Raw genomic sequence first — 72,089 nt, 5'->3', positions numbered from 1 at the left:
AGCCTTTATGGGCTAGTCACTGTTCTACATGCTAGGAATATAGCAGAGATCAAAATGGAAAAAAACTGCCTGCCCTCATGGAATATTTTCTAATATTCACACTCAGAAATAGGCTTTTTTTCATCACAGCAGAATGTGATCTCCTGTAATGAACTTTTTTTCAATTAAACAATGTGTATGTGTGTGCATGGGCACGTGCCCATGTGCGTGTCTGTATCAAAGGATTTTACTAGTTTTCAGTTAAGAGATACTAAAATATTTTTCCAGTTAATCAGATCTTCCTCATATTTTGCAGTTAAAAGCTGCCACAAAGATAATATTGCTCTGTTGTTGGAATGGTGTGTTTAGGAAAAGGAATAAAGAAATCCATTTTATTATAATGGTATTTTCACATTTTATAAGGTTCTAGTACAGAAATGACAACATAATTCTTTATAATAATTGGAAAGGAACTAAAAATAGTTTCAGCCTAACAAGGTCACATGAAAACTAAGCTACAGCCCTCACTACACATTTCTGGGTATGGTGAGTCACGCAGACCTCTAGTTCCTCTCCAGCAGCTCAACAAGGAGGGAGCTATTGGAGGTATATTCAGTAATGTGACCCAGTTTTTCAGCAATCACAGACAAACTCTTATTTTATCGATTAAAAGAAAAGGGATTCTTGGATAGAATGATTCAAAGTTATACATATGAATGTGAGCTGGAATCCCAAGGAATTGTTCATGAATATACCAAACGCTATTCAGAATTTTGGTTACAGATATATTTTACTTAACTCTAGTGCCAATATACAAATTCCTTAATCTTACTTCCCTCTCCACTCCAAGGGATCACTCTCTTGTGAGGGAGGACCATCTCCAGGCGGGGTCAAGCCTACCAAGCAGTGTAAATACCATGAGCATCCTATAATTTTCAAGCTTCTCTTTATCCCACTAAGACATTCATGGAGACATACACTTCACCATCGGAGCCCTATAGCTTAACTAAGCATTGTTAACAAAATTGCTTTCTTCAAAATTTTAACTGGATTTTCATCTCTGGCTTTGTTTTCCTTTTGCTAAATTACAAAGAAAAAAGTAACTTGGCACTATATTTGTCTTAATTCATAAAATAATTATATTAATAAGGACACCTGGGTGGATCAGTGACTTAAGTGTCTGCCTTTCACTCAGGTCATGATCCCAGGGTCCTCATATAGAGCCCCACATCCACCTCTCTACTCAGTGGAAAGCCTGCTTCTCCTGCCCACTGCTCCCCTTGCTTATCTCTCTCTGACAAATAAATAAATAAAATCTTAAAAAATAATACTAATTTTATTAATAATCTAATAGAAGATTTTCAGCTCAAACAAAAGCACCCAGATAGGACCCCTATATGGCTGTATGATATCTTGTACTTCGAATTTCCACTACCCTGTGTTAGATAATTCTTCCTAGAGGTACCAAGGATGAATGTTTAAAAGCTCATTAACTGCTAGTCAAAATAAATCCTTGAGAAATGTATTTTAATCACATGGAAAGTCCAAATGGCTTTTGAACCAAAAACATCTTGGACTCCCCCATCATCTTATTAATCACACATTAAAGTTTGTAAATTGCCCAACCCCAGTCCAGGAGACTATAAATTCTATGATGGCAGACAATGTGCCTATGTTGTCTCCAGGCCCCAAACCTCCTCAATGCTGGCCATATAGTAGCTGCCGAGTAAATTTATGCCTCAAGATGAACATATTCCTAATTTATATTGAAGCATAATTCTGAGTAAAGGGTATATGAAGACACAAATATAAATACATATACCACTTTATTTATATATACGCAATATATAAATATGCAATTTTATATATATATATATAATTGCATATTTCCACATGTATTATGGAAGACAGAATGGCTGTTATTGTTCTGCTAAGAAAAGCAAATGACAATCTCACACGTTTTGAAACCTTTCACTGTTTGACAAGGTTGTGGAAGATTCTCAGACATCCAAAAAGAACAGATTATTTCATTAAAGGTAGAATGATTAACAAAGAGAAACTCGGACATATCAGAGCAGGGAAGGAGCATAGAGCAAGCTAAAGCCAGTGTTTTCCAGAATTCGGTTGGCACAAGAACTTTCTACATGATGGGATGAAGAAGAAGACACAGGTGGTTTTTGTCTTTCCTACCATCTTTCATCAGGGAACAACAGGGTTTTCTCTCGCAAACCTCTTTATTTTGCCAATTAAACATGCTGGTGTTTTTGTTGATGCAGGAAGAGGGGTAAGTCCCTAACTTAAGATAGCCAGATTTGGCAAATAGCAGTAGGAGACGTCTGGATAAATTTGAATTTTAGATGAACAGGGAATAATTTCAAAATAAATGTCCCAAGTGTTCTATTTGAGAATCCTGTATTTTCACTGGCAAGCCTACCCCAATAGCAGATAAATTTGAGATTTAGACAAACAAGGAATAATTTTGAAATATATGTCCTAGCTGTTCCATTTAGGAATCTAGCAATCCTACCCCACATCTACCATACTTCCCAAGAAGGAAATTTCCAATTGTAGGCTTCCTAAAGTTCCATTTCTTTCTTTTTATGCTATACCTGTCATATTTTGACTCTCTAAGGGCTGAATGATTAATTACGTTGGGGATTTCTTAAAATTTTTCTCAGGATATTGTATTTGTATGTCATGATAACGTCTCAGTTTTTCCAGAGAAAAAGACGAGTCCATTCACCAACCAGCACCCTCTTCCTGTAAGCTCTCTATAGCAGCATCAACTTCCCAAATATTGACATAAAGGGAAACCCTGTTGACACATTTTTGGGACTTGATCAAACAGACCTCCGTCCCCTAAAAGAAGTCTGCATAGCTTTGTTGCCTTTTGACGTAGAATATAGAAAGAAGAAAAGTGGCTAGTCTTCAGGAAATGTGGACTTCATCTCTGGATCTTGCAGTGACTTTCCGTGTAAACATTCTGGATGTCTTGCAGTGACTTTCCATGTAGACATCAGGCAAGTCATTTCAAGATTTTTATGGCCTCCCAGCATTTCATCATTTGGGGGCTGATCCTCCCAGCATCTCCTACCTGAAAAGAGTACTACAAGACAAAGATGAAAATTCTTTGAAAAAAGTGAAATTTTGTGGGACAACGTAACATCACTTGTTTTAGAAAACGCCTATTTCTCGGAAGGTCTCAGAATGGGATAAACTGTGTTTCGATATGAACTCTCTTTTAAAATAAAATGATGTCTCATTTCCCTGGCTTTTTCCAACAGCGTTCCATAGTGAGTCAAGATTTTAGAAAAATATGTCTAAATCTTGCATCTGTGAGCATCCTGGAACAAGAATTGCATTTTCCTGATGATTCAAGGGCAACATTAAAGACATTGGCTAGTGTGCTGTGCTAGGTGAAGCAAGAAAACAAGAAACAGACACGTGAGTCGATTTTGTGCATGGCAACATGGAGGATCATTTGTCCTTGTGCTAAACGGCCCCGGCTGGGATTTACTGTGCTGTCTCTCAGCTGCTGTCATTTCTCATGGCTGTCACCAGCCATCATTTCTCCATACTGTTTCCCATCTCCTCCCTTAGTTTGCATGCAGTTTTATTGGAAGAGGCACACATCCTGTAACAAAGCACGTGGAATTCGCCCCCTCAGAGGCCCCTTCTGTTTTGCTGCCTGTAAGTCCAAGAGGTTAAGATTGGCAGTTTCTGGAGGACTCTGTTATATATCTTCATGTCACCCCCAGGTCCTCTGTACACAAAATATATTTAACAATCATTGATCTTCATCTCAAATGTGGAATGGTTAATATACCTCCTGACACATGAACAACTCCCGTATTGTTTTTTGAAATCATCCTTTATCAAAAAGTAATGAAATTTTATGCCTGACAGCTGCTAAACCAGTCAGCCGAATTACCATATTCCTTCATGTTGAGCATGCCTGAATAAACATTTTACTCTTTTTTAAACTGAGATAAGTCTTACAATTAATGGTGTATTTAACCTGATAATGTTCCTTTGATTCCAGCAAAGCTGCTATTAAGAATGATACATCTTCAACTAATAAAGTTGTAGATGAAAGAAATAGGAACCTTTTTAGGGTTTTTCCACACAAATTCAAAGAGGTGAGTAAAGACCATGAGAGAAGAAGTAATATTACAGATATTACTAGTGCAGCAGTTAGTCATCATCACATCTTATCCCTATATCATTATTTCCCCCCACACCCGAAAGGCATGTATAATTTTGAAATATAGGCTTCCACTCCATTTTTCTATTTTGATATGTAGCCTCTCATTCCATAATATAAATTATCTACTCTTATTTTATGTATTTTATATTACGGAATGATATAACATTGTTGTATAATTTGTGTGTCTCATTCCACATTATGTTTTGAGAATGAATCAATACATATACAGTTCTATAGGAATATATGCAGAAACAGTTGTCCACTTATAACTGAAGTATGACCTTCCTGTAACTTACCACAGTTTATAAACTCACTCCTCCACTGATTGATATTTAGTTTGCTTTACATTTTTAGCACTACCATCAATCTTCAGAGAACACGCTTGCTCACATCTCTTGTGCTCAGCAAGAATGTCTCACAGTGGGTGGCTGGACCCAGCTCAGGTGACCCATGAGAGCTGAAGTTACATCCCTTTCCTGCTCTGCCTTGAAGTGATGTGACATTGATAGCCTGAATATGACCATTGTGAGAGCATTTACACCATGAAAAATGGCAAACCTACAAACCAAACCCTCCACCTAGCCAGAAAGCCAGTGAAACATTTACCAGCAAACCACTGACATTTTCCAGCCCAGCCCTAGATGTGTACTCTCTGGAACAGAACTGCTAAATATTAGAGTAAGTTCTTTGCATTTTTTCCAGATGCAACCAAAGTTGCTTGTCTAGCTTGCACTCCCACCAGACAGTGTATGAAAGTACTGCCATTGACTTATCTTTACAAAAGCCTGATGTTTCAAGATTAATTTATGCCTACATGATAGATAGAAATTGGCATCCCATTACTCGCTGTATTTACAGTTTCCCACTAACCAATGAGATGGAGCATATTTTCATATGCATAGTAGATATGTGCATTTCCTTGCCTTTAAATTGCTTTGCACATCTTTAAATTGGCCAATCTTTTTCTTATTGAATTATAGGAGTTCTTTACATATTCTGGAAAATTAATCTTTTTCTGCTAAACAACTTACAAATATTTTTTGTCAATTTGACGCTTGCCTTTTAACCTCGTTTATGGTGTTTGTTGCATACTAGCTATGTGACCTTAAGAAAGTGACTTAACATCTATATATCTCATATTTCTCACCTATGAAATGAGCAGTCATTGAACCCACCTTGTTGGTTGTGTCAATACGTGTGTATAGGTATGTCAGTAACTAACAGTTCTTGTTGTTATTACATTGCGCTATGGAAGTTCTTGGTTTCGATGTAGGCTTTTTTTGTGGTTGTTTATTGAAGAAATATTTCCCAAATCCAAAAGATGGGGAAAGAGACAACTGTATTTTTTTTTGTAGTTTTAGAATTTTTCACATTTAGACCACACATACCTTTCACTCTGCTTTTTCCTTCCCTTTATTCTGAGTACCTAGCTGGAAGTTCTGGAGCCAGTAGGCACTCAAAAAGTATTTACAGAAGGAAGAATGGAAGGGAGAAAGAGAGGAATTAGCACTAATTTTTGTAAGTGGTCCCTCTCAGAAACCCAAAGAGGGGAGAGATGAAGGAAGAGCTGGCAGCACAGGTTACTATTAACCATACTTACAACATACTAAAATGGAAATCCCTTATTCCCTTGTCATATTTATGTCAAATCTTCTAGAAGCTTTAAGAATTGATAACTTCTAAGACAACCAAGGACACTTAGTATTCTTGCCTTGAGATGTTTTATCCTGTATGTTATAATGGCCTCTTCATTTATTCCCCCTCCCCCAGATAATATCTGCTAATTCTTGTACCCTAAATTATCTCCCTCTGAATCATGGTTTTCTCTACATACTCTTGGATTTGGGGTGAGTCCAATTTAAACTTACAGTCAAGACATAGGGTAGGAGAATATACTGACTGTCAGGCCTTTCTTCCCCCACCAAGACCCTACCCATGGAGCCACAATCCATATGGATGAATAATAAAACTAGTACACAAAACCCTCCAATCTACTACATCTTACACCAACAGAAAAGTTGATGGTACCATCCATAGCAGCTAGGCAGTCCTCATACTCAAAAGTCTGGGAGCTACCAAACTAAATGACAAGTACCAGGAAAGATGTATTTTCAAGTGCTTCCCTAGATTTGAAAATTTCAAATTCCTGCCAAATGGGAAATTCACAAAGTTCACTATCAGGTGATTTTAGCTTATTGACAGGTTTTATGTGCATATCTGCTTTTATCCTGTCAACCCATTAAGTTGCTCAAATGTTAAATTCTTTGGGATTAGGGATCTTAGTATTTTTCTAATAACCTTCCCCATTCCCATGAGTTAAGTACATTTCTAAGATCCAGCTTAGGAAGTTCTACCAAATTAAAACGATCTGGTTTATAGGCAGCCCTTGACTTCAAATTACTAGCCTTTCCTACAACTAGAATTTTTGTGATCAAACATCATGGTGTCTAGGACGCTCTTTTGGCACCCATGGGAGTTCTCATATGTCAGTTTCTAAATGCAAGCATAATCTACAGTGCAGTGCAGACTGTCTCAGGCAAAATATGCACTTCTGCCCAATTACCACCTTGACCAGTCAGCAGTCTGGGATGCAATTGCTAGAATCTTGCATTAAAGTTTATAAAAATAGGGGACAGTGGAGAAAATAAGAGTGTTGATACTAAGGAAAAGATCTCTGGAGTGAAATTACCATCTCACGAAAATTAAAACACGTAAAACTTCAATCAGATGCTCCTTTGTCTTCGAGTGGCCATTTACTCATTCAGTTCTGAATGGAAAGACACATACTATGAATGTGTAGAAACTGCTACAAATACATAGAGGGAAGTGTGTCCAAGGGGTGATCTGGAATTACAGATTTGAAGAAAGATTGTGTAAAGAACTGGAAGATGATGTCCTGATGACATTTGTCCCCTGTTCCTTAGGAGAGGAAGTCTGTTTAATTGGTCTTCAACCCCAGCACCAAGCACAGTGCTATCTCCTGATAGGCACTCAAGAGACGTGTGTTGAACCAACTTGTTTAATTGTGTACAAGCCTCTATTTCTATTCACTCCAGCTATCCAAGACCACTCTCATTATATAAAAATTTAAAGTACTTCTTAGTGCCTAGAGTTTTCCTTTGTTTCTGTTCACCCACATGAAAGCATTTCCCTCTCGGCTCCACGGCTAACCCTCCACCAAGATGAAGCTGCTCATGTAGCCTAAACAGATGCTGAGTCCTCTGTAAATGCCAAAATTCAGCCTCCCATGGTTCCTACTTCTTATATCTCTACCATTTCACTCACCAGCCATCTTAGTCACAAAATTAATGGATGTAATTTTTACATATGTACAAAACGACCGCATTTCAATGAATCCCAGTCCTTCTGCCTCTTTTGTGCAAGCTTTACACTGGTGCCCGTGAGAGCTTGGCCAGAGAAAGCCTGAAGGGTTCCGTCTGTTATTGGAGAATGGAGAGGAAGGAGCGTTTTATGAAAGTGGGGTCATTATAACGCTTCCCATTAAAACATTTTTAGTGCTCACATTTCAAGCTTAACACAGTCGACCCTGTCAATTGGCAAGAGCCCAGATCCAAGAACCAATAAGCTCCTCCGAGTTTCCTGAGGTTTCTCAAGCAGCGAAGCAGGCAGCTCTTTCTCTTTTCTGGTCACCATCAAAAGAATAAATTACTAAACAATAGACAATCCTGCTTCATTTAAAACATACGAAGCACTTCACAATAGTATTGCCATCTTTTTTTTTTTTTTTTTTTTTTTTTGGTCAAATGGAACCGCTGTTTTAAAACCATAGCATTAGACCTTAAAAATTATTAATCTAACTTAGAATGATCTAATCCGTTAGAATACACACTTCACACTAAGTGCAGGCTGTTGATTTGAATGAAGTCACAAAAGTCCCTTCCAAGAGTGGTCTTGGAAAAATCTATTTCTTTGAGATGTTGTGATAAGATCTTGCTTTCATAATGTCAAAGACCTGGCTAAATAATTAGATATTTTTTTAAGCAAACAGATCTTTGTTTTTTAAATAACAACGAATAGAGGCTCCCTGTAAACATAACCCTGCTCTGCATGCTTATGGCCTTTGTCTGACCTGTGAAGTTTTTCTCTGCTGTGAAGTTATGCATTCAGTTATAGCCTCAGTTAACCATCTTTATTACCTGTGTATTTTGCTGATATCACTGGGTTGAGCAATTTCTGTCAGTCAGTGCAACATGAGCCAAATCGATCTTTTGTTTCTGAAGTTTCATTTACTCTGCAACCTCAAAAAATGAATGACGAATTTAGCTTCACTCTTGTGACTAAGCTAGTGGTTAGCAATTTCTAACAACTTAAAAAGAGGTTGGAACCGATGGTTTCAAATTCAGATTAATATAAGGCTATTTAAGCCACAGAGGAAATAACGACATCTAATCAGGATATTCTCGAAGTCGGTAGAGTTGCCTGCTTCCAATCAGTAATCCTATATGCCAAAACATTTTCTGAGAAATATGTGTATAAATGTATTTTTGAGCTTCCTGTGTGTCTTGCTATGAGAAGACAAGCATCCCTAAAAGTATAATCCTGCAAAACAGAAAATAAGCAAGAGACCTGAGAGCTGCCCGCATTGCTATTCATGACCCTCTGAGATTTCCTTTTTGGTGGTAGTTACCAATATTGTGTCACATATGATCTACCAAAATAAGGAGTCACAAAATTGACTGTGTCAGCAAAGATATCTGACAAGAAAACAAGAAGGCTTAAGGCTTGTGTGTGTGTGTATGTGTGTGTATGTGTGTGTGAGAGAGAGAGAGAGAGAACATAAACTGATAAATGTTTATGTTAAGAAATTCTACTGTCAAAAGCTATTGACTAAGTTTCAAACAATCAATGTTTTTGAGCACCCACCTCATATGAAGAACTGATCTAGGCCCCATAAGACGTGTAGGAGAAGACACTTATGAGGGATCCACCTTCACGGAGCTTATCACTTAGTTGGACCAAAGAGACCAACACACAGAAAGATGACAACTCTAAGAGGCACAAGGTTAATGACCAAGAAGTGACAGAGACAGTCAATATTATGCTTTGAGGGATCACTTGGGGTCAGGCAGCTCAGTAGATATTTCCCCCAAAAAGGTAGATTGAAATGACCCAAGCCTTGTCAGTCAGAACTAATCCTTCACATTCTAGTATTGACCCTTGGATGACTTCTTTGATTGTGAATATTCTTTAAAAGTCAGCTAATACAGTACTCTCTTCACATGACCTCAGTGCCCGCCCCCATACTTTTGCAAGGGCCACATGAAAACCCCATTCAATAACATACAGTGTCAATACTTCTGAACAGATGTTGAAATAATCATCACCATGCCTATTCTAGGCTAGATCTAACAAAAATTTTAATAAAAGTAACAAAATTCAAGTTGAAAAAAATCAAATATAAAACAGTAACAACAACAAGGGCTCATTAAAATGTTTGCCTTCCAGGAAGTAAGTAAAGATACTCTTGTTAGTAGAGTACTGCTTAAGACATACTAGCACAACCAAATCAACTTTCAGCTAAATGACACAAGACAGTGATGCCACATCTTGGTGGCAATGTGAAGGAGAGATTGAGAGAGGAAAATAATAGAAATACAAGGAGATGAAGCTAGCAATACTAAAATAATACTCAAAGAAATAAAGTGCAACAAGATAGAAAGAGAATCCCAGTGTAGCAACTACAGAAGCACCCATTTCTACAAGAATAGTTCGGGCCTTAGGAACAGATGACATCAACAACTAGCAGCACATAATTCTAAAACCAAACAAGTAAAGCAAGACCAATGAGGAAAAAACAAAATTACTGGCAACAAAATGTCTGGAGAATAAGATGCAAATGTAGCATCATACACCATAATAAATTCTAAATGAGTTAAAGTGTAAAACACACACTAATACTACTGATAAGTCAGACAAAAAATTAAAAACACATTTGTAAAATGACACGAATAAAATATTTTAACAAGAAAGCAATGAAATTCCCAAACTGACAACATCACTAAAAAAGTTTTGTATTCTGGTCATATAAAGAACTGATACAAAAACATCAATAGTCACATTCCACTGGAGTTAGGAAAGAAATATAAAATAAATTTCAGTTGCCACTACACATCTATGAAACCAATCATAATAAAAACAAATGATACAAGTCAATGTGAAAGACAAACCCTGCGGGAAAGCAAGGGCGCCTGGGTGACTCAGTCGGTTAAGTGTCTGACTCTTGGTTTCTGCTCAGGTTGTGATCTCAGGGTCATGAGATCAAGCCCCACATGGGGCTCCATGTTCAGTGGGAGTCTGTTTGAGAATTTCTCTCCCTTTCCCCTACCCTCCCCTCCCCCACTCACATTTCTTTCTCTCTCTAAAATAAATAAATCTTAAAAAAAAAAAAAAAGTTGCAGGAAAGAAAAGGTATTCCCAGTAAACTACCTGACCCTGTCAAACAATATTTACAAAATCCATAACAAGGAGCCCCTGTGTGGCTCAGTGGGTTAAGCCTCTGCCTTTGGCCTAGATCATGGTCTCAGGGTCCTGGGATCAAGCCCCGCATCAGGCTCTCTGCTCAGCAGGGTGCCTGCTTCTCCCTCTTTCTTTGCCTGCCTCTCTGCCTACTTGTGATCTCTCTGTCAAATAAATAAATAAAATCTTAAAAAAAAAATCCATAACAACATGGAGGGTCTACTGATACAGTCATGGGAGAATATGGGGATTGGTGTAAGGGGGTCAAAAAAAGCTTAGTGGGTGTAATAGTTCACTTCTAAACATCAAAAAATGATTGTATCAGGATGCCTGGGCGGCTCAGTCAGTTAAGCGTCTGCCTTTGGCTCAAGTCACAATCCTAGGTCCTGGGATTGAATCTGGTATCAGGCTCCTTGCTCGGCAGGGAGCCTGCTTCTCCCTCTGCTTGCCGCTCCTCCTGCTTGTGCTCTCTCTAACAAATAAATAAATAAAAATCTTAAAGAAGAGGAGGAGGAGGAGAGGAAGAAGAAACAGACAAAAAAAGTTGAAAGCTCTGGCTCTGGAGGACAGACTTGTGAAGGAGAAATGGTGAAGTGGAAGTCTGCTGTTTATAATAAGCCTTAGAGTATCATTCAGTTTTGTGATAATGCTTGCTTTGAATTTTTTTCTGGCACAATTAATTAATTCATTAATTTGAGAACAATTTGAGCATAATGCAAATTTTCCATTTCCTTATGCGCAAATTTGTCTGCAAGAAACTCTAGCAACATTGCACCCAGCTGAACCGGTTGGAATACACAAAACACACCACACACACACCCCTCAGATATGTACCAGTTGCCTCCATGCACCCCTCAGAGGAACCACACCCATCCACAGGCCCTATTATGCATTTTTATCACTCATGAAGATGAACAGCTATAAGTCAATAAGTAAGTATGACTGTTTCTTTTTAGTCACACCAGCATTGACAATTTGAGGCTTTTTTTTAAAATTTTGCCCTTAACTGAAGTATTTTTATTCTTTTATCATTTTTTTAAAAGATTCTATGTATTTATTTGACAGAGATAGAGAGTACACAAGCAGGGGGAATCAGGAAAGGGAGACGGCAGACTCCCTGCTGAGCAGGAAGCCCGATGAAGGGCTTGATCCCATGACCGCTGGGATCATAACCTGAGCCAAAGGCAGCCACATAACCAACTGAGCCACCCAGGCTCCCCTTAACTAAAGTATTTTTAAAATATTATCTTTTCTCTGATCACTCTGTGTCCGGTCAATTTGTGTCACTGATGAAGTGTTTGAGTGTCATGCCCTTAACTCCATTTTTGTCCTGTGGTCTGGTTTGTTTGTTTGTTTGTTTGTTTAATAAATAGAGTTTATTTTTTTAGAGCAGTTTTATGTGTATAGAAAAATTGATTGGGAAGCACAGAATTCCCCAAAACAGTTTCCTCTATTATTAACATCTTATACTAGTGGGGTACATTTGTTACCATTGATGGGCCAATATTGATACATCATGATTAACTGAATTCTGTACTTCAGTCTTTGTGTTCTACATTCCTTGCATTCTGACAAATGTATAATAACATGTATCAACCATTACAGCATCTTATGCAATAGTTCCACTGCTCTAAAAATCCCCTGTGCTCCACCTACTTGTTCCCTCCATGCCACTAACACCTGGCAACTGCTAATCTTTTTACTGTCCATGGGTTTGCTTTTTACTAAATATCATATGATTGCAATCATATAGTAACAAGCTTCTCCAGACTGACTTCTGTCCCTTAGTAATATATTTAAGATTCTAGCATGTGTTTTTGTTGACTAGGCAGCTTATTTCATTTTATTGCTAAATAATATCTCACTGTTTGGATGTACCATCGTTTATTTATCCATTCATCTCCTGAAAGACTTCCAAGACTTCCAAAGCTTGGTGGCTTCCAAGCTTGGCAATTATGAATAAAGTTACTATAACTATTTGTGTGCTGGTTTTTGTGTGAACATAAGTTTTCAAGTCATTTAAGGGCAATTATGTTTTTAACTCAAGGAGCATAGTTTCTGCTTTGTCATGTTAAGAGTATGTTTAATCTTGTAAAAACTACCACACTGTCTTCCAAAGTGGCTGTAACAGTTTGCATTCCCCCCAGCAATAAATGAGAGCTCCAGTTTCTCCACATCCTCACCAGCATTGTATGTTGTCAGTGTTTTGGATTTTAGGCATTGTAATAGGTGTATAGTAGTACCTCGTTTTTTTAATTGCAATTCCTTAATGACATATGATGTGGAGCATCTTTTCACATCCTTACTTTCCATCTGTATATCTTGTTTGGTAAGATGTCTCTTCAGATTTTTCCCATTTTTTTAATTGGGTTCTTTCCTTACCGTTGAGTGTTAAGAACTCCTTGTATATTTTGGATACCAGATTTTTATCAAATGTGTGTTTTGCAAAGGTTTTCTCAAAATCTGGCTTGTCTTTTCATTTTCTAAACAGTGTCTTTCAGGGAACAGAAGTTTTTAATTTTCATGAAGTCCAACTTACCATTTTTTCTTTTGTGGGTCATGATTTTTTTATTGTACAATTTTGCATATCTCAGTGATTTTTAGGAATTTGCAGAGTATATAGGAGCCACTGACCACATTTACCCTTTTCAGCCATTCATTTATTTGACCAGATAATTCCATTTTGAATAAAGTCCCCAAAACAATTGGGGCAGAGGTACTAAACAGCACAACTTATGGTGAAAAATTGGAAACTTAATGCCAAACAGCTGAGAATGAATACGTAATAATAGAGAATATTAACAATGTAAAATACTAGGGGCACCTGGATGGCTTAGTTGGTTAAGCATCTGCTTCTTGATTTCAGCTTATGTCATGATCTCAGGGTCATGGGATCTAGCCCCACGTCCAGCTCCGAGTTGGGCATGGAGTTTGCTTAAGATTTTCTCTCTCTCCCTCTCCCTCAGCACACCCCCACCCTCTTGTTCACACACTCTCTCTCTCAAAATTCATTAATTAGTTAAAATACTAATAAGCTGTTAAAGATTGCTGGCATGTCAGCATTCCTTGCATACAAATATAAGTTCATGGAAATGTTAAGTGAAGAAAGTAGCACATAAAATATCATGTATACCTTAATTAAATGTGATTTTTTCTTATATGAAATATAAGAAGTATAAGAAAAACTTTCTAACTAGTTTTTTCCTATTTGAATGTAAATTTCAAATTGAAATTAAAATCCAGTATCATGTATTAGTTAGAATAAGTAGCACTAGTTGCTGTAATACAAATTCCAAAATTTCATAGTAGAAGTTTAATTTTTGTTCATACAAAGCTGAATACAAACATTTCAGGTAAACATGAGCTAAGGGACCCAGACTCCTTCCATCTGTGGCTCTACCATCACCTGGGCTGTGGAGCCGTTGGCCATTTCTGCCTCTGCATTTGGCTGGGAAATAGAGGAAGAGTTTGAGGGATCACACAGGAGGTTTTTATGGGTCTGGTTTAGAAGACTGAACTCATTTGCACGCACGTGGCTACACCTACCTTGAAGGCAGGCTGGGAGAAGTGCTCTAGCCGTGTGCCCTAGAGACAGAAAAATAATTTTGTGCCTTCATAACCTGCACTTGACAAATTTGACAGCTGGTTTTCTTAGATTCCTTTCTCTTTTCAATTTTGCTTAACTCTGTAATAATATAGAAGTATCCCTTATTATCTTAATCCACTTTGTTCTTGAGTCCAGATTATGAGAGTTTAGATACCACTTACATCACTTATCCAAGTCTATTCGGTTCCTGTGTTCAGACAGGAAGAGTTTTGATAGCTAAGATGTATTCATTCTCTCCTTTAAAAAAAATATTGAAATTTGCAGGCTCTGAATTCATCCACTAGCCTTCATTTCAGGAAATACTCCTAAATCAACTCGGAGTATTTTTTGTCCTATTTAAAAATTATACGCGGATTACATGTCTTCCCAAGGAAACAATATGTAAAAATCTTTTCTGTGGTTCTTTATTCCTAACCTAGATTTTTGTTTTGTTTTGTTTTTTAAGACAAAGAAAAATTTCTAAGATTTTCTTCTCTGCATATTAAGAACTAGTACTTGGTCATGCATTGATAACATTCATCAGGATCAATTCTTTTAGAAATAATTCATGTTAACATACCTTTCTTTGTATGTGAAAAAGACCTGTAAACATGCTATATTTGGGGAGTAGAACATCTTTGTATAATTACCCATTTTAATTTGTTTCTATTTCAATGTACATTTAACATTGTTCTCCAGTTACCTTTTAATTTTAACAAATGTTTTGCAAAATGCCTGAAAATTTTATAGAGTAAGTTGATTACTAGTATCTTAAAAATTTTTATGTACTTACTTTCTGGTTTTTGCATATTTTTACTATTAACTTGACAATTTGTGTAAAATATTCCATACAGGCTCTTAACATCTATTTACATTTCATCTATGTTTACCTTGAATAGTATTTTCATGTGCAGTGTATTTAATTACGTAATTATGAGTGTCTTCCTTTATTTTTCCTACTAAGATTTTCTTATATTCCATTAATATATAGTTTACGTTCCAAGATAAATCACTATCCATTTGCAAGGCTTTTGTTGCTAAGTCATTACATTTATTTCTTTTTTAATTTTATCTTCTAACTATGTGTCATTAATGTAAGTGTGCAATTGATTTTTTGAAGAATATATTAAAATCTTGCCATTTTATGAAATAAGTTTTTGGTTGATATCCTTGTATAATTATACAATTAACAGAAGTTGACTTTCTTTCTGACTAGATATCCAAAGACCTTATTTGAGGCTTTCCTTTAACTATCTTCTTGTGCAATATTTTTAAGTCTTTTTTTTAAAGATTTTATTTACTTATTTAGAGAGCGAGTGGGGGGAAAGGGCAGTAAAAGAGAGAGAGAGAATCTCAGGCAGGCTCCACGCTTAGCCCAGAACCCAATGTGGGGCTCAAACCCACAACCCTGAGATCGTGACCTGAGCCAAAATCAAGAGTTGAACACTGAACTGACTGAGCCACCTGGATGCCCCTAAAGTTTCATTAAGATATACAAAGCTCAATCTGCATCCCCTCAATCTACTAACTGAATCCAAAATATTTATAAAATTAACTGAAATACAGAAATTGTGACAGATAGCAAATCACATCATCTGAAGTAACTGTATTTGGAATTCTATTTCTATACACATTAAAGGAACAAATTAACAATCCATTGATACCCCAAGTGAATATATTAAATGTAACATTAAAAACATTCACAAATGTACTTTTTGTATAACATTAAATGTAACATAATACATTTTATAAATGTACTTTTTGTGTAAAATTAAAATTCTACTACAATGGCAAAGAATATTTCTGAAATGACTTCTGAGAGGAGAATTGCAGTCAGTTAGATCAATAACTGTTTTGAGTGTTGTGATATCACCACCTACTGGAGAATTAGAACTGGAACATTTTCATTTTGGAAATCCTCATCAAATGGTAATACTTACTGAATTAAGACCCTTCTCAGATTCTTATATATAAGATGAATTATATATAAGACTCTATTCCATTTCTACAAGTCCTCAGTCCCATGATCTGTGTTCTATAACTTGCCTTCTAGGGCACCAGTCCCCATGTTCACTGTCAGTGTCCATTACAATAAAAGCTAAAAACTCTCTTAAAGTGAAAACAAAGTTGGTTTTTCTACCAAAATTGTTTATCACAATTTCCCATTTTTCTTCTACTGCCTCAGAATAAATTTTTATTGAGTTCTGAGGTTTTCTCCAACAGATGACTGCTGATCAAATTATTTAGGATAAGCATCTAGTTTCTCATTATCTCCCTTTTATTTTCTCACCCATAATTAAAAAAAAACAAAACCGAAGATAGCACTCTCCAACTCTCAGACTACAAATTAAAAGACTGTTGGAAACTATATAGGAAAACAGGCTCCCTCTCAAACTGGGAGAGAATAAACTGGTGTTAAAGTTTGTTAGCAATTTCACAGTATCTACCAAAAGGGTAAATCACGTCACTTTTGACACCACAGTTCTGCCTCTAGGAATTTATTTCACAGATAATTTTGCCCAAATATTCATCACCATATTATTCCTCATAGCAAAACAAAACAAATCTGAAAATTAAATGCTCTAAAAGGATACCGATAAATTAGAGAACACTGACACAGCCATACAATACGGAATACTGTTCAGCCATTTTTTTTTAAACAACATGGTTCTGTGCATACTTATAAGAAAAGAAGACTAAACATTATACTTAAAGAGAAAGAGCCAGTTTTTGCATTATATGTGTATTATCATTCCACCTGTGTAAAAATAGAGAATTGTAGGGGCAGCTGGTGGCTCAGTCAGTTAAGTGCCTGACTCTTGATTTTGGCTCAGATCATGATCTCAGGGTCCTGAGATGTAGCCCCACATTGGGCTCTGCGCTCATCAGGGTGTCTGATTGTCCCTTTCCCTCCCCCGTCTCTCTTCTCATTCGTGCACTTTCTCTCTTTCTCTCTCTCTCGCTCAAATAAATAAATAAAATCTTTAAAAAACACACAATTTCCAGTATTTAGAAAAATATTAAATATTAAATTTAAGCTTCAAAAATTGTTTTCAAATATTTAATGTGTTTCTCAGTTTGTTATCATGAATATAACTTCCAGTATATGATTTTCATTCTTGAAATGGCTACATGTAGTTTTTGATCAAGACTTTTAAGAAATGATTTAGTCTAACTCTTTATGGGCACGTTTGATGCAAAACTTTATTTTCATTAGAATACAATACAAAAAATTTTAGTTACTTTATAACCATGTGAAAATTTTAACATAGTTGAGAGTCTACGTTTTCAGAGGAATGTCTTCTTCTTTTCTTTCATTGATAAATGTAAAGTTAAAACTTCTTTGGTGATGTGACTGGATTTCCAAGTTAACCAAACATTTCCATAACAAGTATTTCACAACCTAAATAGTCTCTCATTTGCAAAAAGTCATGGGCCTTGCTAAAGCAGTCAACCTCAAAGTGGTTTGGATGATCCTAAAAATGCATGTCAGCCCCAAGTAGGCAGAATTGTATAAAATATGCAGTGTACTGGGTTGAAAGTGCCCCCGCCAAATTCATGTCCATCCAGAAGCTCGGAATATGACCTGATTTGGAATAAAGGTCTTTGCACATGTAATCAAGGCAAGGTTTAAGATAAGATATCTTGAATCAGGGTGGGCTCAAAATCCAATGATAGTATCCTTAGAAGAGTCAGAAAAGAGAAAGGCCCAAGGATGCAGAGAAGAATGTGATGTGAATATAGAGGCAGGGGTTGAAGTGATGCATCCTCAGACCAAGGAATGCCAAGGGTTCACAACATTCTATCACCCGAAGCTGGGAGAGAGACAGGAAATGGGTTCTCCCTCACAGCCACCAGAAGAAACCAACCCTCGGAACACCTTAGACTTCAGACTTCTGGCCTCCAGAATTGTGAACAAATGTATTTCTGTTACTTTAAAGCCACACAGTTTGTGGTACGTTGTCATGGCAGGCCAGGAAACTAATATTCATAGATGCCTTCTTGAGGTCCTGCCCCTGGGATGCCTGGCATGGGGCAGGGACCTAGGGAGTGGCTGTGGAATCCAGTAGAGCTCTCTTTCTGTGAGGGAAACCAAGATTTCATTTTCAAGATAAAAAAAATCCATCAGACTCAGCACTTTCCCCAGCACTCCACAGCCTGTGCCAATCCACCTCCCCCTCACACAAACTGTTCAAGGAAACAACCTGTGAGGGCAACACTTTGAGAGCAACTCAGGAAAATAAGATCTTCATCTAATTCCTGCTACAGTGTGGCAAAATGTCAAGTAGAGGGTGAAGAAAATGATCAGCCTTCTTCAGAGGAAGCAGTATCTCCAACCAGAGAAAACTGTTGGAATATCCAGAAAATTTTAAACACACAGTGAATCTGATGAAAGGACATATTTGAAAAACACCTTTAAGAATATTAACACATGTGTATATCAGTCACTTGATACTAGGCCATGCAGTGGCCCCCAAAAGGATTTTGCAAAAGACAATCTTCTCAAACAAGGATTAAATGAAGAAAAGCAAAATTGGTGAAGCCTGTTCAAAAAAAAGAAGACCTTCTTCAGAGGTTAAAACTTGTCAAAATACATGGCTCGGACCGTGACTGGCTTACAGCTGTTAAGGAAGTGGAGAAGCTTTAGCCAGCTGCTGCTTTATGACATACAGCCAACTGTGTCTGAGGAGAATAAGAAATCCAGCTTCCCTCAGCTGACGGGCCACTGTGGGTTAGACAGTAAGATGACACCCTTTAATGGAAATGAAAAAGAAGTTATAGGTGTTTCATTCATAATTTTTCCTCCAAATGTCTTCGAGAAGGACAACTTAAAAGATACTCACACATTTGAAAAAGAAGATATAAACCATTAGGAATTAGAGAAAGATATAGGTGAACATCACTTATGTAAATATAAACAAGGCTCTAAAATGAAAATTTGGTAGGTGGGATAAATTTGCCAAAGAAAATCTGATACCTAAGGTAATGTGAAAAAAATGAAATCGTGTTTAAAAAAATAATTTGGACAGCTCTGGAAGCCAATTATATTGTTTTGCTCATGGCAAAAAGTTTTATGTTGACTGTTAAAAAACAAAACAAAACAAAAAACAAAAACAGTCCAGTCTGGTGAATATCTACACCTAAACTGGTCTAAAAATGCCTGCCTCTCTCTCTCCTAAGTTTGTGACTTTTGTTTCCATCCATTTGCCACATATTTCTGTCTAGATGGTCTAGCAGGTAATGAAGTTCCTATGTCCAAAATTTTGCAATAATCATAATAATATTATGGAGATAAAAATTGGGGATCCCTGCACAAACCAAAAGCCTTTGCCTATTCCAGCCCCCAAGCTGTTCCGCGTGTCCTGCATCGGGTGCTTTGGGCATCTGGAACGCCAGCTCTGGCCAAGCTCCCCCTCCATGCCCACCGGAGATATCGTGGTCAGCCTACAGACGCAGACAGACAGCAGAACGCCGCCATGCCACCCTTCTTGCTCCTTCATCAAGCTGGCCCTGTGCTTCTTTGCTGGCCCTATATCAGGGATCCAAGTCAGGCACCCTTGGAAAAGAGACCATCTGGGAGCCCCAGGTAGGTCCCCTCGTGCTGAGGGAGTAGTAACCTGGAGGGACATCTGTGACTCTTGTGTCCCAGAAATTATCTCAGGGATGTATGCTTGGGATGTCCCCCATGGAGAAGAAGGGTTGATACATAATGAAAAAAATAGACGGATCAAACAGGAGAGCATTTTCCTCAGGCCTCCCTCCGTGTTCTCACCTCCCCCAGGTCCTGGCCTTCCTTCGCTGGCCCCTGCACCCTCACCATTTCCTGCTCTGGCCTCCTCTCAGATCTGCTCAGGACCCCGGCTGTGCTGCAGGGAAGCTGGCCGAACCTGAGGAATACAGGCCGCGCTGTGTGAATATAGGAGCCGGAAGAAAGCGTGGGTGTCAGCCGCCAGGAGACTTCCGGTCAAACTTGTCTCTTCAGCTGGGCAAACATGGCCACGTATTTCACCCGCTCCGAGCATGTTTGTTAGTGGGTGCCTGTGTCGGGGGGGATGATAATGTCTACCTCACAAGGCTGTGAGAATGTGGTAACATGATAAACGCAAAGGTCCTGAGGTGAAGATTGGAAGTTACTAGCCAGCCAGAGGACTGGCAGTGACAGACATCAGAATGCCAGAAGATGCGACCCCGTCACCTCTGCTTCTCTGTGGAGGTCTGGTTTTTTCTTTTATTTCTCTCTGCGCAGCCGTTCCTCCTGACTCCTTATCCCCCTGGCAGAAAATGGCTGCCCCATGCTCTAGACGTTTTAATTCCAGCCCTGGGGCAGTCTAACCTACAGATCTGAATCCAACTCTGTATCCCAAGAAAGAGAACCAGAGAGGCCAAGCTTGGGCAACAGCTGTCAATCCAGTGACCTCTGTTCTGGGGTCAGAGTCAATAAATGCCTTCCTTGAATTACAAGCCACGCTAATCTATCTGCAAGTAAAGTTGGTCTCCTTCTGATCTCCTTCTAAAACAAACAAACTGAAGGACCTTTGGTTAAGGGTCCAAATTGTCTTGGACATAGGGTATGGGCAGATGTGTATCCTCCAGGTCTTCAGTGTTTTGATGGATGGGGCTCAGGACGCATCAATCTAACATCCAGGATGTATTCATGCAGACTTAGAACAAAGCTAGATAAGTGGCTCAAAAAGAATATGATATTTATAATACAAAAATATTTACACAGTATCTCCGCCTTAGCAGCATTTAAATTCATAAAAAATTGCACAAAGTTTATAAACATTCTATACATGTATAAACATTCTACAAAACATTTTTATTTAAAAGACGCACAGAAAATACCCTTTTGGAAAATGAAAGAACCTCCTGAAACAAAAATAGTTATTTCCTTATGCTTCTCTTTAGTTTATAAGGTACTCGGGTATCCTTAAGGTGCAGAACTCTCAGAGTTTGTTTTCTGACATGAATTTTCATTTGATTCTAAATCTTCATTGAGATGTAATTGACAAAAAAATGTGAGATATTTAAAGTGTATGTAATATATATAGTGAAAGGATCCCCACAACTAAGTTAACACACTCATCACCTCCCATATTTTGCTCTTTAAGGAGGCAGAGGACACTTAACAACTACTCTCCTAGTAAATTTCAGTTATGCAATGTAGTATTATCAACTACAGTGACCATGCAGTGCATTAGAGCCTCAGACCTTATTCAGCGTGCAACTCAGTTTGTACCCTTTTATACCTTCTATCCATTTCCCCTACCCCAGCACCTGGCAACTACAATCTACTCTCTGTTTCTATGAGTCTGACTTTTTTTTTAAGATTCCATATATAAATGATACCATGCAGGATTTGTCTTTCTCTGGATTATTTCACTTAGCATAATGGCATGAAGTAATTACTAACACCTGAGCTCCCCAGTGATATGAAGGATGATTTATGGGGTTCTACAAAATGCATACTCAGATCAGGCTTACTTCTCTAGTTTGGGAGGATCCTTGGTGTTGTCGTAGGAATTTAGGGTCAAATTTTATTTATTGCATTCTTGTTTTTCACATTTATTGCCCTAATTCTGGTCCTAATTGCTGATAGCGGTGAGTTGACATATTTGTCATGGGGCCAAGGAAGAGAGGTGAAGGGCAGGAGCTGGGAAGAGCTTGGGGCAATGGGAAAGAAAAACCATTGGATAGGTGTTAAATCTCTAGAGGGAGTGCTTTCCACAAAAAGATGAAGGTTTAGGGGGCGCCTGGGTGGCTCAGTGGTTTAAGCCTCTGCCTTCGGCTCAGGTCATGATCTCAGGGTCCTGGGATCGAGCCCCGCATCAGGCTCTCTGCTCAGCAGGAGCCTGCTTCCCCTCTCTCTGTCTGCCTCTCTGCCTAGCTCTGATTTCTCTCTGTCAAATAAATAAAATTAAAAAAAAAAAAAACCAGAAAAAAAAAGAAAAAAAAAAAATGAAGGTTTAAAGAATAGCTTGGCTAAAGTTTGCAATAAAATCAATTAATAAAATTTGGTTACCCTAGATGCTTTAAATAGTTTTTTCAATTTCCTTGAGTATAATTGACACACTAGTTTCAAGTATATGACATAGTGATTCAACTCCTCTGCATTATGCTATGCTCACAAGTGTAGCTACCATCTGTCACCATATAACACTATTGCAATATCATTGACTGTATTCCCTATGCTGTGCCTTTTATTCCCATGATTTGTCGATTTATTCATTCCATAGCTGGAAGCCTGTATCTCCCTCTCCCCTTCACCCATTTTGCCCTTCCCCCCTCCCCACCCTCTCTGACAAGCACTAGTTTGTTTTTTGTATTTATGGGTCTTCTTCTGCTTTTTGTTTATTTGTTTATTCATTTGTGGTTTTTGGGGTTTTTTTATTTTTTTAGATTCCACATATGAGTGAAATCACATGGTATTTGTCTTTCTCTGTCTGACTTGATTCACTTAGGATGCCATCTAGTTCCATCCATGTTGTTGCAAATGTCAAAATCTCATCCTTTCTGAAGAAAAAAAGGATCTATTCCTTTCTTATGGCTGAGTAAGATTCATATATATGTATATTTCATACATATAGAAATCTTTTCCCCATATCTTGACTATTGTTAATAACACCATAATAAACACAGGAGTACATATGTCTTTTTTAATTAGTGTTTTCCTTTTCTTTGGGTAAATACTCAGTAATGGAATTATTGAGTCATATGGTATTTCTACATTTCATCTTTTAAGGAAACTCCTAAATAATTGTTTTTAAACTTTTTTCCCCAGGTTATTTTTCAATGAATGGAAACAATGACTGCAAATTTAACATCACCAATTCAACTCTCTCTCCCCACCAAATTCAGCTTTACATTTCTACAGAATAACAATCACAGTAATATGTTTAATCTTCTCTTAATGTATATTTTATATAACACTGTTTCCCTAAAAATTTCACCTTCTCAGTTCAGTCCAGATAGAGAGGAATATGAAGCCACAGTTGGGAGTCTCAAATTACAGGCAAGCTTGTGTGCTGGTGCTTCCTCTAGTGGACATTTTTTACATTGCACATGCTTGTTTTGGTTTGGTTTTTGTTTTCTTTTTTTAAAGCAGGAGAACCTCTTTTTTTTTTTTTTTCTTTTTAAAGATTTTATTTATTTATTTGAGAGGGAGAGAATGACAAAGAGAGAGCACGAGAGGGGTAAGGTCAGAGGAAGAAGCAGACTCCTCACAGAGCAGGGACTCTGATTCAGGACTCGATTCCGGGACTCCAGCATCATGACCTGAGCCAAAGGCAGTCACTTAACCAACTGAGCCACCCAGGCACCTTAGGAGCACTTCTTCATAGGCCAAGAAACATCTCATAAAGCCAAGAATAATCAGAATATAATCTCAAAAGATCCTTGCATGACCAAAAATGCATGAATCCAAGAAGATGAAGCTGATTGTATTCACCAGAATTTGCAGGGCCATTGTTAAAAAGAAAGAGCTCCGTAAGACTTTGGAGTGGCAGATTGAACCCCAAGAGACTGCTCATTAATAATTATTTTTCAAATATTTTTTTCTGATTGATAAAGGATGGGGAGTTTGCATTTGGGAATTGGGAAGAAAGAAATTCCACCCCACCCCCCCTCCGAGGATGGTGAAAGATGGTGAAAAGTAGGGACCACAGAAAATACATGTTAAGCAGAGTGTTCATTTGGAGCAATCTGAAATGCAGAACCCTTCCCTGGAGAGCAGATTTGTAGGAACTATTGCAGAAAATGGTGAAGATGCTGAATTCTATGTGCTGGGCAATTGGGGGTTCTGGAGGTGACTGTCTGAAGGGACAGCTGAATGGAGGAACCCAACATTACCACCCTGGTCCTTTGCTGGAGAGCTACAGAAATCCATAATGCTCAAAGGTCTCTGAATCAATACTGCTGAAGTGGTTGAAAGAGTCAAAAGCAATGCTGTAAGTCAGTGTTTTGCCAGCACAGGAAATGAAGACATGTGTATAGCTTGCCATCAGAGGTGACTGTCCAGTGGACTGTTCAGGGTGACTTCAGACCTTATGTTGCTTTCAATGACTCAGGGAGCACCAAAGTATCTCCACACTACTGAAGGCCCCCCTGCAGTAGGTGGACTGCACACGGGGTGCTAAAATGTCAGGGGCTTTGTCAATAGGACTGACAATAAACCCCCAGTCAAGGCCAAGGTCTGAGACCTCCCCTTGTCTTACACAATTCTGACACAGATCTCTCTGGGTCATCCTTTTCTGTGTCATCTTGTCATATTGGAATGACTTCCTTTAGTGAAGGCTACCTGCCTAGTTTCAACCAGACATTTAAAACCTGTGTGCATTTACTCAATAACTCTGTTTTTAGTCATAGGTAGATAGAAATATGCTGCTACAATTTTGATGGCTGCTCCTCTTCCTTTATTCTTACGCTTACTCTATAAGGTCACTTTTCTCTGTCTGAACACTACACTAACAAACAAAGATGGTAACACATTACACAGCTGAGAACAGGGAGGTAAGCAAAAAGTGGAGAAAATGCCTCTGAACAGACAAAATAGATACTGCAAAGTCCATATGTAAGACTGATTTAATGTTTGCATAATCCTGAAACTACTAACTGAGAACAGTTCTAGCATCTTTTACTGCTGTGATGAAGGGAAAACCTCAGGGCTTTTAGAAGTAAAAGAGAACAGTTTTCTGGGAAACTTGCAGTGACGATTACCCCAATTTACTAAGTATCTTTTTCTTAGTTATATTTCCTGGTTGACTATTGTTAGGAGAGGTCATCCAAAAAACATGACCACTGGAAGATATTTGCAAGTGATACATCCAATAAAGGGTAAGTATCCAAAATATATGAAGACCTTATAAAGCTACACACACACACACACACACACACACACACACATAATCCAATTTTAAAATGGGCAGAAGACATGAACAGACATTTCTCCATAGAAGACAACCAGATGGCCAATGGACATGATGCTCATGATGCTCAACATCATTCATCATGAGGGAAATCCAGATCAAAACCACAATGAGATATCACCTCAAACCTACCAGAATAGCTAAAATGAAAAACACAAGAAACAATAAGCATTGGCTGGGATGTGGAGAAAAAATAACGCTCGTCCTCTGTTGGGGGAATGCAAACTGGGGCAGTCAACTCTGGAAACGAGTATGGAGGCTCATCAAAAAATTAAAAATGGAACTATACTATGATTCAGCAATCACACTCCTGGGTATTTACCCAAAGAATACAAGAACATTAATTCAAAGGGATATATGCACTCTTTTATTTATTGCAGCATCATTTACAATAGCCAAATTATGGAAGGAACCTGTGTCCATTGATATATATATATACACAATGGAATATTATTCAGACTTAAAAAGAATAAAATCTTGTCATTTGCAACAACATGGATGGATCTAGAGAGTATAAGGCTAAGTGAAATAAGTTAGAGAAAGACAAATACCATATGATTTCACTCATATGTGGAACTCAAGAAACAAAACAAAATGAACAAAGGGAAAAAAGGGAGAGAGGGAGAGACACACACACACACAAACAAACTCTGAGCTATAGAGAGCAACCTCATGTTTGCCAGAGGGGAGGTGGGTGGAAGGATGGATGAAATAGGTGAAGGGAATTAAGAAGAATATGCTTATCTTGAAGAGCACTGAGTAATATATGGAATTGTTGAATCACTATATTGTACACCTGAAATGAATATAACACTGTGTGTTAATTGCACTGGAGTTAAAAAAAAAAAAAAAAAGACGTGACCACCGATTAACCCGAGAGCACTCAGCTCCTTCTCACCCATTCTCTGTACTAGGAAATAGTTCTGCTTGCCTTTCCTGATCCCAGAGGCTGTTCCAAGGACACAGACTTGAGATAATGATGGTGGTGACAACACCTGCATGAAACCAGTTAATGCCTTTTTACAAAACTTCCAAGATTTGGATGGTGGGTGCTGGAATCCACTCCTCTTGCTACCGCCCAGCACAAGCCTTTTATGTACGTTCCCTTTGTTTATTAAAACTGCCTGGAGGGACTCTTCTCTTTGGTCTCTGCCTGTCCTCTACATATGGTGGCTAGTTTCAAATTTCATTTAGGAAGTTTCTGGAGGGGGAAGAACCAACAACTCTATAGTATCTTTGTCACACTGTTAGAGTTAGATGAAAGAGACTATTCAGTGCTAGGACCAGTGCAGGAAACATCCTTAATACTCCCCTGTTCTTAATTTGTAAATCACATTGAATTAGTCAGTGCTACTCACTGAGATTCTAGCTCTCATCTTTCAAAGTACACTATAAGATTGTGCTTCCCCAATTCTTTGAGTTGGGCATGGTCAGATGACTTGCTTTGACCAAGGAAATAGGCCTATTCAAAGAAATAATGATTCTTCGAGGGGTCTGTATAATACATATATTGGTCAGTAGGATGGTGTCCCAAAATTCCCTTATGCTATCTTCACCCTTTTTCATTCTTTTTTCTTTTTATTCTTTTAATTGGATGAGTTCTACTGTCCTGTCTTGGCATTTATGGACCTTTCTTTACTCTTAAAAGAGAAGGAAATTCTGCCATTCACAACATGGATGGACCTTGAGGGCATTATGCCAAATAAAATAGAGAAAGACAATATTGCATGCTATCACTTATATGTGGACTCTAAAAACAAAAGTTAAACTTATAGAAACAGGGAGTAGAAAAGTGGTTGTCATGGGGAAAATACGGAGATTGGTAAAAGGTACAAACTTACAGCCATAAAATAAATAAGGTCTGAGGCTTGAATGCATAACTTGCTATTGTTGATAAATTTGTATAATTAAAATTTGCTAAGAAAGTAGAACTTAAACATTCTTGTCATATATATAAATATATATGTAAATATCTGAAGTAATGGGTGTGTTAATTAACCCAATGTGGGTAATCTGTTCACAATGTATACAAACATCAAATCATTACATCGTACACTTTAAATATCTTACAATTTTATTTGTCAGTTATCCCTCAATAAAAAGAAAAAATTTGAATCATTTCAATGGAAGTAAGGGTGAAAAGGAGAAGACATGCTCAAAAGATATTCTGGAGGTGAAATCAAAAGATTTGGTAAATAATAAATAGTGAGAGTAAAACAAAGAGAAATTAAAATGACTCCCATTTGTAGCTTTTGCTAAATGGTGATATAGTAAATGCTAAAATAGTAAGGAATCTCTATAAGAGGGAAAAAAGAGAGGTTTTGGTTTGAGATGCAATGTTTTTAAGACTTCCAAATGAAAATTACACTTGACAATTGGAAATGCAGGTCTCAAGTAATGGAAAGAATTAGATATTGGAAAAATAGATTTAAAAAGTTTAAATATAGGCAATCCTCTATTCACATTTCTATATTTGTAAATTTACCTACTTGGTAAAATTTATTCATAACCCCAAATCAATACACACGGGGCTTTTGTGGTCGTTGGCAGACATGCACACAGAAGCCAAATATTTGAATTGCCCAATGAGCATGTTCCCAGCTGAGGACAAACAAGGCAATGCTCTGCCTTCTTGTTTCAGCTCTTACACTGGAAACAAATGTCTTTTGCATGGCCTCTTCAGTGCCACATTTTTTGCATTTTTGTGCATTTTATTGGTGATTTTGCTGTTGAAAAGGACCCCAATCATAATGCAGAACTGCTATTCCTAAGTCCAAGTTCAGAAGTACAACAAGGTTATATAATCTGCCTTATGGAAGAAACAACATGAGTTAGACGAGCTTCTTTCAGGCATGAGTTATGGTGCTATTGTCTGTGAGTTCAATGTAAAAGAGTCAACAATATATATTAAATAAGGTGTCTTTTAACAGTAACAGAAAACAAGGTTATGTATCAATTGGTTGAAGAAAATGTAATCAGAAGCTTACAGGACCCTGATCTTGAGTTTCCTCTGGGAGCAATGAAACAATCCCATGTTCTTGGCAATGTTATAGAACATAACTACTGCAAATAATGAGGATTTTCTGTGTATAATCATACGTATGAGACTGTGACATTGAATAGTGAAAGCATATACACCAAGAAAGTAAGAGAGCTGATGATAGAACTTGAGGGAACACCGGTATTTAGATGGTGAACAGAAGGTAAAATGTTAGGGGAAGCTCAAAAGGAATGGTAGGTAAGCAGAGAGTGCCAAGAAGTACCCTGAGGTTATTTCAGTAAGAGAACAATCTGCAAAAACAAACAAACAATCAAAACAAAACAAAACAAAACAAAACCTCCCAGGAGACACACAAATGGTATAAAGGAAACGCATATACTTTTGAGTCTAATTACCTGAATTTAAAACCTAGATCTGCTACCTAATGGCTAGGTGATACAAAGAAATTCTTCTTATTTCTCTGGTCTTTAATTAATTCTGTAGAATGAAAACAAATACTAACACAGAAGGTCATTGTCCATTGCTTAAAGAGCAACTGCAAATGTTCCGTATTTTGTAAACTTTAGTTTTTTTAAAAGATTTTATTTGTTTATGTGGCAGAGAGAGAGAGAGCGGCAGGCAGAGAGAGAGGGAGAAACAGGCTCTCCACTGAGCAGAGAGCCCAATGCAGGGCTGGATCCCAGGACCCTGGGATCATGACCTGAGCCAAAGGAAGCCGCTTAACCAACTGAGCCACCCAGGCGCCCCTTGTAAACTTTAAAAAGCCAAGATTAAATGTTTTAAAGGGCTGTATACTATAGTGACCTCAGATCTTGGCCTCAGTTATGTTCCAGGATGAGTAAAATTACACAAGTGTATGTTTCATTTAGGTTGCTAAGTTGCGGTTGAATACAGTTTATTAGTCCAAGATAGAGAGGCCTACATTTTACTCTGTCTCTCCTATCCATACATGATGATCTTTGTTGATGTATCTTGTTATTTCTTGACTTCTCATGAATGGAAAATGGCCTTTGGAGATAGTCAAATCTCAGTCTGAGTTATGGATCCCTACGTCCTTCCTTCATTCACTCACTCATTTACACACTTTTTAAAGATACATATTGGGTGCCTGGGTGGCTCAGTTGTTTTAGTGTCTGCCTTTGCCAGGGTCCTGGGATCAAGTCCTGCATCTGGCTCCCTGCTCAGTGGGGAGTCTGCTTCTCCCTCTGCCTCTACACTTCCCTCCTGATCATACGCTCTCACAAATAAATAAATAAAACCTTTTTAAAAATCAAAAAAATAAAATGAAGATTCATATTATGTTCCAAGTTTTATATTAAGGCACTAGAGATAAAGAGGCCTGTAGCCTCCATGATCTTACAGTCTAATGGAAAGAAAAACTAAGTATAAGAAGGTATAAAATTAAGTTTCCGGTTTAAGCACCCCAAAAAACAATACATCTTATATGCGGAAGCAAGTGTGAGAGAGAAGCTGCTGGATTTTTATATCCTATAGAATAAATGCCGTGATTCTTGAACCCCCTCAACCACTTCGAGAATATAAAATAGGGGCACCTGGGCGGCTCAGTCCATTAAGCATCTGCCTTCCCCCCAGGTCATGATCCCAGGGTCCTGCGATTGAGCCCCCAATGGAGCTTCCTGCTCAGCAGGGAGTCTGCTTCTCCTCCTGCTTGTGCTCTCTGTCACATCTCTGTCTCTGTTTTTCTCAAATAAATAAATAAAATCTTTAAAAAGAGAGAGAGAGAATAGAAAATAGAGAATGGAGGGGTAGTGAGGTATTTATAAGCATATTTGGAGAAGAATGGTAAGAGATACTATATTTTCATCACAAGCTAAAAGAGAGGAAACTTCAAAGTGACCATGTGAATGTCAGTTGTTACTTCTATTCACATTAACAAGATAGGAAACAACACAAACACATGGAGTAAATCAATGACAGGACACGAGTGACTTCTTTTCTGAATCAGCTAATAATTTTCAAATACTGCAAGAATATGTCTTTTCTTTCTTCTTTATTTTTTTTCTTTTCATAATAAAACTGCTATGGACACAGGAAACTTTTAAGTCTTAACCGAATTGTAAACACTTTCTCCATCACATTTTTAAATCTAGAGTAGACACTGGATAAAGCAATAAATCAAATTTTTATTTGTGGTATTGCCAATTTCTGAGGTGTAAATACTGCCATCATGGTAAATTTCAAGCTACCACATGCTGTGGATGAATGCATATGGAGTTCAGAAGAGGTATGCAGTAGCATGTCATTACATAGTATCTCTACCATATGGATGTAAGAGATGTAAATAACCTCAACAGCATGGGTAATAATAAAATGTATTTAAATAATAAGGCAATGATGATTTTTGAGTATTTATTACATTGATTTCTCATATGATTTCATTGTAGGTTTATGTAATTTCCTTTTTAATAAAGGCTATGATTAACAACTCCTTATAAAATTCCTGAAAAAGTAACAATGGGCTCTCACAAGCCAGTATAAGCCACCTCTTGTACACCATTGACTTTAAGTACATTGAAAACATAGGTTTCACTGTCCTAGCTGCCACTCTCAAGCTACTAAAATATGGATTTTCCTCTGTATGAAATTAGTAGTGACCTTTGGTACACCAATCTCCTCTTCCTTTAATCCAGTGGATACCTTCTGGTCCTAATCTTACTTGGTTATCTTATAGATAGATAGATAGATAGATAGATAGACGGAAAGAAAGAATTGGTCTTTTCCTTGAAACCTTGAAACCTCCTCATCACTAGTTTTTCCAATCTCTTTGTCTTCATCCTACCTGTCTGAGGATTCCTTAGGTCTACTTTGAACGTTCTCCTTTCTCCATCAAATCCTTCAATGCTGGTTTTTCTGTGTACTGTCAGTCCTCATATCTTCTCATATTTCACACTGCTGCTGGAAGTCTCATCTACTCTCCTATCTCTGATAGTCAACACCAAATCTATCTCCACACCACAATTCTCTCCTAATCTCTTAAAGTCCACACCCACATTTGCAATTGCTCCATGATGCCTTTTTGCCCTAGAGTTTCACATAAATTTCAAATTCAAAATGTTTCTTTCTTTTGAAGTCTGTTTCTCCCTTTTAACTCAGTGACTTGAGGGTAGTGCCATTTACCAAACCACCTAACTAAAACCCTGAATGTCATTCTTTATTCCTCCTTTCCAGCAGATTCCAGCACCTATTGGGTCTGACCCTAATATCTCTACCACCTATTGCTTCTCTCTGTACCCACTGCTACTGATAAAATTTTAGTCTAATCACGTCTCCTCGTTGTAATAACCTTCTAATTTCCTAACAATGATCCATCCTATACACTGATGCCTCTGTGATCTTTCTAAATCACAGATCCTTTAATGGTTTCCAGGTGACTTAGATCAGTGGTTCTCAACCATGGCTGCACAAAAGAATTATTTGGGATGATTTTTTTTTTCAACCAACTTTATAAATGTATGATTTACACATAACAAAAGATATCTATGGTTAATATATAGTTCAGTTTGTTTTTAACAAATGTATATACCTGTGTAATCAGCACAAAATATAAAACATTTCCATCATCTCAGAGAGCTCCCATATGTCCTTTTCCAGACAAATTCCCCAAGCTTATCCTTCCCTGAAGAGACAGCTTTAAGCAACCACCAGCTTTCTACCCATAAAGATTAGTTTTGCCTGTGCTGGAATTTCATATACATTGAATCAGACAATATTTACTCTTTTGCATCTGACTTCTTTTACCCAAGATTCTTGAAGATTTAACCATGGTGTGTGAATCCATAATATCTTCCTTTTTTCTGTTGAGTAGTATTCCACTGTGTGCATTTATCAAAATGCTATCCATTCATTTTTTGACGAACATTTGGATTGTCTCCTGTTTGGGACTATTATGAATGAAGCTTCTATGAACATTTGGGTGCAAATATTTTTGTAAGCATGTTTTCATTCCTCTAGCATAAATCTTAGGAGTGGAAATGCTAAGTCTTATAATCGAATCTTCAACTTTAGGAGAAACTATCTCCCAAAGGGGCTTCAACCACGTAGTACTTCATCAACAAGGACATGGTATCTCAACCCAATGCCATTCCTTGTGGTCCCTTTTGGTCCAAAGTCTGCTGAAAACACTTATCTGGGGCACCTGGGTGTCTCAGTAGGTCAAGCGTCTGCTTCATGAAGCTCAGGTCATGATTCCCAGGTCCTGGGCTGGAGTCCCACATCAGGCTCCTTGCTCAGCAGGGACCTGCTTCTCCCTCTGCCTCCTGCTTCCCCTGCTTGTGTTCTCTCTGTCTCTCTGACAAATAAATAAAACCGTTAAAAAAAAAAAAAAAGAAAAGAAAGAAAGAAAGGAAGGAAGAAGAGAAAAGAAAAGAAAAGAAAAAAGAAAACACTTTTCCTTCAAGGTCAGTCAAAATTTTTTGGCTCTATGGGACTTAAAGAAGAACTAGGGATTTCTAGGGCAGAAAGTTGTATTAAAAAGAATACTGGGACAACAAATGCCAGGCTTAGTATCTGGTACTGCCATTCACAACAGGTGAATCTAGCTGTTACTTATCATCTGATTTCCTTGGGTATAACACGATAATAGCAATGCTCAGCTAACAGGGAGATAGATGAGATCACACAAGGAATGCACCTAGCATCCTGCACCCAGCAGGCACCAAAAGAATGTCCTCTTTCACACCCCACATCTCATTCATACCATTTAATGCAAAGCTCTTTTGCAAATTGAATTTTATTATCTTTTACATCTCTCTTTTCCCCACTAGATTGTGAGCTTTTTAATGACCAGGGCTACCTCTTTCAACCTTTACATCCCAGAGGCATAAAAATGCCTGGAATAAGGCAGGAGTTTAAACAAATCTCAGATTAATGGAGAGAGTTTAAGCAGTCTCCAGCTCTGAATGCAAAGAGCTTTAATGATGTTTTCCAACCTCAACACCAATTAACGCATTGACGGCGACGTACCACCCAGTCTTTGGAAGGGAAGATGAGAGAATTTGACCAAGACTAGAAAAATAAGTTTGCAATTTGTATCAGACGATGCATCCAGAAGATGCTTTCATTGTTGAGTTATAAGAACCTGTAAGTCTGTGCGGCCCTCCAGAGCGGCCTACAGTGCCTTCAGGCGTGCTGAAAAGAGAACACAAGGTTTACGTAGACGCGTCCCTGAGGAGAAATTCTCTGAGCCAGCTTCCTTTAAGGAAAAGAGACATACAGAACTGGACGGCTGGCGCCCGAAGACGGGGACGCGCGCCCCTTAAGGGGTGGGGGGGGAAGTCGGGGAACGTAGGCACCGCCCCTCCCGCGGTTGCTAGGCAACCGGCCCCGGAAGGCGCGGAGGATGCGTCGGCGCAAGCGCCGGCGAGCCGGTGAAAGATGGCGGAAGGTGGCGGCTCCGAACCCGGGGAGCAGGAGAGGTCTTCTGGGCCGCGGCCCCCGAGCGCGCGGGATCTGCAGGTGCGGCGAGTGGCCGAGGGCGGGGCGCGGCGGCGGGTGACTGCGCGGAGGGGTGCGTGTCGGAGTCCGCTGCTGGCCTCCGCTGAGCCCTTGCCAGACCCCACTTGGGGACTGAATTGTGACTCCGGCGTCGCAGGTCTCCTCAGGGCGGTGCATCGAACAGTGCTTTTCGAGGAAACAAGTGCGAAAGCCCAACTCTCTGTTGCCCCGGTCTCATTCCCCCTCCATCCGATTTACATTTTAAGAAGCAACTGTTCGTTTAGAATGGCATTGTGTTGGGGTCAGTTGAATGGTTCACTGGTGGTTACTTCCTTAGGAGACTTACTGTAGAAGAAAGCTTTACCGTGCCCGTGAGAAATCAGGATCACTTTATAAGCAGTAACGTGTGCTGGTTTGCTCTTTCTGGTCTTGGATGCTGTTTCTGTCTGGATTGCTTTTTTATAAAAATGGTTCGTTTTTATCCGATAGCTTTTCCCTTTTAAAAGTGTGAGCTAAAGTATTCCATCCTACGGCTGCACGCCTAGTTGTCAAAGCTACCGTCTATGAAACATTGCACAGAAGAAACAGCGAAATAAAATTTCATGGTGACATTAGTGAGCTAAATACGGATGCAGCAAATCTCGCTTTCTCAGATGCTTAACACTGCTTTGCTCACTGAGGCTTTTTTCCCCTGTCTCATAAGACCATTGATAAAATCAACAAGTAAACAATCATAAGGAACTGTGTCATTAAAAGTAAATGATACCGAATCTACCTGCCTTGATAGAAAAGTTCTGTTACAGTTACACTTTTTTTTTTAAAGATTTTATTTATTTATTTGTCAGAGAGAGAGAGGGAGAGAGAGTGAGCGAGCATAGGCAGAGGGAGAAGCAGGCTCCCTGCCAAGCAAGGAGCCCGATGTGGGACTCGATCCCAGGACGCTGGGATAATGACCTGAGCCGAAGGCAGCTGCTTAACCAACTGAGCCACCCAGGCGTCCCTACAGTTACACTTTTAATTCTACTTCTCTGAACAAGATTTGACCACCTGCCATGCAACATACTGCTAAACTCCAGCAATGCAGAGATGAATAGGACATCAAATCTATAGTTGGTGCTGGACATTGTGGAAGGGGATTGAAGTGTAAAGGCATTTCTATTTTTTGCAGAAATAGTATATGACTATATTGACCATAACATCTTAAGGTGGAGTATGATTGAATGCCAAATTAAGCAATACATAAAATGAAGAATTCAAAGAATAGAGAGTTCAGTGTCAGTTAAAAGATGAATCGAATGCAGAATAATTCCAGTGCTTTTAAGTCAATTCAATAGTAGTAAACAGACTCAAGAAATAGGAAGCTACTGTCTGCCTCATCTTTTCTGTGGAAGACTACCATCACTAAGAGGGAACATGGCAGGTTGAGAAAAAATGGAGTTTTTGGTTAGACCCAACTTCTGTTTGCATCTTGGTCCTGTCACTTAGTAGGCTTGTGAATGTAAGAGAAGTGTCTTAACCTCTCTGATCCTCAGTGTCTTTATTTGTAAACTAGGGTGATCTTGGTGGTGTCAAGGATGAAATGTCCATAAAGTACCCATGCACTCCCATATTATCCTGTCTCTGTATTGCTTGGTAAATATTTGGTTCCTTTTCTTTAAAGGAGGAAAATACTGTAACTTTAAACTGGTTAGCCCATTCTAATGCGTCTGTTAAAACTATATGACTTAATATCCTTTGTCTAATTTCATTCCATTCTTTTCATGTGAAAAATGAGAACAGCTTAGCTAGTAATTGCCTAATACTTGGCAAATTTACAGACTTAATCCAGCAAATTAATATATGATTAATGGTTGGAGATATTTTGGTAGATGTCCATTGAGAGAATGCCTTCCTCTTCACCATCAGTTAGAGGACAGAAAATTTTTTTTTCAGATTATTTATTTATTTATTTATTTGACAGAGAGAGAGAGAGAGAAAGCACAAGCAGGTTTAATGGAAGAAGGAGAAGCAGGCTCCCTGCTGACCAGGGAGCCCATTATGGGGTTCGATCCCAGGATCCCAGGATCATGAGCTGAGCTAAACGCAGACGTTTAACTGAGCCACCCAGGTGCCCCTGGGATTTTTTTTTTTTTTTAATTATCTACTTCTGGTAGTTCTGTTGGTAGATAGACAACTAATTTCTTATAGATGTGATTTGGATATCAAATACTTTAAGTGTTGGTAATGTTTCTTTTGGAATTTAAAAAGAACCTGAAGAACTTGCTAAGAAGCCTGGAAACAACCAAAGTGATGATGTGTGAAGAAATAAAGTATGTTTAAAAGAAATAGAGTAGGTTTAAAAGAAATGAATAATATTCTTCTCCCTGACTAGTTTTTTGAATAGTGATTACTATTTGATTATCTTGTTACTGTTTCATCTAGCCATGCATAAGTATACTTTTCAGTAAATACTTCTATCTGGACAGCTTGCTCTAAGAGTCAATCATTCACAGTATTATAGAGGAAAAGGGAGATATATTACTAACTGGAACAAGCAAAAGATACCCCTGAGTATGTATATCTTAGCTGCTAGGCAGTGTAGGGTTTTTTGGCATCTAAATCCGGAGACATTTCCTCATTTAGCACAGAAGGAAACATGGATGGTTGTCTCCCAGAAAGCCTCCCAGCACTATGAGCCTCTGACTTACAAACTGCACAAATTTCCTGTGGATATCAAACCAAGAGCAGATCGTAGCTCGCTTCATCCCCCCAAATTGGGAAATATTCAATGGGAAGGTTTAGGATGGTATCGTTAGTGACAGTGATCACCCTAAAAACCTAAGTGTTCTTTAGTCTTTCTGAACGTTTTCAGAGACCTTTCTCTCTCCTGGTTCCCCTCAGTCCATCTATACACAAGGGTTTAGTAGTTGGTTAACATATTTAGTTGTATGCTTCTGTCCCAGTTTTCTTCCAGAATAATATCAAAAGGAAGAGATTTCTGTTCTTAATTCTATATTTCCATACAAGTTGGAGTTGGTGGGTAATTAGTGATAGACTTCAGTACTTATTAGGGTTAGGATGGGGTGAGGTAAACAGTGGCATTCTGTAAGTGAGAAAGGAATAAGAATGTCTGGTACTGTGTTACAATTGCCACGAGTATCCTAATCCTGTTGGACATCAGTAGTCCACAGTATTGGTTCCCAATTTTAGCGTGCATCAGAATCATCCGAAAGGCTCGATGGAGCACAGTTTGCAGGGCCCTATCCTAGAGTTTTCATTCATTTGGTCTGGGGTGAGACTGGCACATTTGCATTTTCAGAGGTTCCCAGATGACGCAGATGTTGCTATTCTATATTTTTTTAAAAATCTGTATAATACCTTCTGGGCAGGTGTCACTCTAGGAATGAGAATTGCAGTAGTTTTAATCTTTTGCTATATACTTGATTTTCTCCTTCTCAATTACTTTGCTTTCAGGTTTCTTTTCATGTTCTTCACATTTCGAATTCTAGAGCAAAGATTATCAGTACTTACGTACTTTATTCCTTCTGCGTACGTACTTTATTCCTTCTGCGTAATTGAAATAGCTTCATAATCTAATTATTTAACCTAAGGGACACACTGTTCTGATAATTCACAGTGATTCATTACTTCACAATGCACATATTATTCTCTCTATTTGACCAATATTTAGTTGTTGTTCTGTTCGTTTTAACCAGTACTTTATTTGATCAGTTTATTTTTTTATTTTTATTTTAAAGATTTTTATTTATTTATTTGACAGAGAGAGATCACAAGTAGGCAGAGAGGCAGGCAGAGAGAGAGAGAGAGAGAGAGGAGGAAGCAGGCTCCTTGCGGAGCAGAGAGCCCGATGCGGGACTCGATCCCAGGACCCTGAGATCATGACCTGAGCCGAAGGCAGAGGCTCAACCCACTGGGCCACCCAGGTGCCCATATTTGATCAGTTTAAATAATCGTTTCCTCTTCTGTGGTATCTTTGCTGTGTCAACTCGTATAAATTGAATTTCTTTGTAATATTTACTGATGAACTTATACCATATGATGCTGCAGGGACATCATGAATCCCAGCGTTAATTCCCTCTAAATATCATTCATTTTCGTCTTAGTAATGCACCATTAATAACTAAGACCTTTTCGACTAGGTGGACTCCCTGCTCAATTACAATTTTCTCCATATTCCTAATTTGTTAATATATATTAATATTTTGTTAATATGTATTTCATACAATCAAAACACATTATTTGCTTTATTTATTTTACAGAAGAAAATTAGTTGATAGGGTTTATACAAATCTTGAACAAAAAACAAACAAGGTACAAAACTATATAGGAAATGTAATCTCAGCTTTAAAATCTACAGCTTGGGGTGCCTGGGTGGCTCAGCTGGTTAAGTGTCTGCTTTCAGCTCAACCAAGCCTCACATCAGTCCAGTTCCCTGTTCAGCTGAGAGTCTGCTTCTCCCTCTGCTCCTCCGCTTCCCTGTGTGTATGCTCTCTCGTGCTGTCAAATAAATTTTTATCTATATTTATTATCTACATAATTCATCATAAATTTGTTGGGTATCCATTAAGTATTATATTAGAAACAATCTAGGAAACCTAAATTATAATAGGAGGGATAAAATAGTGAGAAAAGTACATAAGCAATGATAATATAATGTTTAATATAAATGTTAATAATAGACTAGCATATACTATGAGGAGTTAGGAAAGAAATACCATTTAGTTAAGAAAACTAGAAAAGGCTTTGTGAAGGATGGCTGAAGTGCCTTTGCAATATAGGTAACATTTCCATTGATGGGATTAGAAATCACATGAAAGTAATTCATAGAGCTGAAGTAATCAGCTCAGGAGGAACTTCCATAAAGGAATACTGTTTGTAACAGATTTCAGGGAGGTAAAATTTCTGAAAACTTTGGACTCGGGTAGTCAGGCAGAATGTCTGTCTCCATCTCATTTGTTTTGTTTCATTTTCGAGGGGTTAGAGTAGGGAAGAGACTATAATACGTAGTTTTAACACTGAAGAAGGAAATCTTGAGGCAAATGAAATACTGATAATAGTCATTGTTAAACATTTTTTAATATCTTCTAGTAATAGAGCACTTGCCTTGTGCTTTACATGCATTCTGTGATCCTTAAAGTGATACTTTAAGATAATTTTTTTAAACAGACATTTAAAGGTGAGGGAACCATGGCTCAGAGAAGTTAAATAACATATCCAAGGCACACCATGGGAGCCCAAGTTAGGATTTTAATTCAGTTCTTTTAGATTACAAAGCACTTTCATAATTGGGATTTCTAACAAAATTGCCATGTGAGAAATACGAAAAGTTGATGGAGGTGTATGGGAATGGGATAGAGAGTAAAAATTAGGGAGAAAAATTAATTCTTTTGTTTTTGTTTTTCATGTGTGGATGTTTTAAAAGTTGTCTAATAGAATCTTCAAAGAATTGACTTTGTCCCAATTCTTCTTTTCCTTCTAAGCAAAGAAGCCCTGGATGTAGTTTTCATATCTCTTAAATTTCTAGAAGGAACACTTTATCTGTTTATTAGGGGAGATTTTGTTTTTTGTTATTTTTTTTTCCCCAAAAGATTTTCCAGAAATTATGATCATGCCAATTACGGGAGCATTGAGGGAAGTTTTTGAATTGTTGTCCAAGATGGAACAATATAACTTAGTGCTGAAATATTTGGATGACTTTTCAAAAGTCCAATTTCAAGAACTGTATTGTGTTTATTTCATTTTAAGGGTACCCAGCCATATATTTAGAATGCATAATTTGGTAATAGTACTTTCTAAAACTTATATAAACCATATATATAACACATTGACTTATATTTTTTAAAGTTCATGTTCCTACACTTGATGAAGTTTGTGTGTCAGGTAGACTTTTAAATAGAATAATTTTGAAATTATTTTATGTGCTTGGTTTTGAAAACTTGAATAGCTAAATGAAAAAAATTTTTATGAGATTTGATGAGAGCAGGCTGACATTAGTGTGAAACATCTTCAACTATTTTTTTTTTTAATTCTAGGAAAATTGTAGGCTCAAGTTTCAAAATGATCTGTTACCAAATACAGTTTTTGAAACTGTTAAATAATTAATTGAAAATAATTAAGCAATTATTGTAACTTCAATATATTCCAGTATTTTGGTTAATTTTATCAAGTGAGAGATACATTGGTTTTATTTTGGAAGAGGGTCACCTGAAACAGCACCCTTTATTTCTCATTAGAAATGTATACTACACAATCACATGTTCTAGTCATAATTTCTACTTTTGTAGAATAGTTCAGTCCTACTGTTACACTTTATAACAAATTTGTTGTTTTATAGTTGGCCTTGGCAGAATTATATGAAGATGAAGTGAAATGCAAATCTTCCAAATCTGATAGACCTAAAGCTACAGTCTTTAAAAGCCCACGAACACCACCTCAGAGGTAAGTTTTGTTTTGGATGTAAACATTGTATTTCTTTTAAGTTCACCAAGTCTAAATTATTGTAAATGGTCTTGGGAATTTTCTTTAAAACTATGATTTCTAAAATAAATATTATTTAGATAGTACTCCTAAAATGGTAGTAGTCAGAAAGCTAAAAAAAACGGAAAAGTTGGGATGCCTGGGTGGCTTAGTTAGGCATCTGACTTTGGCTCAGGGTCTTGGGTTCGAGTTTCGAATCAGGCTCCTTGCTCAGCAGGGCGCCTCCTTCTCCCTCTGCCCTGCCACTCACCCTGCTTGTGCTCTCTTTCTCTGACAAATAAGTAGAATCTTAAAAAAAAAAAGAAGAAGAAGAAGAAGAAGAAAGAAAGAAACAGAAAAATTGTCTTAAATACCTAATACTTTGGTAGACATCATAAAGACACACTGAATAGTATTTTTCTTAGACACAGTGGTTCTTTTTGAGTCATAGGATACATTGAGGATTTGACAAAAGCTACAGCCCCTCTCCCCACAAAACAGCACTTACGCACAATTTTGTCAGTTGTTTTTAAGGATTTGTGTTTCTGAAAATCCACTCATGGAGCCCCTATGTGCCTTTTGCCCTCCATTTAAGAATCTAGTACCTGGGGCACCTGGGTGATTCAGTCGGTTAAGCCTCTGTCTTTGCTGAGTTCACGATCCCAGGGTTCTGGGGTTGAGCCCTGCGTCCATCTCCCTCCTTGGTGGGAAGCCTGCTTCTCACTCTTCCTCTGCCCATCCCCCAACCCCCACCCTGACTCAGGCTCTCTCTCTCACTCTCTCAAATAAATAAATAAAATCTGGAAAAAAAAAAAAGAGGAATCTAGAACTTCAGGAACCTGTCTATGTTTTCACTAAATGATGACACATCTAATAAGTGATCTCTGTATAGTATTTGCTATTGTTAAAATCCCCGAACTAGAAAGAGACCGAGCAATGAGGATTCAAGAGCCAGGTATACTTTATTACAATGAATTTTCTTGTTTTTTGGAATATTTTCATTAATGTCTTTTTTTTTTTTTTAAGATTTTATTTATTTGAGAGAGAGAAAGTGAGAGAGAGCATGAGAGGGAAGGTCAGAGGGAGAAGCAGACTCCCCGTGGAGCTGGGAGCCTGATGCGGGACTTGATCCCGGGACTCCAGGATCATGACCCGAGCCGAAGTCAGTAGCTTAATCAACTGAGCCACTCAGGCGCCCTATTAATGTCTTATTAATACTGCAAATCTCCTTACTGGGGAGAAATTTTGAATTTTTCCATTACGTCTTATTCACAGAAAGTCTTATCATTTTTACCAGAAATTTAAAAATTCACTGGAAATCATCTTTCTTTTTTGTGTGTCACTTTCCACTTCCTTTTTTCTGTAGGGGAAATAAAAATGACATACCTTTTTGGACCTGAATGAGAAGAAAGAATATTAATTTTTTCCCAAACTTTTTGTTGTCAGACCCATAGGTAATCAAAAGATTAGTACAATGAATACGTGCTATATAATGCTTCACGATACATTCATGCAAGTGCTCTTTTACTCAACTATTTGAATGCAAATTGCAGCCATCATAATACTTCATCCCTAAATACTTCAGTTTGCATCTCCTAAGAAGAAGCACATACCCTTTATAACCCTGATAACAACATATTACACCTTAGAAAATGAACAGTAATTTCATAAAATCATTTAATATGTAGTCCATAGTCAGATATGTCTTCAAGCCTTTTTCGGATTTGGTATCTAACCAAGGGCCATGCATTCCTCTTGATTATGCCAGTTTTGAATCTCAATCCAGAGCATTCTTCCCACCTTTTTGTTGTTTGCTCTTAGCTTATTATATAATCTAAAATTTATTAAATTGAGAGGTACTTGGATGGCTCAGTCAGTTGAGCCACAGGCTCTTGAATTCATCACAAGTCATGATATCAAGGTTGTGGGATTGAGCCCCATGTCAGAGTCCAGGCTAAGTGCAGAACCTGCTTGAAATTCTCTCTTTCTCTCTCTTCCCCACTGTTGCTCCCCCTGCTCTTTCTCTCTCTCTAAAATACATAAATAATCTTTTAAAAATAAAGTAAAATTTATTAGTTGACATTCATTTTCATTTGGCAGTGGGCCCCACAAATTATGTAGCCAGTCCTAGATGCAGCCACGTTATGGACAACCTTGAAAGCCGAGGGGATTTGTATTTGTGTAGAAGGCACTGGAACACCACTATGTGTTTTTAAATGTAAATTTTGTGATTAAAAACTATATAGTGATAAAAGCTTTGATTCTAGACATAGATACACCTCTGTTCTTTTTTTTTTTTTTAAGATTTTATTTATTTATTTGACAGAGAGAGACACAGGGAGAGAGGGAGCACAAGCAAGGGGAGTAGGGGAAGGAGAAGCAGGCCTCCCACCCAGCAGGGAGCCTGATGCGGGGCTCGACCCTAGGACCCTGGGACCAGACCTGAGCCTAAGGCAGAGACCCAACCCACTGAGCCACCCAGGCGCCCCATACACCTCTGTTCTAACATTTTTTCTTTCTGTGCTAATAAGGTCTTGCCAATGGACAATTTTTTTTAAATTCCCTAAGCTTCAGTTTTATCTGTAAATCAGGGATAATACCATTGTTAGGAGGATTAAATGAGCACATAGTTACTCCTTGATAAGTGTTAACTATTATTATTACATATTTTTAGAAAAGTAAGACTGGCGATACAGTGCAAAATTAATAGTAATGGGGAGAACAAGATAAGGAGAGAAATTAAGAAGAAAACAATTATGATAATCTAAAGAATGTGCTGATAAAATTTTAGATTAAAATTGTGTCAGTGGAATGAAGGAGAAATGTGAAATCAGTGTAGGACACATCCGAAGAATTTATTTTATTTTTCTTTTATAGAGTTTATTTATTTATTTATTTATTTGACAGAGATGAGAGGCAGGCAGTTGCCAGGGGAGGGGGGGGCAGGCTCCCTGCTGAGCAGAGAGCCTGATGTGGGCCTCGATCACAGGACCCTGAGATCATGACCTGAGCTGAAGGCAGAGGCTTTAACCCACTGAGCTACCCAGGCGCCCCCAAAGAATTTATTTTAGAAACTTGATGACATGAGATATAGAGAGCAAGTGAATGAGAAATTGAGACCTAAAGGTTCTTAATCTGGTGTGTAGGAAAAAGTGTGATTGTTAATGGGAAGGTTATGGGAGTAATACAGGTTTAGTTTTGGAGAGATGAACTTGATTCAGTGGGTGCTTTTAAATCGAGTCCCTCAATGGGGCACTTGGGTGGTCCAGTCAGGTAAGCTTCTGACTCTTGGTTTGGCTCAGGTCATGATCTCAGGATCATGAGATCCAGCCCAGCATTGAGCTCCACATTCAGCAGGGAGTTTGCTTGAGACTCTCTCTCTCCCTCCGCTCTTCCCCTGCTCACTCACACTTTCTCTCTCTCCCTAAAATAAATAAATATTTGAAAAATCAATCAATTAATTAATTAATTGAGCACCTGACTATAAGTCACAGAGTGCTAAAAACGTATCTGAGAGGCATCCACAGAGGAGGTTGTTATATGTGGGAGTGCACAAATGTTTTGATGATCAAAGGAGTTTAAGTAGAGAGCGAGGGTCAAGGATAGATGGGTACTTAATTATAAAAGAGGAGAAATGGATGGATTGTGTACCTAAATACAAAAGGAAATATAAATAGGAAAACAATATATAATAAAGAAAACAATAAAATGTAATGTAAAAAGAAAAAAATAAAACTTCTGAAAGAAAATAGAGCATCTCCATGACCTTCAGGTAGGCAAAGATTTCTTAAACAGGAAATAATATCATTAGCCATAAAGGAGCTAGTAAATCTTTTCCCACGTCAGATTTTTCCTGTAAGGTCTCTAACCATGGCTGATGTAAAAAGGAACTATATAGTTGTACTTTCCAGAATAGAGACATGGGACAGGGAGGGAAAGAGCTACAGCAGGAAGCTTTTCCTTTTGTTTTCCTTTCCTCTTCCTCTTCCCTTTCTCATAGCTGCCTTCCATCAGAGCTCCTCCTCATACTGCCACTCTTTTAAGAAGCAGCTATGGTATTGTTTGGCCTTGCTTGCTACACCAAGCCCTCTGAGTCTAAGCTTGGCAGGAAGACTTCTGCTGACTCCTGCTTTGGGTAAACTCACGCCTGTACTTGCCCAGTACGCTAGCAGGATGGACAACAGCCCACCCCACTCCTGCCCCCAGCAGTTAAAAGTTAGTCTTATGTTCATAGGGTTCTGCTGTTGGATTTGTTCTCCATGTGGATTTGTTCTCCAGGTGGGTGTTTCTTCACTTATACTGAATTGAGAGCTACCCGCCCTTCCCTCTTTCCTGTTCAGTTTTGCATGTACTAATTCTGCAGAAAGTCTTGAAGGTGATCTCTATTCCTAGTCTTTGGTGCTGATACAATTTTCCCTCTTCGGTTTGTGAGACAATTCAGTGCAAATTTGGAACTGGATTGGAGGGTATAGGTAATTAAACATATGAGCTTTGATTGTTAACCTTATTCTGGCAGTCTCCATGTTGATATTTTGTTAGCTATATTTTTTGATATTCTTAACTGAAAAAAATCTTGAAAGATAAAAGTAGATAAAATCTTATGTAAAAAAGTTAGGTGAATTTTTATGTTACCTAAGACCATTATGAAGTTGGAGTCAGACTAGAAATTAGTCACTGTGCAGCTAATACACTGAAAAAAATTGTGGTCTAAATTATTTACCTTTGACATAGGGAAATTATATTTGAATCCAAAAATCTCTAGGGAATAAACCCACTGTTGTGGCCCTTCACTAACTAGGTCGCTACTGAATATGGATTCCTCAGGGGAACAGACTTATTTCTGCTTGTCAATACTGCTTTGACCACCACACCAAAAGTGCCTAAATTGTGCAAGAGATGCATTTGATAAGCAGTTACAGAAGGGGGCGGGAAGAAGTGACAAGCCAGTTCTCATGTGGAATGCTGAACTTAACTGCCATAACTTCCATAAACTCCATGAGGAAGTGTATGAACTATTTACTGTTCTGTTCCTTAATCCCATTTTGAAAATTAAATATTTCCACAGAAGTCATAGATATGGCTCTTTAAAGTTACTCTCTAAGACTCTGTAGCTTTTTACTTTAAAGGAGTTATGTTTGTTTTCTAAGTTTCTGTTCATGAACTTTAATGTTTAAAGGTTCTATTCAAGTGAACAGGAATACAGTGGATTACATATAGTTCGACCTTCAACTGGGAAAATTGTGAATGAACTTTTCAAAGAGGCAAGAGAACATGGGGCTGTCCCTCTGAATGAAGCCACAAGAGCCTCCGGTGATAACAAATCTAAGGTAAGTGCTAAATTTAAAAACTAAATTTTATATATATAGATTTATAGATATATTCTCTATAGATTTTTATATTATTTGCAGACATTGTTTTTCTAAGTATATATGTCTATTTTAAACAGTCACTCTGTTTTTATAAGATTACAGTATTTCTATTAATGATTGAAAGTTGCAGCAATTTTTTACATCTCTGTGAAACCTTTCTGTTTACCTTTTTTTTTTTTTTAAATAATTACAGATTCATGTGAAATTGCAGAAAGAACACAGGTCCTATGTATTTTTCACCCAGTTTCCTCTAACGGTTATAGCTAACATAATTGTAGTCCAGTACCAAAGCCAAGATTTGACATTTGTACCGTGTATGTTTACAGTTCTGTCATTTTCTCACATCCATAGATTTGCATAATTGTCGACTCAATCAAGATGCAGTTCTGTCATCACAAAGCTCTCCTTCATGGTCTACCCCATTTTAGTCACACCCTCATCCCTCTCCCCCATCATCTCTAACCTCTTGCTACCCTAATCTGTTCTCTAGCTCTTGTAATATTAAGAATGTTATACAAATGGAATCATATAGTATGTGACCTTTGGGATTGGCTTTTTTCACTCAGCTTAATGCCCTGGAGGTCATCAGAATTACTGAGTGTCTCAGTAGTTCATTCTTTGTATTCCTGATAGCACTCCATGGTATGAATGAACCACACAATTGGTTTAACCGTTTGCTTATTGAGGGATATTAGAGGTGTTGCCGGTTTGGAACTTTTACAAATAAAGCCACTGTGAGCAACCATATACAGGTTCTTGTATGGATATTTTCATTTCTCTGGGATAAATGCCCAAGAGTCCAGTTGCTGGGTCTTTTGCTAAGTATACGTCAGTTTCTTAGAAACTGCCAAACTCTTTTCCGTAGGGAGTGACAGATCCAATTTCTCCATTCTTGCCAGCATTTGGTATTGTCACTATTTTAAATTTTAGCTATTGTGATAAGTGTGTAGTTATAAATCATTGCGGTTTTAATTTGCATTTTCCTAATGGCCAGTGATGTTAATTTGCATGTTCCTAATGTTTAGTGATATGGAACATCTTTTCTTGTGTTTATTTGCCATTATCTTTCTTACCCCTTTCAGTAAAATGACTTTGGCCTATTTTCAAATTGGATTGTTCCTGTTGAGTTTTGATAATTCTTTATATATTTTAATAGTTTTGAGTCCTTTATCAAATATATGGATTACAAATATTTTCTTCTAGATTGTAGCTGGTCTTTTCATCCTCTTACCAGGGTTTGTCACAGAAAAAAAGTTTTTTTTAATTTTGATAAGGTCCAGTTTATCTTGTTTCTTCCTTATGGATTATTTTTCTGGCCTCTTACCTAAGAACTCTTCATCGAAACACAGGCCTCAAAGTTTTCTCCTGTTATCTAGAAAAGTTTTATAGTTTTACATTTTACACTTAAACTTGTGATCCATTTTGAGTTAATTTTACATAAGGTTTACATCAAGGTTTGTTTTTCTATTTATGGGTGTCTACTTGCTATACCACCATTTTTTGAACAGGCTCTTCTTCCTCCATTGAATTGCTTTTGTGCCTTCATAAAATTATATACATCTTTTATACGGCTCTTATAACTATCAACTGACATAGTACTGGTTTACTGAGAAAGACATGAAGACATCAAGCGTCTTTTTGTGTGTAATTGTCATAATATTCTTAAAATTAACATTTTCAGCCCAAGTTTCTGCATCATAATCACTTACCATATGGCCTCTGGTATTACGGTTCAGTAAGTTTCTGGTATGCCTAGGCATGTGTCTTTTGAAAAAACCTGTCTGGTGATTGTGACAGACCTCCAACTGTTGCGAACCATTGCTGAGAATCACTATTCTAATGAAACATAAATTTTAGTTTTCATCTTGTTATTGACTAACAGCTTACAATTCTCTTTCTGTTAAGTCTGAGGTGATTTGCGTTCTTGCAGGTTCTCAGATTCTGTAAGAAAAATGTGGAATTGACATATTGATATATTTAGTCTATAGAAAAGAAAGCAGTATGGTCATTAAAAGCTCATTTATGATATGCATGGTGATTAAAAGGAATGGCATTTTTACCTCATGAGGTACCTTCCTGAAAAATAGAAGACCTTGTGATCAGTATAGTAAAACAAAAAGTACAATCATAGTTGATTGTTCCAGTTGAATAAAAGCAGCTTATAAAATAGTTATGGAGTATTTCTTCAGGGTACTTTATACCTATTTACAAAATTCTTCCTTTACACTATGTAACTGTTACTTTGTGAAATATGTTTTAAACATAATTTTTATGATAAAACATCATAAAATATTAGTGGTAGCTTTTTAAAATCTCTTTATACTTTAAAATATATATTTTGGTATATGAATGTATTTTTTAATTTAAGAATGGCCTAAATTATTTCAACTTCTGAGTAAATAATGTTCTTATGGGGAGAAACATAGTTTCTTCCTTGATTATACCCCTCTGTAACATAAAACCTTCATTTTAATATAAAATTTTCCTGGAAAGTATAAGCTAGTTTGGCTAATTATAGTTGATCTGGTTTTCAGCTATATCACACATTATCATAACATTTTGCCTTAAAAACCATAGTGAATTTTTAACTCATTTGCTGTGTATTTCAGTCATTTACAGGTGGAGGATACAGATTGGGTAATTCCTTTTGTAAGAGATCTGAATACATCTATGGAGAAAATCAATTGCAAGATGTAGGTACAGTAACCAAAATGAAAAGCTTTAGATATTTGCCTCTAGTTTTTACTGTTTTTAAATTTAAAGATTAGTGATATAAATATAATCTATATATATTTTTCTGTTATTTTTTGAAACATGGATTTTAAAATGACTAATGTGTAAGCTTTAGTCTCAAGTTTTATATTTTGCACCTCAGTTGTGCCTTGCACTTAAACTGTAAATATCTTCTATATGTTGAAAGAATATATGATTCACTGTCAGAATGAGCTTTAGTTACATACAGTAATAATTATTATAAGTAGTATACTGTCAGAGAATTAGCTGAGTTGTAAACAAGGAAACTCCTAAGGTCATTCTTTGTTTTTGCGTTTTAAAATTTGGAGTTATAATTTCATTTAAACATGTTTACTTTAGCCTTAGGGGGTCACCGAAATTCTGGCTTACCCCTTGACATAAATATTTAAGCCCTGTGTAGCAGAAAAGAATACAGGTACAGTTGAAAGAGAAAAATGGATGTGGAGTAGCTGCTGGATGCTCTCATTGCTTTCATTTTTCTCAATGAACCAGAATAATTGTACATCAAGGCCAGGATCTAGCTTTGGCATTTTAGCCATTGTCGATTTGTTAAGCCACATACAAATCTGCTGAGCAAATACACTTGCTTTCATTTACGTCTTTATTTTAACAGTAACTAAAGTAATATGAATAACACTGCATTTTAAATAAAGTAAGTGGTTTATGTTGTGAGTATGTTGTGAAATACCACGTAAGATTTGAAGCTTAAAATTATTTGATGCAGGGGATTCTTTTATTTATCTTTTTTCCTATATTCAAAAGGTACAGATTTTGCTTAAACTATGGAGCAATGGTTTCAGTTTAGATGATGGAGAACTGAGACCTTATAATGACCCACCAAATGCTCAGTTTCTGGAGTCTGTTAAAAGAGGGTAAGATATATTACTTGTATTCTATTTGTTACATAGGTTGGGACTCTTTTTCTTAAGATACTGGAATATATTTTATAAGTGATTGCTGGGGGGAAGGGTATTTTTAAGTATCTAAAGGACATGTTGCTATTCATAAGTCTTTGGTTCTTAATTTAATGGAGGGGGCAGTAGACACTGGTCACTTTCAAAATATGATCAAGCGATGGTCCGTTCTGAGAAGAAACGTCTTCATGTAATAAATCAGTACAGTTGATTAGCCTGTAGCTGCCTGCCCACTAAGCCACTGTCCCGCTCACTGTTAACAGGATGTCTTTCATTGCATGTGTGCCTGAAATCCAGCACATTATATTAGAAATCTTTTAAAGTGGCATGACTGCTGGCAGAAGATTTCAGGTTAGTTTGAAGTTACGATTTGTGAAAGTCAACCAGATATACAGTGCTCACCGATGGAAAGAACATCATAGCTCAGCTCTTCTTGCCTAGAAGATGAAAAATCAAGTGATTTTGTTAGGATTATAAAAGCTTTTCTGCATTATGCTTTCACTGGGTGGCAATGCAATCATTCCTAAGTAGAAATACAACCAAACAGAAGGTTGGTGATGAACTGGAGATTTAAGAAGCAGTGAAGGGACCGGAGTAGAAGGTTATATACTCCATTCAGGAATTGAAGCTGGGACTTTTCCATGTGATGCAAATATATCCAAGGAGAGTAGCTGTGGAGTGGAGGTAAAACAGTAGCATAAAATCTGGATTTGAATTCTACAAAGATAAGGTCAAGATACCAAAAAATGGCAAGAAATGCTGTAAGCAATATGCTGAAGTCATTTGAGAAAGGTGGGAAGTTGTCCTAGGAGACAGTATGTGGTGGTGGTAAATATAAGGAAATAATAGTTTAAGTCGGTGTTGTGGACTTGGAAACCTGCAGTCACTGGGAAGAGCTGGGAGTGACTGGTTAAGGGAGGTGCTTGTTCGTCTGCTAAGGGAAGATCAACATTGCTGTTGAAATTGATGCTTATTTCAAGATGTTAGAAGACAAGAGCATATTGATGATGGATGTATTATAATGTAGATCAAAACTCATTTATTCTTAAATGAAAATAAGCTATAAGCTTTGTGGGCAGTGTCCAAGCAGTCCTGGTGTCCTAAAAGAGATTTTGTTTTTGTTTTGTTTTTTTACTATATCCTGAAGTATAAATTATGATCAAGAACAATTTTTGAAAAAACTCCTTGAAAAAATGATTGAAGTCAGATAGTGGTTGTCAACTGTAGAATCACTGTCCTGTACTTATGACAAATTTTGAGTAACACCGTCTTCACTGTCCTTGAAGAATTCATAGATAATATAATCTGTCCATGCATATTATTTTCCCAAAAAAGGATAAAAATTTTATCTTAAATATACTGAAATAAAATAATTTATCATAAAATTGTATGTATTTCAGTTTATAAATGCTTTGATCTGACCACACCAGAGCATAATAAAAGTAATCAGATAGTTTGCACCTATGTGAAGTCTAGCATTTCTCAAGAAAATGTGACAAACATAAAAACAGAATAATGAGGTATGTGAAGTTGGCAACGTAATTACTGTCGGTGGTGTTGCAGTCAGGGGCTTGATAATGTTCCAAACAAAACAAAGTGCAGTCTTCTCTCAGTTTATATGGTACACGTATTACTGAAAATTTTATAGTGTATTAATAAAATGCCCCCCTCAACAAAAAAAGGTTTTTTGCTTCTTTGGAAAACTCTAAGCTTTAAGTTTTAGGATCAGACATTACAGACACTGGTGTCATCCATGTACAACTCTAGCAGGGCATTCGGTGGTTCTGTGGAACCCAAGACAAGACTTAATTAGGCAAGATGAATCCCAGTGGCAGTGCTTCTTGTATCTGGATCCCAACCCTGAATGACAGCAGCACTCATGAATCACACGACGATCAAAGGCCACCTATCCATTTTCAAAACTTCTTCCACAGAGTTTAGAAATAAATATCTGCATTAACTATTATGTCCTTATAGGAATTTTCTAGTGCTTATTTAGGTATAAATTGCTATCTTGCAATTTGGCTTTCTAAATGTTAGAAACCCTCCCAAGATCACTGTGACAGCAAAAAGTCCCTATAGTGAGAATCACTAGGAATAAAGTGATGCAACTTTTTAAAAAATTTTAATTCCAGTATAGTTAACATCCAGTGTTATATTCCTTTCAGATATACAATATAGTGATTGAGTGATTCTATGCATCACCGAGTGCTCATCAGGACAAGGGCAGTCCTTAATCCCCTCACCTACTTAACCCATTCCCCCACACCCATCCCTAAGATAACCATGAGTTTGTTCTCTGTGGTTAAGAGTCTGTTTCTTGGTTTGTCTCTCTTTTTTTTCCTTTGCTCGTTTGTTTTGTTTCTTAAATTCCACATATGAGTGAAATCATATGGTATTTGTCTTTCTTTGACTGACTGACTTATTTTGCTTAGTATTACACTCTGGTTCCATCCATGTCATTGTAAATGGCAAGATTTCATTCTTTTTTTATGGCTGAATAGTATTCCTATGTGTGTATGCGTGTGTGTGGGGGGCACATCTTTTCCATTCATCAAACAGACACTTGGGCTGCTTCCATATTTTGGCTATTGTAAATAATGCTGCTATAAATACAGGGATGCATGTCATCTCTTTGTATTAGTGTTCTTGTATTTTTTGTGTAAATACCCAGGAGTGTAATTGCTGGATCATAAGGTAGTAACTTTAATTTTTTGAGGAACCTCCATACTATTTTCTAGAGTGACTGTACCTGTTTGCATTCCCACCAACAATGCAAGAGGGTTCCTTTTTCTCCACATCCTCATCAACACTTATCTCTTGTGTTTTTGATTTTAGCCATTCTGACAGGTATGAGGTGATACCTCAGATGACACAAAGAAATGGGAAGACATTCTGTGCTCATGGGTTGGAAGAACAAATTTTGTGAAAATAATCTGTACTACCATGCAGTCCCTATCAAAATACCAACAACATTTTTCACAGAACTACAACAGACAATCCTAGAATTTGTATGGAATGACGAAAGACCCTAAATAGCCAAAGCAATTTTGAAAAAGGAAAGCAAAGTTAGAGGTATCATAATTTGATGCAACTTGAGGAAGAAAATATCTATAGGGACTAATCAATCATCATGGAAATTTTCATATTATAATTTAAGCAAAAGTTGCTGTTTTCCAGTATAGCTCACAACTTGATTATAGTAATGTCAATAGTGTAGATTAATTTTTTTTATGTTAACTAAAACCTTTTCCCCTTTTTAAAAGAGAGATTCCCTTGGAGCTTCAGCGTCTTGTTCATGGTGGCCACGTGAATTTGGATATGGAGGACCATCAGGATCAAGAGTACATAAAACCTAGATTGAGGTTCAAGGCTTTTAGTGGAGAAGGACAAAAACTTGGAAGGTAAAACGCTAAAGTGAGAAAAATATTTGTCTTTGCTCATTGTGACTTTTCTTTGAGAATCAAAAAAGCAAAATAACCTAGAAAGTAAAAATTAAAACAGGAACCCTGAAGACCTTGCTGATGGAATTAGATATGCAAATCTAGTGATAACATTAGTACAGAATACTTCAGTAGCAGTTATCACATTCCTGACCCTGTAGGCACTTTAAACGTACATTAACTCACTTAATCTTCACAACTCTTGGATGTAGATCCGGTGATTACTTCATTCACTAATGCAGTACTGTGCCCTAGGTGATTGAACTAGCGAGCAGTTATTTTGTGGGATTCAGACTCACATACTGCTTTTTACCATTGTGCCATCCTGCCTCTTTCTGATTACATGGGTTCAAAAGGGGAAATTGTTAAAGGTTCTTGATTAGACTGAACATCTTAGGTCATCTTAGGTCACAGCTATAAGCATGCCTGTCTGTCATAAGTAATTGCAGCAAGAGCAAGGTGCTGAAGTTGGTTGTTTTCAGAATATGTAAGCCGCCAAACTCTTTATTCAAGTTAGGGAAAACCAGTACATAAAACACTTAACAAAACCTTCATGTGTTCAGAAAGTAACTGTCTGAAATGGCTCATTTACCAAGATTTCCAGGCAACTACTGAACAGAAAAATAATTAAAAAGAAGCAAACAGAACAGAAATGGAAATAATTCCATTGTCTTCCATAGCTGGCAGTCTTATTGCAAACAGAACATTACACAGATAGAAACTAACTTAATTTTTTACTGTAATATTACAAATAATTGTGGGGTAAACCTAAATGCAATAAAAATTCTACCCAGGTCTTTCATGTAGTATCATAGGAACAAGTAAATCATTGGGACAAAACTGCAAATGTACAGTGGCACAATAAACGGTACAACTGCAGAAAAATTAGCTCAGTGAGCTGGAATAGAGCCCAACATACTTAGAAAATTACAGAATCATTTTTGATAAGCAGGGCTAACAAGTAGACTGTTGCTGTAGGCTTTTGAGCTTGTGCATATGATGATACAGATCGCGAGAGGAAACAAATGTCTCTGTTTAAGAACAGTCGCTTCCTGTTTCTCATACTGTGCAGTCCAAAAGATTCCGTTTGCCACTCACCCATTCTGGCCACTAAGCCTGAGTTTTGACTTCATCTTGATCCCTGGACCCTTAAGGGTCCTCGTCTCTAAAGCCTAACAACCCCTTCCTTCTTGCATTTGCTTCATTTTCTTATCCCAGCAGTTCTGCAGCCCCTTGCCTTACTGTTCAGCCATTGGATTGGTCTGCCCCTGCGCTGTTCAGTGCTGTTGGGGATGTTCGCACCCCATGCTAAGAATGCGAACTGTGCCTCTCCCACTCTCGATGGGCTTGATCCCAAATGTTCCCTGCCCTCATCTCAGCAGTTTTGTTTTTTTTTTGCTTCCAGCTTTCCTGAGAAAATGGAGCCTGACAAGAATTACTTTTCCAATATATTCCTCTTAGCCTCGAAGTTTATTAAATCCATCTTTACTGCCCTCTCTTAAGTTAGAAGATACTTATCTTCCTGACCAAGGGACTCACTCTTCTTACAACCACCCTACATCCTTTCCTCCAATCTGCCTAGAAAGTTTGTTTTATCAATTCCCTCTTTTTAAAAATTCTTTTAATATGATACTTGAAACATACAAACAGTATTTTGAAAATGTCATTGTATTTTGATCAGTTAAGGAGAAAGTTTTAAGTAGTAAGCAGGTATAACTTTGAAGGCTAAATAGTAAAGTTATTATAACTTTTTTAAATGTGTTTTTATACATTGCTCGCTAACCAACTTGCTCAACCGCCTTTCTCTGTGGCTCTGAGCCTGTCTTTCAATCTCTCTGATTCTGTTGTTTTCCTATAAAATGATATGTTTGGCCTAAACTATCTTGAAAATAAATTCCTGTCCTCAATGTTGTTATTCCATATAATTTCATTTTGACATACACACATCTTATAAAGAAACACATGAAAGAGCTTTCCTTACCTAGTATCCATACTTGGTACTTTCTTTTTATATTTTGAAAGCTTATCTGGTCAGAATCTGTTTTAAATAGAAAGCATTAAAGTACAGAAACCGCATCTGACTCATCTCATCTAATAGAGATAACTTTTCCCTCCCTAGTTGTTGTTAGGATAGGAATTACAATGCTAATAGCTGCCTTTTAGGAAGTTTCAACTATATAAAAGCACTGTTTGAAATGCTTCTATGTCCTCATTAACTTAATCTTTACAACTGTGCTGCCAAGTTCTCTGTTTTGAAAATGAGGAAACTCTGTGTTAAGTGACTTGCCCAGGGTCACACATCTAGCAAGTGACTGAGTCAGAATCCTGGAATCAGGCTCCTGGATCTATGCTGTTAATTATTAAGTCACAATTCCCTTAACTCATACCATGATTTAAATGAACTGACAAACACGATGATGGCTGTGATGGTGGTAGTGATGATGATGATGATTGTGATGATGATGCATACACCTAGTTTTCAGTGAGGCAGAGGAAGATCGAAGTCCTTTGCATTTAGTGTCCCTTCCCTTTGGTTTTTGTACCTCTCCCTGTGTAAGGGACACGGACCCTTGGCATAGTGAATCATCTTGCTGATCAACTGTTTAAGTCCTCAGTTCCAAACTCAAAAGAAAATTCCTTAAGACTACCTGATCAATGATTGCAAATCATCATTTTCTTTTTTATGTTTTTATCAGATATTCTGAAGTTGATTCTAAAATGTGTATTAAGAAAAAGCTAAAGAAAGGGGAAGTGTTAGCAATAAGTACAAGTTAATTTTTCTACCTTACTGTATATTTTGAGAAACTTTGGTGGGAATGAGTCAAGATGAGCAAAGAATGCTCCTAGAACTTATACGCTAATAAATATGTTCTTACTTTTTTCAAAAGAAAATAATTTGTAGGATGCCATCTGAAACTCAGTATTTGAAAAAATAGACATTAAGATATTAAATAATCCCTTTAGGTAACTTAGAGAAGATTAAGATTTGACAAATGTCTATAAAGAATTTGGCTAAATTTGTTTTTAATTTGTTCTCATTTCTTATCCAAAAGGATTTTTTTTTTGACACTGACTTTCAGTTTACAATTACAGTTCATTCTGCTAGTATTAGAAGTCACGAAGATAAAGTGGTGCTAAGGTCATTAGTAATCAAGTTCTAATGGTAAGATGTCCTATCAAATAAGTTTCATGATAAATTAGTCACTGTAGGGGCACCTGGTTGGCTCAGTTGGTTAAACGTCCAACTCTTGATTTTGGCTCAAGTCGTGATCTCAGGGTCCTGGGATCGAGCCCTGTGTTGGACTCTGTGCTCACTGTAGAGTCGGCTTGTCCCTCCCTTACTCCCCAACTTGTGTGCACTCTCTAAGATAAAACCTTTTTTAAAAATAAATAAATCTATCACCATATATGAAACTTCATTCCTCACTAGCACATAGAAATTACTTCTCTTTTATAAAGCAGTAACTACATAAATCAGATGTTTTTAAGTAATATTAGGTAAGTTTAAGCCAATAGTTTAGTGTTGATATGTACAAAAATAGCTGGCACCTGTTGAAATATTGTTGTAGGCACTGTGGGACTTGCTGATAATAACAAACCTACATAACATCATATTATTTCCCCTCCCCACTTTATACATGATAAAATTGGAATTCAGAGAGATTAATTTACTTCCTCAAGTTTATGCAGTTGACATAGCTGGGATTTGAAACCAAGTCTGCCTGTACTCATAGTCATTCTTTGACATTAACTCAGAGTTGCTCAGATTTCTGAGTAAAGATTGTTGTGTTAAACAGCTTCATGGAATTTCAAAGGGATAAGGGAGGAAAGAATACAAAGTTAAGCTTTTGAAAGAGATTGGATAAGCTAAACTAGAATCATAGGCTACAAAAGAATTTTAATATAACAAAAGAAGTTAGAAGAAGTATGGGAGACTCAAAGGAAGCCATGTTTTTCCTGGTCCAGAAGTCATAGGCAGGAACACTTGAGAATCAGCGATGGATTTCAGTGGTTACTCCACTGTCTTCAGTTTGTTGCATCTTATGTATTCAGGTATGTATGCATCTGATGTATTCAGATTCGTGTTCTAATTCTTCAGTTCTTCTTTCTTAGCCTTACCCCTGAAATAGTCAGTACACCTTCATCCCCAGAAGAGGAGGATAAGTCAATACTTAATGCGGTTGTTCTTATTGATGATTCTGTGCCAACAACAAAAATTCAAATCAGATTAGCAGATGGGAGTCGTTTGATACAAAGATTCAATAGTACACACAGGTAAGCTCATTTGTGATTTCGCACACTGTCACTTATCTTTATAAAACTATGTGAGTGACTAATGAAGAATGAGAAATTCTTTACATACACTTCTTAAGTTTTTGAGAGAAGAAAAATGCTTCAAAAGCATAATAGCTGTGTGAAATACTTAGCATTTGAACATACTAATGCAAATTCAGTTATCATTCAAAAATAAGATTGTTAAAAGTTGCACTTTTGCACTGTTGCTAAAACCATGTGAAGTGGGATCAAACTTGGCTTAATACGGTAAATATAGTGGAACCTTATTGGGACTTTAATCATTTAAGAATTATGATAATTCTGATTGGAATTTTCTACCTTAGCATACTCTTCACAATATAAATTTGTAATATAGATAAAGTATAATTGTACTATTGTCAAGTACTTTATTTTTTTTTGTCAGGTACTTAAACTTTTTAAAATGTCATTTTAACATTCATTTATACATTTGTTGTACTAATAATGTACCAATGTTATTTTTTCCTTAAGGGATGTATTTGTAATCTTAGTTGAATTGCTAGGCATATGTGAAGGTCTTTAAAAAAGGATAATTTTTAAAAATTGTCCTTATGACTTAAACCTTATTCATAGTTATAGACTGACCTTGACACAGGCCATTCTGGGATACCTTTTTTTGGGTCACCTGCTGCTAAGATATTTTATACTCTGAAAGAAGTAGAACCTGCACTTTTAGTATAATAACATTGTTGACATTTATTTTATGCATAACTCACCTAAAGATTGTCTCTGTTTACAGAAAAAGTAAATATAAGCTACACTCCAGAGTTAAAGCTCACATTTTATCTGTAATCCAATATCAATCCATCCATTGAAATAATGTAAATTTTTAAAAATTACAACACATTTAAATAAGGATTAGAATTGTGATTTATATTACTATCATCTAATGTTAGCTAAAGGCTTACATGAAAATAAAACTTTCATATCACAAATTATTTTTATCTTATTTCTTCAGGATCCTGGATGTCCGGGACTTTATTATACAGTCCCGTCCTGAATTTGCGACTCTTGACTTTATTCTTGTGACTTCATTTCCAAATAAAGAGCTAACAGATGAAAGCCTGACACTACAAGAAGCAGATATTCTTAACACTGTGATACTGCAGCAACTAAAATAATACTGCTCCTATCCATGCAGTAGCATGTAGGAAAGATAATGTGCCATAATAATAAGGAAAATACTTAGAGCATTAAGAAAACAAACTATTTTTATTATTTATACAGATAAATTTCAGTTTTATTCTTATCCTGTCTTCCAGCCTTAGTCTAGATGAATTTGAACCAGGAATAGATTTTGAGATAAATATGTTTGAATTTTTAGTTGCAGGGCTGGTTTATGTTGATAGCTTATAAATATTCAGGCAAACCAATTTGTTACATGCTCTGGGTTAATGTAACAACATTTGTTTGCAGAGGAAATGAACAGAACCCCATTTTGATAAATGTGTTTGGTAAAATTTGCACTGAAGTTTCTTGGTGGTGCATTGATCAACAGCCATCAAGAAATCCTCTGATCAAATTGGAATTTTTTCTGTGATATATGCCGAAAAGTATCTATATTCTGATTCTGAAATATGTTGATCATAGAATTATTTCTCCTATTAAGATTGTATTTGTCCTTTTTGCTTACTGATTTAGCTATATTACTAGTGTCAAAAAATACAGTTTGGCCTTGTACTAGTGTCAAAAAATACGGTTTGGCCTTGTATTTTACAGAACTATGACCATCATAAGCCAGAAACAAGGACAGAAAGGTCAGCAGTTCTTGAGAACATCCGTTAAAGAGCACTTTAAAATAGAGTAATTACAATCCGTCCCAGAGCCTGCCTTGATCACATTCATTTATTTATTCAACACATTTTTCTAAGGGACCCACTATTTATACTGAACACTGTTCTAAGTGTTCAATCCAGAATGTATTCTACTCCAGGGCAAAATGAGTGTACAAATTCAGAAATGTAAATTCTGTCAGCCAGACTGGATCTAAAGAATTACCAGCAAAAATATTTCATTTCTGCCAAAGCCAGGTATTTCCTATATGAAGTAGGCTATATCAGGAATGATAGAAAGGCTTTTTCTTCCTCCCAGATACCATTTCATCTTTGGTCACAATCCCTGGTGGGGTTTCTGTAGCTGCTGTAACAAATTACTATAAACTTAGTGGCTTAAAATAGCAGCAATTCATTATTTTGTAATTCTGTAAGTTGAATGTCCAACATGGGTCTCACTGGCTAAGATAAGACATTGACAAGGCTGTATTCCCTCTGAGAGGCCCTAGGGGAGAATCATTTCCTCGTGTTCCCAGCTCCTAGGGGCCACGTGCATTCCTTGGCCTGTGTCCCCCCTTCCCATCTTCAAAGCCAGTAATACTACATTCTGAACCTTCTCTGTCATCACATCTCTTTGACAACAGCCAGAAAAAGTTCTCTGCTTTTAAGGACTCGTGATTGGATTGGGCCCACCATTAGTTCCGGATTATCTGCCTGTCATCAGGTCTGGAGTAACCTTAGCTGCCTCTTTAATGTCCCTTTTACCATGCAAAGTGACACATCACAGATTTCTGGAGGCTCCAGGGGTGACTCCATTCCTTGCCTCTTCCAAGGCTCTTCTCTTCTCTTCACTCTAGCTCATCCCTCTAATCTCTGCTTCTGTCCTTACATCTTTTACTACCAACTGTATTTCTCCTGCCTTCTTCTTACAAGGACCCTTGTGATAATTACCAGAAAAATCTCATCTCAAAATGATTAACTTAATCACATTGGCAAAATCCTTTTCCTGTGTAAGGTCACAAATTTACAGGTATGGTGATTAGAACATGAATATTTTGGAGGCCATTCTGACTACCACAGTCCACTGCTGCCCCAAAGATTGACATAAGGTCACCCCATTCAAAGGTGCTCAAAAGTATCAACCCATTATAGCATCAAAGTGTAAAACCTTATCTGAATCTCACCAGCTCAAAAGTCCCAAACCTCATTTAAATCATCTAAATCAAGTATGAGTGAGGGTCTATGATTCCTGGAACACAATTCCTCTCCATCTCTGTACCTGTGAACCTAGAAAAACAGTTATCTCCTCCCAAATATAATGGTAGGACAGGCATAGAATGGGGTTTATAGACATTCCTGTTCAAACAATGGAATGAGAAAAGGAGCTATGCGCACTCCACTAGGTGTCACATCTCTATGGTCCAGAGCACTATCTCCTGGGCTTGTGATGTCCTCTCAGAGTCCTCTTTCCTCTTTCATGAAAGGCAGCAGTCGTTCACAGCTGAGTAGTTTTATCAGCTTGTTTCTTAACTATGGAATTGTGGGAAGTCCAGCTATCTTTCATTTCAAACCATCTCCATCCTTTTCAATTTAAGGTAGCAGGGTCTGCTGGTTTAACATTCTCCAGAAGCTTGGGGATCTTGTGTGCCTATAGGGGGATTCAGCTCTTAAACCAGAGGCCCCAGTGCAAAGCATTCAAAGGTAATCTCATCTCTCTTTTTGGCTTCTGCAAAGGCTGGGAGGATCTTTGAGTCACACCCTGTATCTCTTCAAGGATCTGTGGTGTGACAGAAAACTCAGGCCTTCCTCAGGTGTTAGCCAAAGGTTGTATAGCTGTACCCTCATCTCTCCCTAGAGCCGACTTCCCTGTCAGCGAATCCCTTAATTGGAATGTCTTTTGTCCTTTGATAGGCCAAGAATTTCCAAGTCATTGAGTCCTATTTTCTTTATATTTAACAGTTCTTTCCTCAATTTGTCTATCTCTACTCACGTTGTACTATAACCAGCAAGAAGAAACCAGTCTGCACCTTGCACACTTTGCTTAGAAGTCTCTTCAACCGAATGTCTTAAGTTTATCCCTTACAACTTGCTTTCCACACAACTGCAGACACATTGCAGCTAAGCTTCTTGCCGCTATATAACCAGAATCTCTTTTCCTTCACTTTCCAACAGCACGTTCCTCATTTCCGACTAAGTCCTCATTTCTACCAAGTCCTCGTTGGCAGCACCTTTAATGTCCCATTTTCTTCTAACAGTCTGTTTAAGACAATTTACATAATCTCCATGGCAATTTAGGTGCTCTCTACCATACTCCTTTCTTCCTCCAACCCTCACTAGCATTAACATCCATAGATCTGCTAGCAGTGTTCAAGGCAATCCTGCCTCTTTCTGCCATCCTAAAAATTCTTCCAACCTCTACCCACTGTCTCATCCCAAAGCTGTCCCCTCATTTTTAGGCGTTTGTTCCAGCAGCGCCCCATATCCAGGTATCTGGGAAACTCTACTATGCCTATTCACTGCCACTTGACTTGAATGTGCCAATAGGAGATTTGGAATTCACTTTCTCTGGGGGCTCTGCTTATTTCAAGGAAGTGAACTGACCTGTGGTAGAGGTTTTCCTACTGGCAATGCTCTCAGAACTCCCACAGGATGGAAGTGTTGATCTCACCACCGCAGAGAAACTTGTTCTCAGTAGTGTCACAATGCAGAGTGAGAAGATTATTCCTAATAAGGAAGCCATGCGCCTCTCCACCAATTGACAACTTGGATATTATATAAATAATAACAGTTTAAAATGTTACCAGGGATAAACTACATTTTCATAGGAGCAAAATCATCTTCCTTAGGAAATATACTATTCTAACAAATGAACATTTTAAATAAAAGGGCACTGCCCTATTTTGGATTAACAAAATGTGGTGAGGGGATTAACCACACCCTGTAAAAGTATTTGAAATGTTACTCCTGTAGTTTCTTTTTATCGTTTAGATGGAGTGCCTATAGACGCACATACAAAAGCGACTGCCATTTTTGTATATGATAGTCTTCCAAATGTAGAGATTTATATTAGGAAGGAGAATTAAACATTCAGAATAATACTTTCACATGTACTACATAGTGTTTTGCTTCATTAGAGTCATTTTCCTGAATTCTTTCTACTATTGGAGTCACTGTAACTCATGAAATTTATAATCATCCCAAAAAGATTATGTTACAATGAGCAGGTAGACAACCATGTGTGAGGTCAATTGTTTTGCATGACCTATGTAATCAAAAAGTTTTAAGTGTCTGCTTTACCAATAAAGAACATTTTCACTGAAAGTCATTGAAAATCCTTTTCAAAATTTCCTTGATTTACAGTTTTATTTGAAGGACTTAATGGATTATTTTAAAGCATGAATAACATTACCTGTGGTTTAATTTCTTGTGATGCATCTTTTTGAAAAGAACTGAATTGTAGCAATGTTATCTCTATTTCCTGTTACTCTTGCTGTTTTTAATTCCACCAAAATAAAGGTGCAAATTTTTCCTAACTTTTTGCCACAGTGGATTTCTGAAAACCTTGTCTCAACATGTGTTGGTAAAGTACGTCATTATTTTCCCCTTAAAGAGTTTTTTGTCCCCGTTCAGTGATACAAATTAATATATCATGTATGTGTCCAACGTTGTCATAAAGGCTAAGAAATACTTTCTGGCATCTTCTGTACAATTTTAAGTTAAAGTGTCTTTTAACTCCAAGGAAATGATTTATAAAAGGAACCCCGGTCCATGTGTCTGTTTTTATGCCAGTACCATGCTGTCTTGGTGATCACAGCTTTGTAGTAAAGCTTGAAATCAGGTAACGTGATGCCACCAGTTTTATTTTTGTTTTTCAACATTTCCTTAGCAATTCGGGGTCTCTTCTGATTCCATACAAATTTTAGTATTATTTGCTCCAGCTCTTTGAAAAATACTGGTGGAATTTTGATTGGAATGGCATTAAAAGTATAGATTGCTCTGGGCAGTATAGACATTTTAACGATGTTTATTCTTCCCATCCAAGAGCATGGAATGGTCTTCCATCTTTTTGTGTCTTCTTCAATTTCTTTTAGGAGTGTTCTGTAGTTCCTCGAGTACAGATCTTTAACCTCTTTGGTTAGGTTTATTCCGAGGTATCTTATGGTTTTTGGTGCTATAGTAAATGGAATCGATTCTCTAATTTGCCTTTCTGTATTTTCATTGTTAGTGTATAAGAAAGCCACTGATTTCTGGACATTGACTTTGTATCCTGCTACATTACTGAATTGCTGTATGAGTTCTAGTAGTTTGGAGGTAGAGTCTTTCGGGTTTTCCATATAAAGAATCATGTCATCTGCGAAGAGAGAGAGTTTGACTTCTTCCTTGCCAATTTGGATACGTTTTATTTCTCTTTGTTGTCTGATTGCTGTTGCTAGGACTTCTAATACTATGTTGAACAAGAGTGGTGAGAGTGGGCATCCTTGTCGTGTTCCTGATCTCAATGGGAAGGCTGCAAGCTTTTTCCCATTGAGGATGATATTTGCTGTGGGTTTTTCATAGATAGATTTGATGAAGTTCAGGAATGTTCCCTCTATCCCTATACTTTGAAGCGTTTTAATCAGGAACGGATGCTGGATTTTGTCAAAAGCTTTTTCTGCATCAATGGAGAGGATCATGTGGTTCTTCTCTCTTCTCTTATTGATTTGTTCTATCACATTGATTGATTTGCGAATGTTGAACCATCCTTGTAACCCAGGGATGAATCCTACCTGGTCATGGTGGATAATCTTTTTAATGTGCTGTTGGATCCTGTTTGCTAGGATCTTGTTGAGAATCTTAGCATCCATATTCATCAGTGATATCGGTCTGAAATTCTCCTTTTTGGTAGGGTCTTTGCCTGGTTTGGGGATCAGGGTGATGCTGGCTTCATAAAAAGAGTCTGGAAGTTTTCCTTCTGCTTCAATTTTTTGAAACAGCTTCAGGAGAATAGGTATTATTTCTTCTTTGAAAGTTTGATAGAATTCCCCAGGGAATCCGTCAGGTCCTGGGCTCTTGTTTTTTGGGAGGTTTTTGATCACTGCTTCAATCTCGTTACTAGATATCGGTCTATTCAGGTTGTCAATTTCTTCCTGGTTCAATTTTGGGAGTTTATAGTTTTCCAGGAATGCATCCATTTCATCTAGGTTGCTTAGCTTATTGGCATATAACTGTTGATAATAGCTTCTGATGATTGTTTCTACTTCCTTGGTGTTAGTTGTGATCTCTCCCTTTTCATTCATAATTTTATTAATTTGGGCTTTCTCTCTTTTCTTTTGGATTAGTGTGGCCAATGGTTTATCGATCTTATTGATTCTTTCAAAAAACCAGCTTCTAGTTTCGTTGATACGTTCTACTGTATCTCTGGTTTCTACCTCGTTGATCTCTGCTCTAATCTTGATTATTTCCCTTCTTACGTGTGGAGTTGGTTTGATTTGTTGTTGATTCTCCAGTTCTTTAAGGTGTAGAGACAGCTGGTGTATTCTGGATTTTTCAATTTTTTTGAGGGAGGCTTGGATGGCTATGAATTTCCCCCTTAGGACCGCCTTTGCTGTATCCCATAGGTTTTGGAGTGAAGTGTCTTCGTTCTCATTGGTTTCCATAAATTGTTTAAGTTCTTCTTTGATCTCCTGGTTGATCCAAGCATTCTTAAGCAAGGTGGTCTTTAGCTTCCAGGTATTTGAGTTCCTTCTGACACATGGACCAGTGGAACAGAGTAGAGAGCCCAGATACGGACCCTCAACTCTATGGTCAAATAATCTTTGACAAAACAGGAAAAAATATCCAGTGGAAAAAAGACAGTCTCTTCAATAAATGGTGCTGGGAAAACTGGACAGCTATATGTAGAAGAATGAAACTTGACCATTCTCTTACACCGTACACAAAGATAAACTCGAAATGGATAAAAGACCTTAACGTGAGACAGGAATCCATCAGAATCCTCGAGGAGAACATAGGGAGTAACCTCTTTGATATCAGCCACAGCAACTTCTTTCAAGATATGTCTCCAAAGGCGAAGGAAACAAAGGCAAAGATGAACTTCTGGGACTTCATCAAGATAAAAAGCTTCTGCACAGCAAAAGAAACAGTCATCAAAACAAAGAGGCAACCCACGGAATGGGAGAAGATATTTGCAAATGACAGTACAGATAAAAGGTTGATATCCAGGATCTATAAAGAACTCCTCAAACTCAACACACACAAAACAGATAATCATATTAAAAAATGGGCAGAAGATATGAACAGACACTTCTCCAATGAAGACATACAAATGGCTACCAGACACATGAAAAAATGTTCATCATCACTAGCCATCAGGGAGATTCAAATCAAAACCACATTGAGATACCACCTTACACCAGTTAGAATGGCCAAAATTAGCAAGACAGGAAACAACGTGTGTTGGAGAGGATGTGGAGAAAGGGGAACCCTCTTACACTGTTGGTGGGAATGCAAACTGGTGCAGCCACTTTGGAGAACAGTGTGGAGATTCCTCAGGAAATTAAAAATAGATCTTCCCTATGACCCTGCAATTGCACTGCTGGGTATTTACCCCAAAGATACAGATGTAGTGAAAAGAAGGGCCATCTGTACCCCAATGTTTATAGCAGCAATGGCCACGGTCGCCAAACTGTGGAAAGAACCAAGATGCCCTTCAACGGATGAATGGATAAGGAAGATGTGGTCCATATACACTATGGAGTATTATGCCTCCATCAGAAAGGACGAATACCCAACTTTTGTAGCAACATGGACAGGACTGGAAGAGATTATGCTGAGTGAAATAAGTCAAACAGAGAAAGTCAAGTATCATATGGTTTCACTTATTGGTAGAGCATAACAAATAATATAGAGGACAAGGGTAGATGGAGAGGAGAAGAGAGTTGAGGGAAATTGGAAGGGGAGGTGAACCATGAGAGACTATGGACTCTGAAAAACAACCTGAGGGTTTTGAAGGGGCGGGGTGGGAGGGTGGGGGAACCAGGTGGTGGGTATTAGGGAGGGCACAGATTGCATGGAGCACTGGGTGGGGTGAAAAAACAATGAATACTGTTACGCTGAAAATAAATAAAAAAATTAAAAAAAAAAAAAACTTGAAAAAAAAAAAAAAAAGGAACCCCGGTGCATATGTATAATTCTGTGTGTGTGTGTGTGTGTGTCTCCCCACATAGCACACAAAAATTAGTATGGGTAGCAACATAATCATATTAAGACAGTGACTTTTCTTGCCTTAAGATTGGGAATAGAACAGTATTTAAAATGAGTACGTGTCCTTTGTATTTGCTTTTTGGTTCGTATTTCCCTTATCTACGTAGTGCGCCTTTCAGTGTACTATTAGAACATTGTTAATTATGAAGTGTCCCATGTCATTCTCACATTTAACAGCTTCCCCTCTTTGTTCTTCATTTTTGTCTTTGTGGGAAAGGCTTGTTTCCTCTTGTTAACAGTTTTTATCATTTTTAACCCTAGGATCGGGAATGGTAAAAAATATGATTTTTAGTTTTCTGTCAGAATCTATGTTGATTAAAAAGTAGCAACTATAAACACTACAAATAGTGAGAACATTGGTAGGCTTGATAGTGAAAGCATGAATGTAGTTGAGTACAAGCAGAGGTCTTGTTCCCAGCAGCCTGGAATTTTTAGCCAGCTCTGAGCTTCTGAGCATATAAGGAAGTAAGGTGAAGTAACACCTTATAAAAAATGTTCGGGGCTTCTGGGCGGCTCAGTTGGTTAAGCGTCTGCCTTCGGCTCAGGTCATGATCCTGGAGTCCCAGGATCGAGCCGCACATTGGGCTTCCTGCTCAGTGGGGAGTCTGCTTCTCCCTCTGCCCCTACTCTGCTTGTGTTCTCTCTCTCAAATAAATAAAATCTTAAAAAAAAATAAGAAGAAAGAAAGAAACGTTCATCCTGTGCAGTCAGATTTAACATTCCCTGAGGTGAGGGAGTTGGTTTTATTAATACAGTAAAATTATATGCAAATCAATGGTTTATATATGCCCATTATAAAATACACGATGACATGAAGGCTAGGTCTTTTTTTCCCCTTGAAAACATAAATGTCCATAATGTAAGTAGATGTTACTGTTTGAAACATTGTGTACATAGGTATTCTATGGCAACTCAAATGAATCTGACTTTATATTCTTTAATTAAGCATGTGTGTGATTCATTTGTAATAAGGACTATGTATCTTAGATAATAACTACTTGGGTTGAACATTTACTGAGGGCTTATCAAGAGCAGGATCCTATCTTGATAGGCAGCATGTTACTCATGGTCAACATCCCTCTGTTAGTTTGTCACCCTGACCTCAGTGTAAGTGTGACTTCAGAGAGGACTTTCATGAGGCTCAATCTAAAATCATGCCCTTATCTCTTCGTCACATTACTCTGTTTACCACGACGTTAGCAATTCCTGATACTTTCTTGTGAATTTGTTTGACTTTTGTCAACATCTAACATGGAGACAGTCTTTCCTGTTCCCCCTGTCAAATGATGAAAGTAAAACTAGTAACAGCTTGACATCCTTTATCCAAGGAAAACAATCCAGGGATTGGGGGAGTACAGTGCCTCAGGAGCACTGGAGCACTGATGCCAAGGGATCTGGGGCAAGAGCAAGCTTTATAGCTGGTAGAAGAGGCAACTTGGAAGTGCATGATTGCCAGGAGGTACGAGGGTTTCCTTATAAGGCTAGCAGGGCCTACTTCCCAGGGTGAGGTGAGCAAGCTAAAGCTGAGCTGGAGCATTGGGATTGGTGTGTGTTGTTTCCGTGACAGGTACTTCCCATAAAGGTTTCAGATTGTGACAGGCCAGGCCACTGGGCCATCCTACATTTTGTGGCTCCCAAGCCATTAGTTAACTTTAACACCCCAGATCCTCAGAATGTGCGTTTGTGAGAGCAGAGATTTTTCTTATCCACTGCTGGATCCTTTGTTGGTTAATAAAACATTAATAAATGGGTGAATTAAGAATGGGACCCTCTGAATGTTGGAAGAATGTATGTATTAATGTTTTAAAATTGACAGATACCAAAATGCTAACAGGGTTGATACTGGTGATAGAAAACATTTTTATACTTGTTTGGGTTTTAAAGGAGGGAGAAGAAAAAGTGTTCTGTAAGAGGCAGAGTTGATTCATTTCCAGGAGTGGTAACACCTATCCCTATAAGTAATGGTCCTGATAGTTCCCATGGTAGAACTGGGGTAAAGAGAGGGAAAGAATGCCCTTCCAACTATGAAAAACACCCAAGATTGTCTGAATCCCAGTACTAGGTGTTGTGATTCTACAAATTTAAGGATAAGGTAGAACTTTGTTCTAGAGACATGATAGAGACCCATCGACCCATTATGTTCTATTCTGTTATTCAGAAAGGTATGCTGCTTACTTGTCACGTGATCTGATGTTTATAATATGATTTCCTTTATGGATTTTATCTTTCAGAGATAAAACATCACCAGCCTCATAGTAGCTATTATTTAATCATATGACTTTCAAATCATTTATTTAAATATTTTAGCCATTAATGTTTTATTTTAGAATGTGACACCTCATCATTTGTCACTTTAATAATGGTAACTCAAAGATGGAAGTTGATTTAAATGAAATTTAATCAATCAACTGGGAGTATGCTTAAATACATGTAAACTAGTTAACTGAAAAGTTGCAGAAAGTCAGATGATACTAGAGACTTTACTTAAACATCCCTTGTGCCCTTGAAATGAAACTAGTTTGAGGAACTGTTGACTTTGGCTTGACTCTTAATTTGGCTGAACTTGCAAAGATAATTCTCACTAGTCACTTTATATTGTTCTTGTTCTCTAAATTAACTCCCATTACCCAATCTTCCACGCAAGCAAAGAAAGCAGAAATGACCTGGAGTTACAGATTTCCAAATAACCTTTATAAACAGACAGGTATATCAATAAACATGTATGAGTTTCAATGTTCTTGAAATTATTTTTCAGAGAGAAAATGTTTAAAACTCTAATTTTGATATTCTTTAATTGCACCATTTTATGTATATTAAAGTACCTCATAATTTAATTGGCATAGATTTTTTAACATAATGTAAATACAAATCTTAAGTATGTTTGACATTTAAAATGGCACTAGAGCTCATAGTTAGAAGTGATCAAGGGTTCTCTATGTGCAGCCTTTGAAATAAATGACTTGTAACATAGAATCGTATCCCTAGGAATCTTAATCATTTTGTCTTAGATGTAATAAAAATAGCAAAGAGGCTAGATTTGATTCTAAGTCACACACACGACTCAGTGGGTGTGTGGCATATATTCATTTGATCTATCTCCTCAGATGTGAAGGACCACTAGATTTGATTCTAAGTCACACACACGACTCAGTGGGTGGGTGGCATATATTCATTTGATCTATCTCCTCAGATGTGAAGGACCACTAGATTCACAAACTGTATTTATTTTTTTCTTTCTCTGAATGATTATTTTAAATAAGATCATCTACCTTAATCTATTAATGAAAAAAGTTATGAAAGATGTTTGCATTTTTAGAAGTTGTAAGTTTACGACTTAAAGTTTTTTCATTTTATACCTGCAGATATGTCCCCTAATTCCACTTCTGGATGGTTCTCCAATCAAGGCTAAGATTTTTATTCAAATAACTGCATTTATATTTTTTAAAGATTTTATTTATTTATTTGACAGAGAGAGATCACAAGTTGGCAGAGAGGCAGGCAGAGAGAGAGGAGGAAGCAGGCTCCCTGCCGAGCAGAGAGACCAATGCGGGGCTCGATCCCAGGACCCCGAGATCACGACCTGAGCCGAAGGCAGAGGCTTTAACCCACTGAGCCACCCAGGTGCCCCCAAATAACTGCATTTAATTGCAAAAGCATGTTTGGTTTTTTTCCTCATTGTTCTTCCTATTATAAACAATAGTCAATGCTTACTTTGACTCAGAGGATCTTCCAAAACATCTAAAAATTTCTCATATTAAATATGTTGGGAGGTGGGGAATAATGGTGGTGTGTGTTTTCCAACCAACACACAGACTTTCACTTCCATTCTTATTTCTCTTGTCATTCTATTGTCACGTTTTCTCTTTTTTCTCCACATACTTTGAAATATTACTTCCTAAACTTTCTGACTTAGTGGGAGCTTTCCTTGGAGCAAGAAGTTCTCCATCCTCAAATGGGAGAAGAGTTAAGTGCAGGGAAGATGAGTTGGGGCAAGCCTTCATGAGCACTGTGGGAGACAAGCAGAATCAATGTTATCCCCATCATCGTCAAGGGGAAAGAAGTGAAATGACTTGGGAAGATCACACTGTGAGCACAGATGAAGCCAGTGAGTGTCTCCTTCCTCTTGGTGTGCTTCTGTTTCCAATGTCCACCAGTGTCTGCAACAAACATTGTCCTCATTTCTTACTAATCATCTACAGGGTAGAGACAGAGATAGCAGGACACTCATTTTATAGATTACTGATAAAAGATTAAGTCATTTTCTAAAGGATTTTAGCAAATGTGGCAACTATTCAGCACTTGAAGTAATTTTCAGCATGTTAAGTAAGACTCTAAAAGATACTCAGCAAATATGGTAACTCTTAACTTCACCACCAAAACCATCCTCAGATAAAATGTTAATCTATGATGATTTGGTAATTTTTGTGCGATGTAAGTTTTTGTGTGGAATATTCAAATACAGTTCAAAGTTTTGTTACATTTTTCCTCAGTGCTTGCTGTCTCCCTAGCAATTTTATTCATCAAGACTCAATGAGGCATAGGGACTCCTGGGTGGCTCAGTTAAGCATCTGCCTTTGGCTCAGATCCTGATCCCACGGTCTCGGGATCGAGTCCTGTGTCATGCTCCTTGCTCAGCAGAAAGCCTGCTTCTCCCTCTCCCTCTGCCTAATGCTCCCCCTTGTGCTTGTGCTCTCTCTCTGACAAATAAATAAACAAATAAATAAAATCTTTAAAAAAAGAATCATAAGGCAGAAAAGCAGAGTATTTGAAGGGCTCTGACTCTATTACTGTAAGAATATGTTTGTTTTTTTTAACTGAAGATAAGAATATCAAATTCTTTTTTATGTTGATCTAGTGAATGAATACTGGTATTCTTACTCAGCTGTAAGCCAGAATATCTTGAAAGCCAAAAAGTTGATAAACCTAGAAATCTGAAAAGTTCTTCATACAGGCTTTAAAAAATCTTAAGTACTAAAAAAACAAAAACAAAAAACATGGCAGGAAGGTGGGGATTGGGTGCCGGTAGATGGTTACCTTCTATATAAGAAAAAAATTGAGATTACTATAGCACCTATCATTGCCTGGCAGCAACTAACAATATCAAAAATGATATTGTTGATTACAGTTTAACTTTTACAAAATGACTCCAGTCTTACAAAACAACTCAGCATGGAAGATGGAAGAAATGCATTTCTACCCACCAATACATATGTCTGTGGAGGAGAAGCCATGTGAAGTAGAAAAGTGAGTGAAGAATTTTTTTTTTTCCATATGTCATCGTCTGACAAGAAATTTCTAGGGCCACAGTCCCCATTGATCTTCACAGTGATCAAAGTGCTGCTGTTAAAACAGTATCTTATAGTACCCTTGACAAGTTAATACTACATAAGTATGTGGGAATTTGGTTACTTATTGTCTCCACCAGAGGGTGTATAGGCCCTGGGAAGAAATTTACAACATTCTTTCTCCCTTAGCTGTTCAAATAAAGTGAAAGAAGAATATAAAATTTACTTGTTAAAATAAGAACTGGGAATTACCCAGACATCAATATCATGTAGCACTGCTTTTTCTGACTTGTAGTATACATAAGGAATACAGGGCTAAATATAATTCACATTTTCAGAAAAGTAATGATATGAAATGAAAAATATTGATAATGTCATATAATAGGTCTTGGGGTTTTTTCAGTGTGATAGTGCCCAGATGTTTAACAGTTTGTCGTATGTCCATAGGCCATCCTCCCTGGAAAGTATTTAAAATGCCCAAGTGTCTTAGCTCTCTTGATAATGCATTTTCCATTTTAATGCATTGCCCTACAAGGTTTGTCCTTTTTTTTTTTCTTTTACCCACATCATATTCCCTCCCGTTTTCCTTGGCTAAATTCTGATTACTTAAATTTCAATTCTTACAGTCACCAGTTATTCCAGAATTGTGTGTGCAACTTTATGATCACCAAGCCCACTAATAGAAACAGAAGTGGCAGAATTGTAAAATTAAAATGGAGAGGATTGGTGTAAGAGTTGGATGTCCTACACTTCTCATCCTGCCTCCACCACCAACTCTCTAAGTCCCAATTTTCTTATCTCCAGAACAGGGAGATCAGAACGTGGTCCTCCAGTTCTTAATTCTGATTCTTTCCATGGAATTAAGTGCTGACCAACATAACATGCTGACCAACAAAGATGGTATCATGGAG

At 37.4% G+C, this 72,089-nt stretch overlaps 1 protein-coding gene across 1 annotated transcript; it reads left to right on the top strand.

Moving 5' to 3' along the window:
- The first annotated feature begins 33,530 nt into the window (after nt 1–33,530).
- Nucleotides 33,531–61,337, top strand: UBXN2B (UBX domain protein 2B). Its single transcript, XM_080801279.1, has 8 exons — nt 33,531–33,650; nt 39,964–40,067; nt 45,262–45,412; nt 48,064–48,147; nt 48,971–49,080; nt 52,389–52,526; nt 56,679–56,840; nt 57,838–61,337. Exons 1-8 carry the CDS (start codon nt 33,570–33,572, stop codon nt 57,998–58,000), a joined length of 993 nt encoding a protein of 330 aa, XP_080657405.1. The 5' UTR covers nt 33,531–33,569; the 3' UTR covers nt 58,001–61,337.
- The last annotated feature ends 10,752 nt before the right edge of the window (nt 61,338–72,089 follow it).

The sequence above is a fragment of the Martes martes genome (assembly GCF_963455335.1).
Source record: "Martes martes genome assembly, chromosome: 4".
NCBI lineage: Eukaryota > Metazoa > Chordata > Mammalia > Carnivora > Mustelidae > Martes > Martes martes.
This window is presented reverse-complemented; position numbering and strand designations above follow the sequence as displayed.

Bases quoted from the DNA above. Each gene is read 5' to 3' on its own strand.
- UBXN2B (XM_080801279.1), top strand. From the start codon at position 33,570: ATGGCGGAAGGTGGCGGCTCCGAACCCGGGGAGCAGGAGAGGTCTTCT. The intron at 33,651-39,963 runs GTGCGGCGAGTG...GTTGTTTTATAG, and splicing joins CGAGCGCGCGGGATCTGCAG to TTGGCCTTGGCAGAATTATA. The intron at 52,527-56,678 runs GTAAAACGCTAA...CTTCTTTCTTAG, and splicing joins GAAGGACAAAAACTTGGAAG to CCTTACCCCTGAAATAGTCA.